Genomic DNA, 71926 nt, shown 5'->3' on the forward strand with positions numbered 1-71926 from the left:
TTAGACTGTAGTAAGATGAAAAAACAGTGACAAAAGCACAATATTTCATAGTGTGATATATGGCTGTTACAGGGATAGCACAATTAATGCTGCACTATTTCATGATAAAGCAAAGCAGAGCAGACTGTGATTTTTCACATTTCTTTGAAAGGGTAAACAGCAAGAGCTTTGACGCTTTACCAATGGCTGGCCCATTAGTAGAGATGTAATCTTATTACAAAGGGAGCATAGTGTGTTTGGAAAATATGAAATCATAATAAAATATCTAATATCAATATCAAATAATATCACATATCCATTCATTCATCTTCCGTACCGCTTATCCTCACTAGGGTCACGGCCATGCTGGAGCCTATCCCACCTGACTCTGACTCTGGGCTGGAGGCGGGGCACACCCTGAGCTGGTTGCCAGCCAATCGCAGGGCACATATAAACAAACAACCATTTCCACTCACATTCACACCTATGGGCAATTTAGAGTCTTCAATTAACCTACCATGCATGTTTTTGGGATGTGGGAGGAAACCGGAGTACCCGGAGAAAAACCCACGCTTATCAAACCAAAATCATTATATTGTAATAAGAGTGAATATAGAGAAACAGCTAAAAATATCTTTATCAGGTATTTATATTACTTTGATATCGTGACATAAAATATTGCTAACAAAAAGACTTTTTAGTAAAATGGACTAAGGAAGTTGTTTCACAGCCATTTCTGCTCATGAATGACAAATGATGTGTTAAACGGCAGTGTCGTATAAACAGAAAAGAAATGAGTTTTGTGTGCTTTCTCTCCACCCACTTCTTACTTCCTTTCATCCCCTCCTGCGTCCCTATATAATCTCAGACACAGACTGGCCCTGTCCCTGTCCCTACGATAATAACCCTGAAAGTAGGTGTTACATACATAGCTCTAAAAAGCATCTTCACCAACTAACCTGACAGGAGTTTTGCGGTGACCGTGCCAAAAGAGACAATTTTTGACATGAGAATTGCCCTGCTTCTGATTCTTCTGGTTCCGTACAGGACAGGTAAAGTCTGTTATTTATTGTTGTTTGACATAATTTAATGCGAACACAGTAATGTCATCTCAGAAATTTTGGGTTCTCTGAGAGATTAATTTATCATTTTCATCTTTTAGAGATGACTGTCTCTGAACTGATCATTTTAGGGGATAAACATGAAGTGGCTGTGTAATATGCAGTACATAGTAGTATGAAAGAATGTGACAGGTGTGTGATGTATTTGATAGTACAGTGCATCTTTCGTCTCTTCATCAGATGCCAAAATGAACATCATCACCAGCAAACAAGATATTCAAGTTGGAGATGAACTTTTACTGTTGTGTAAAGGTCAGCTTTCCACATCTAATTTAAATATGGCTTTATGTACAATATCTGTTGTGTACACCATCTGGATACATACAGTAGAGATTGTGAACTCCTTTTGATGCATATTTTCATCTCTTAGCTGGGGGAGAAGCAGAGATAACATGGCAAAAGAATAGCGAGGAGATTGATGTAGAGATGATAACAAAGGTGGATGAGTCCTCCTCTAAATTGATCATCAAGAGCACCACAGTGGAGGATGCAGGAAGGTACACCTGCCTGTGTGAATTTGACAGCGGCCACACGGACAATGTTCAGACAGAGATTTATGTTTATGGTATGTAAGCGCATCATACACTTTGGCGGATGTGCAGAAAACATGCCCTCTACACCAACTGGCTACTACACCTGCACAATCTAATGAGCTGTAACAACAATTCTGTTGCATGATACTCAGTTTTAACTTGTACAGTCAGAGAAGTACTCACATGAACAATGTGTTTATAATATTTTATTTTGGTTAGCTGTTTTGTAGAACTGCATTGCATCATACTGAGAGCTCCTCTCATGGGGACAAATAAATTAACTAGCATGCAAGTAATGCACCATGGTTGTATACCGCTGTAAATCAACAATATAGTAAAATTGAGTTCAATTAATTACCAACATTTTAAACTACTTTTGTTTTTTTGCTCAGGGATGGCAGAGGTAATAAATAGCTCTCTGACAGCATCAATCATATGGAGTATTAAAAACTGAGAAACTCATTAAGGTTGTGCAGGTACTGTTGTGGCTGTGTAACGCCAGTGCTAAAATGACACTTGTCTGCGACAAGAAGTTACCACACCCAAAAACCAGCGTTTTGCCTTTGTTGTCAGAGGGTCCATCATTTGAAACCACCCCCACCTACCATGAGTTTTTGGAGGGCACAGATGGGGCAGTGCCTTGCCGCGTGTCTGGCCAGCCGGCAGTTGCGGTCCGCTGGATATACAGCACAGAGGCCATGTCGTCTCACGGTGAGTGTATCATCCAGGAGCGGTACCTTCATATGATAATTTGGCAAAACTTCTTTTGGATTTTCTGATCTTTTTCTCCTTGTCATTATTTAGGAAAGAATGTCCAACTGTTGCCTGATCACACACTTGTGATTGGGAAAGTGAAGCGACAGGATGCTGGGACGTTCATCTGCCAGGCCCAGATCAGTGGAAGGCCCATCTTTAAGCAGCTTTCCATATCTGTTGTTGTCAATGGTGTGTGTCTTCTTTGCATCATCATTAATGAAATCAATCATGATGTTACATTTATGAGTTTCCAAAAACCAGACAGTCTTTTGGAAAGTTATTTATTAAAATTTTCATTCAGTCCAATTATGGATATTCTGAAAGGTACAATAACAAAAGCATTCTAATGCAGCTCCTCCTACTGTGCATCTGAAAGAAGAAGTGAAGAAAGTCATAGCTGGACCAGAAACCAATGTTTCCTTGCTGTGTTTGGTGGACGGCCAACCGAAACCCAATATCACCTGGAATATGTAAGACCTGATTTCACCAATTGGAATGTATCCATTTTATAGTAATACACATGCTTGGTTTAGAGGAAAAAATATACATATTAGTAACTTAATCACATATGCATAATTTGCTCACCTTTGCCTTTATAATTCACTCTCGCTGTTGATTAACACTGTCAGAGAAGTATTAATGTACAATCCCAATTCCAATGAAGTTGGGACGTCGTGTTAAACATAAATCAAAACAGAATACAATGATTTGCAAATCATGTTGAACCTATATTTTATGGAATACACTACAAAGACAAGATATTTAATGTTCAAACTGATAAACGTGATTGTTTTTAGCAAAAGATCATTAACTTAGAAATTTATGGCTGCAACACGTTCCAAAAAAGCTGGGACAGGGTCATGTTTACCACTGTGTTACATCACCTTTTCTTTTAACAACATTCAATAAACGTTTGGGAACTGAGGACACTAATTGTTGAAGCTTTGTAGGTGGAATTTTTTCCCATTCTTGCTTGATGTACAGCTTCAGCTGTTCAACAGTCTGGGGTCTCCGTTGTCGTATTTTACGCTTCATAATGCGCCACACATTTTCAGTGGGAGACAGGTCTGGACTGCAGGCAGGCCAGTCTAGTACCCGCACTCTTTTACTACGAAGCCACACTGTTGTAAAACATGCAGATTGTGGTTTGGCATTGTCTTGCTGAAATAAGCAGGGACGTCCATGAAAAAGATGTTGCTTGGATGGCAGCATATGTTTCTCCAAAACCTGTATGTACCATTCAGCGTTAATGGTGCCTTCACAGATGTGTAAGTTACCCATGCTATTGGCACTAACACAGACCAATACCATCACAGATGCTGGCTTTTTAACATTGCGTCCATAACTGTCCGGATGGTTATTTTCCTCTTTGGCCCAGAGGACACGGCGTCCACAATTTCCAAAAACAATTTGAAATGTGGACTCATCGGACCACAGAACACTTTTCCACTTTGCATCAGTCCATCTTAGATGAGCTTGGGCCCAGAGAAGCCGGTGGCGTTTCTGGGTGTTGTTGATAAATAGCTTTTGCTTTGCATAGTCGAGTTTCAAGTTGCCCTCACGGATGTAGCACCAAACTGTATTTACTGACATTGGTTTTCTGAAGTGTTCCTGAGCCCATGTGTTGATATCCTTTACACATTGATGTCGGTTTTTGATGCAGTGCCGCCTGACGGTTTGAAGGTCACGGCCATTCAATGTTGGTTTTCGGCCTTGCCGCTTACATGCAGTGATTTCTCCAGATTCTCTGAAGCCTTTGATGATATTATGGACCATAGATGATGAAATCCCTAAATTCCTCGCAGTTGTACGTTGAGGAACATTAAATATCTTGTCTTTGTAGTGTATTCAATTAAATATAGGTTGAACATGATTTGCAAATCATTGTATTCTGTTTTTATTTATCTTTAACACAATGTCCCAAATTTCATTGGAATTGGGCTTATATTAAGTATTAATATCAAGAATATGATTATTATTGTTGTTGTTTGCTGTGTTGTCAAACTACTCCTCATCATACATTTGACCCACCTTAATAAGGCAACCAAAAGAACTAAGCCTACTAAATTTTAGTGCAGGACATCTCCAACCTACGGCAAACTACAAGAACAACATAATGTCAAATTGATCCCTCCCTGAAAAACTGAGCATTATTATATTTGTAAAACCATCTGTTCCTAAATATGTTGTTGGTGAGAGTTTAATCCAGTTTAGTTGGTGCCTGATGCTTAGATCTCTTAGCAATTATTGTTTTTCGTGGCTTTATTATTATTGTCCTGATTCAATCAGACATTCATCCTCCCAATAAAACATACAGCATTATGGCTGTTGTTTCTTCTTTACAATCTGTCATGCCTTACAGAGTATAAACTTTATTTAAACCATGAACCGCTTGTAATATGTTGAGTTTTATTTTCAGTACAGAGATCTCCCGTCCATCCCAGGAGTGATGTTGCAAACCCACCCACAATGAAAACCCTGCCATATAAAAAGACCATATAAAACATATTGTATACATATATCAACACCTAAAAAAAAAGAAGCAAATCCGCAAGATAGAGGGACTTCAATAGTTGAAGCGTGATCTCGCGGGGGGTTACTGCAATCACTTCATACTTCTCTGTCACAGGCCAGCATTGCATGACCCCACACATCACAAGTTCAACTCTGACCGCAGCCAGTTGACCCTCAGGTCAGTTGTCAGGGACGACCACGGGGAGTACATCTGCACCGCAACCAACAAGATCGGCGATAGCAGTGCTACCATTTTGCTTCATGTCTTTGGTGGGTTTTATTCTATTCTGACTCCATATAGAATGTAAACCCCCTCTGCAATACAAAAAGAAAATATCACTCACATAAAAAATGTGGCTGCTGTGGTGATGATGGAGTTGTTTTATTCCAGAGGCCCCAGAGGTGTTTTTGTCTGTAGAGCAGCAGAATGTCACCGTGGGCGAGAGCGTGACTCTGGCCTGCAATGTCTCCGGCTTTCCTCAGCCTGACCTGCACTGGATCAACAAGTGCAATGGACGGACACTGGTAGGGGTGATACACACATACACTCACGCATGTACAGACACACCTACTAAACTCATTCTTGTGCCTCGCGACGACGTAAGATTCTGAAGGCCCTTGGCAGATTACATTGACATTGCACTACACAAAGGCTGAAATCCGATTGCACACAACCAATAACACTCCACATACATGTAGTGTACTGGAAGCCATTAATACAATTTTTCAATTGCAAATGTGGGTCAGTGCTTCTGATAGAGTTTAGACCCGCAAAGAGGGCCTGGCTGGCCCTGATGGCTAACCACTGGCAGTAAGTGAGCATGCCATGTTGTGCCACATGAAGATATATTCTTACATTCATAACCTCGAAATTTTGTACAGCAGGACGAAGGACCCCCAGCACATTGCTTTTAATAATCTATGTTTTGGTCCAACTGTGTTTGATCTGTCTTTTGTGTTTGGCCTCATTAGGACTCATCTTCTGGTCGTATTCGTGTTGTGGGCGGCGTTTTAGTGATTGACGAAATAGCACCTTCTGATGGTGGTCTGTATTCCTGCATGGCTGTTGGCATCATTGGCAATGCATCAAGAGACGTTGCAATTCACAGTAAGTTCTGAGCTTATATTTGCACTGTAATTTACACTGACTGGACACTGCATTAGGGTCACCTGATCAATCAAATAAGAACCAACACAAGAGTTGTCCATATATTTGCCTTAAAAAAAGACTAATGCTCAGTTTTGTATTATTGTGCTTGTATTTTGCAGCGGTAAAACTGTAATGCATTATAGTGGCAGATTTAAAAAAAAGTATATTATCCAATCCTTTATTACAATAAGATATTATATATGAATACCTCCATGACAGTGTTAATCAAAACTGGACATTAATGTCTACATTCTGTAGGCCTAGTAGAGAAGGCGTCATTTTTAACACAGCACATCATGTAGGTGTAGAGTCACACGTTATGAATATCATTTTAAACCATTTGCTTTTTTTACTGTGTCCTCTTGACCCACAGCCCAGCCTGGTCCCCCTCCGTACCTGTCAGTCTCATCTGGACCCGCATCAATCCTATTCTCCCTCAAAGCACTACCCATCAGTGGGGGAACACCAATTACGAACTTCGTCCTGCAGTGGAGACAAAATGCAGCCGAGCAATGGCAAGAGGTCACAGTCCCAGCTGCAGGTAATTATAAGGGTTGCATATCAAAGTTAGAATCATCGTTCGTACAACCAGGCATGCCCACAGACATTTCTCGAGGCAGGTGCTCAAGCCAAAAGAAGGGCACCCAGCCCCAAAATTATTCATACTATGAAGCAAAACAATTATTTTTTTTTCTGTTAACACAATGAACACAGTCAATAAATCAGCTATTAACAAAGGAGGTGAAGGGAAGCTATAGTGGATCTAAAAAGTCTACCCACCCCTGTTCGAATGGCAGGTTTTTATGGTATACAGACCAAGATAAATCCTTTGAAATCTTGTTTCCAATATTAGTTAATCTATAACCTGTAAAACTCAAATTAAAAAAAGAGAGGGGAAGTAAAAATAAACAACTGCGATAACATGGCTGCACCCACCCTCTTATAAATGGGGATGTGGCCTTGTTGACAATTAGGCATTCAAACTCATGTTAAAAGGAGGTCAGCACATACATTATATTGTCAAAAGTATTCCCTGACCTGTCTTGACTCACATATGAATTTAAGTGCCATCCCAATCCTAATCCATGACGTCGGTCTACCCTTTGCAGCTATAAAACCCTCAACTCTTCTGAGAAGGTCTGTCCACAAGGTTTAGGAGTGTGTGTTTATGGACATTTTTTTACCATTCTCCCAGAAGCGCATTTGTGAGGTCACACATTGATGTTGGACGAGAAGACCTGGCTCTCTAATTCATCCAAAAGGTGTTATATCGGGTTGAGGTCAGGACTTTGTGACTTCCCCAATGCACTTTTGGAAAACGTTTCAAAAATTCCCATAAACACACTCCTAAACCTTGTGGATAGCCTTCCCAGTAGATTTGAAGCTGTTATAGCTGCAAAGGGTGGACCAACGTCATATTTAACACTATGGATTAGGAATGGAATGTCACTTTAGTTCATATGTTGAGCCAAGGTGCGTGAACGAATTCTTTTGGCAATATAGTGTACCTGCCACTATTTAAAGTGCCTCTGATTGACTCCAAATAAATTAAAGTGGGAGCATATGCACAATTTTCCAAATGAATCAAATAAATGATCTTCAAATTTCAAAACACTTTGGGAGGAATTGATGACAGAGTTTTTTTTTTCCAACTGTATATAATTGAAGAAGAGAAAAATGGGCTGCAGCAAAAGGGGCACTTTTTTTCATCAAGGGCAAAAGGGCAGGTGCTTGAGCACCACTTGGGATCTATGTGTGCATGTGTAGTGTACAAGTGTTATTTTAAAAGTGTGTTCTCATGTTTGTGCTTGTAGATACCCTGGCTGTGACCTCCCTCATGCCCTACACATTATACACTGTTCGTCTGGCTGCCTTGAATGCAGCAGGACGGGGCGAATTCTCAGACGCAAACACCGTCCGAACCCAAGGAATACGTGAGTGTCAAACCACTAAAAATGTGTTGACGTGTCCATGACCATGCATACTATTGTCACTGACCTTGCAGCAATGTTTTTACACAACAGGCCGTTGAACCTCCAATGTCATCTTATAATCTATTTATAAATAGCTATGTTAATGTTACTGAAATGTTTTTTTCTAGTCATGTTTGTTAATAATGTTATGCTACATGCCTTCTTTTTTTTAATCTCATCTGTTGTCACTCATTTTCTGTTTCATCTTTGTCTTTTATAATGTTTCCTTCATCATCATCATGTACTGCTGCCTAATGCTGTCGCTGACACAATCCCATCTCCCATTATCCATCTATAGGAGGTAAGACACACACAATGGTTTACTGAATATGCTTCATGTATTACTAACCACTGATATGTAGTTTGTATTCATTGCTGCTAAATGTAAATGAGTCCCTGCAATATCATGGGGGCGTAATGTTCTGCATTGTCTTTCTAAATTGCCCTCTAGGTGAACCAGACAGCCCTGTTTTGCTGTGTGATGAGATGAAAGTAGGGGGCAACTCCTTCTTTATGCCCCTCAAACACACTGATGATGGCGGGACTCCTCTCCTCCACTACAATCTCCGATATCGCGAGGTCAAGCTCAACATGCATTTGCCAGCTTTTGCATTTTTTTTGTCTGTTAGACTGTGTGATAGTTTCAATGTTTTAGGTGGGGTAGTTGGAAAAGGACTGTTAAATAAAAAAGTACTAGTGAAAAAGTTAATTACAGTGTTTCACATTATCTAAAAGCATGTTATTTAGTTGTATGCAATAGTTGTGTGTGGCGTTTTCCAGTGCACTTCCTTACATTTGCTCTCATCAACCTCTTCTTGTGATTTCCAGTGTTCTTTGACACACACAGTCATTTAAATATTACATAATTTATATTTTACATTTTTGCCATACTAAATGCCTCAAAGCTACAGTATCTCTGTTTTGTCCAGGATAGAGATGGGGCTCTGTGGAAAGAGAAGAAGCTGTCATCCAATACTGACTCTATTACCCTGGTAGACCTGACCTTTAGCTCTGACTATCAACTGGAAGTCATAGCAGTCAATGCGAATGGTTCCTCTCTCCCTGCAACATTCAACTTCACCATTGCAGAGAAACCTGGTAAGAATCACATCATCTCAAATATAGATGACAATGTCTTCATCTCCATTTATAATGAACTTCCTCTTTTTACTTCACTCCATCTCATCTTCCTTGCACTCACAGTGCGTAGCAGCATGACGAAAGGCAGCGTGGTTGGCATCGTCATGGTGATCTTCCTGGTGATTTTCTTTGTGGTGGATGCCACTTGCTGCTACAGAAACCGCTGTGGCCTGCTCATGTCCATCGCTGTGAAACTTTTTGGACAGAAAGTTCCAGGCCTCAAAGAAGGAGAGGAGGGCACTAATGGGTAAGTTTGCGTATAGGTTTGTATCCTGTGTGTTGTTTTTTTTTCCACCGATCTTGAATTGGAATTGGATGCAGGTTAACATGATTCTAACCCTTTTTGTTTTGTGCATGTTGCTCTAGGGAAGTTAAGATGAATGGGATGTCCACTCCAAGAGGCGACAGGCACCATACGGGAGTTCAGACACTTCCCTCAAAGGAAGGCAGCACGCTCAAAGAGGTCACCAGCGACAAAGCATCTCTCACTAAACATGAGTATGTGTGCAGTCACACTCAGGAACAGTAAATTGATTTGTTTTAATATTGGAAAAATAGCACACATGAGTATATAGGAAATAAATAAAATGTAATGGCATTGCTGGTAACGCACAATGTGTGCATTACGTTGATGTCCTTAAGCATTTTATTCAACATTTCATCTCTGATAATATCTCTTAGCTTTCACTTGCTATTTCTGAGGGAACTGTTGCAGTAAAGAAAGAATACTGACTTCTGATAAATCCATTTGATAGATATAGTCATAAATAGAGTAAATTAAATTATGTATATACAAATGAAATGTATATGGTGTAAATGTCTCGCTCAAATCAAACTGTTTTGCATGTGATAATGGAGCAGGGGAAATAGATGACTGAATGGATTCATTTACAATAAAACAAATCAATCAATCATGACATTTAATGTGAGAATGATATATTGGTTATTAATTAGATTTTTTATTTTTTTCCCTGACAGGAAAACTCAATCAGACAGAAATCTACAGATGCATGAGGGCAACATCTAGAAAACAAAACAAACCAAGAGACGAACAAAAATATATACTTTTTGAAGAGAAGATAACAATTCAAGTATAAATTTGAACAGTCAGCAGTACAGTCAAAAGAAATGAAAGATTATTTCTCTCATACCGCTGTGTTGCTGAGGACAGCAAGCAAGTTGAGCATCTCCTGACATCACATCTTCTTCTCATAATTAACCCCCCCCCCCCCCCCTTCCGAGTTGGTGAAAACAGTAGGAGACAACAAGTGATATATTACATCATCATGTCATGTTGGTAGTCTGGTGGGTCAATTGCTTTCATGCTTAGGGTGCTCTTGAGATCGGTCTTTTACAGGGTATTGCTGTTTGTAATTTATTCTTGAAATGTCAGTGTTCTCAAACAGGCATACATACTGCATGTTTTGAATGTTTAAAACGGACAAAGATTTGTTTATTCCAAACAGCATCCAATGCAGCTGTTTAACATTAAAAGTGCCCGTCTGTGGCCAGCACAGTGGGAAGGTTATTAGCAGGGTGCCTCACAGTCAAGGGGTCCCAGGTTCGAATCTCGGCTCAGACCATCCTGTGTTGAGTTTGCATGCAGTCCTCCAATGCTTGCATGGGTCTCTCCAGGCACTCCGGTTTCCTCCCACATTCCCCAAAACATGCATGTGGGTTTCATTGAAGTCTCTAAACTGCCAGACGGTGTGAATGCTTGTATGTGTATAAGTGCCCTGCGATTGGCTAGCAACCAGACCTGGGTGGATCAATCCAGAGTGGGCCACTTGCTCAAAGTCAGCTGGGATAGGCTACGGCTTATAGGACAAGCACTATAGAAAATGGATGGATGCCTGTCTCTGTGAACATTATTTAAATTTTGCTTTGTTATTAACTTTTTATAAACATTGTTATGAGGCTGCTACACTGATTTTAATGTCAACCTATAACATACTAACACAAGCAATACAGGCCATTAAACATGTATCACTGTTATGATAATACAGTACTGTACATACAAGACTTAAGGCAATAAGAGCTAATATTTTAAAGCAGCTCATAGTCTAGTTTGAGTCTGCCTGATGAATAAATTTTGACTTTTACAAAAAGTTATGCTTGCAAATCATATAAGTTTGAGAATGGTTGTAAATATGTATGTTTTTACCTGTGTCTGAATTATATCCAGTAAAAGGATTAAGACCATGTTTTGAAGTCACTCTTTATATTCAATAGAGGCTTATTATTATTGTGCAATCTTCTTATAGCCTACTAAGCCATCTTTATGTAGAGCAACTATAATTTTTTTATCTTGTCGTCAGAGGGTTCTTTGCCATGAGGTGCCATATTGAAATTTGAGAGACCAGTATGAGAGCGCCTGAGAGCGATAACACTACATTTAACACACCTGCTCACCATTCACACCTTAGACCTTTTAAGACTATGATTCACATGATAAAATGGCGTGTTGGGCTCAATTCGGACTGTTTCACTTAAGGGTGTACTCATTTTGTTGCCAGCGGTGTAGACTTTAATGGCGCTGTGTTGAGTTATTTTAAGGGGAAAGTAAATTTACACTGCTGTATGCTGTTTGCTGACAACGTTAGATGGAAGCAAAGTGTAATTTTTGTATTGTAATAATGTATTTTCCTATGAAAAGATAAAATTAAATGTCTACGAAAATGAGTGGTGTTGTGAAATAATATAAATGGCACAGTTGGGTGCTGCTTTTTAAAAAAATAGTTTTGAGGGTTTTCTATAATTGTGTCCTAGTGGAGGTATTAAGAAGTCAGGTAAATTCTTATTGAAGGCCTGAGTAGGAAATGCTACTGACTAATAATAATACAGTAATAAAGCCTAAAAATAATAATGATTCATGCTGTTGCATGTTAGCCTGTAGCCTTGAAGGCAGTAAGGCACATGTTTAACGCACTCATAGAATTGAGAATTTGAAATGATCCTTTGAATGGGCAAACTCTAGTTTTAAAAACCAGATTGGCGACTCACCCCTTCCTTGAGACGGTTTCTCTGCCTATGCGGTCCTGTACGGTAGGCGGCGGTATGCACGCCTTTGATTTTTTTTTTAGCCATAGATATGAAAACTAGATTCGTCAGTAGCCTGCCTAATAAACGTGTCTCACTGACGGCCATGTTGAAAAGGTCAACTTTTCCTTCAAAGGCAATTCATTAACAGTGAAATTAAATTGTAACTTGCTCATTTCTAAACCGATTTTCACAAAGTTGACTTTTTTTTCCAACGCCAAAGCGTGAATAATCAATAAATATCATTAAACAAAAATACCCTCAATATTTATCTTACATAAGGTTAATCCCAGTTTCCTTGTTCTGATTGTACCGCGTCGTGTGCAACTATATGCAGCACAATGTGCCTTCAAATCATTGTTCTTTTCGTGTATGGAAGCCCATTCCCGCCAGTTAAAAACAAATACAAATAATAAAATCATAATAATAATTCCATTGGAACGGGCTCCGCCTATAGTTTTGTTTTTGTTTTTTTTTAACTGGCGGAAACGGTGTCCTGTTCTGGTGAAAAAAAAAAAAAAAAAAAAAACGAAGACTTTGCCCCTCCTAGCTAAGCGTCACCGTAGGCACATTGCTCATAAGGGGCGTGTGTCAGCTACATTCTCATATCTGTGGTCACAGCCCTAATATCAAAGAAGAAGCGGCACTGGACTGGCGTCAAATCGCTGATTTGTTCCTGCTGACCAGAAACACATGACCACATGACCGACTGTGTTGACATCTGCGACTCAACATACATACAAGTTCGCCATCACGTTTCGAGTACGACGAGCCGAGCCAAACCATAGTGATATTTGTTCAGCGCTAAACTTGGTAAGTAAAGCTTATTCTTGCTTATTCTGTTGTGTTGAGGACGTGTTGGTTCTTCCGTAGCAGCAGCTAAAGCTAATAGTGAATTAGGAGACCTCGTTGGTCAGGTAAATGGGAGATTTCGACATTTCATATGGTTTCGAAATGCTGTTGCGATGTCACTTCATAAGGTGCTACTTTTTAAATATATATTTTAATGTCCATCGTTCGACGTCCTTATTCGTAATACATAATACTGGTAGGGAATTAAAAATGTTTACTTGAAAGAAGTTATTGCTTAATGCTTGCAGGGGTCATTGAGCCCAGGAAACCAGCCCTCTGTCCACCATGGGCGAGACAGATGTGGAACGTGAGTTGTCTCTTAAAGTGTATCTGAATCAGATTTTATTTTATTTTTTTACATTTTTTTGTAGCTGTAGTCATTATACATTTCCAACATCTTATTTTAATTGTTTTACATTTTATTTATTATTAGTTTTTTATTTACAAACTACAGTATCTGCAATTCTGTCTAATGCAACTTCTAACCATTTGTGTTGCATGCCTTGCTCTGCAATAAATATTCTGACAACCTTTTCGATTTGTGACTTTCGTGTTGCCTTTCTACTCCAGAGGTGACCCTGGCTCTGCTTGATGCGGCCAATGATAAAGACTCTGAGGTCCAGGCTCAGGTCAGGAAGTCAATGCTGACTCTGGGAAACGAGCAGCCTGACAGAGTGCTTGCTATGTGTCAGGACTACCTGCTCAAACACCCTAAGGTAACGCCACACTGTACAGCAGAGATGTCAAAAGTATGTGTATTCAGTAGTTTAAGTAAAAGTACTAGTACTTGTGCAAAAAAAAAAAAAAACAGCTGGTAAAAGTACTGAAGACACTCCCTTACTTAAGCAAAAGTACAAAAGTACACACTTAAAAATGTACTTAAGTAAAAAAGTAAATTGACATTTTTCAACCCAATAATAAAACACGTATAGTGAGCATTTTGTACCTCTCTGGATGATTGGCATGCTTTCTCTGACGGCAGGAATGGACTAAACGAACAAAAATCTTTCATTTTCTCTGCTTTGGCATATAAATAACGAACATAACCAACTAAGCGGAGCTTTCAAGCCTGTTGTTTATTTTTAGATCAGAGCATATGCAAAATAAAAAAAAAAATGAACCATCATGTAACAATGTTATGTGGTAATACCTTACACTCTGTCACAGCCACCTGTCCCAGTGGCAATCATTTGATGTTACCATTTACATACTCTGAGCAAATATGGAAATGTTAGGAAATATCAGTAATTGTAATTGTGCATTTTTTTTAAAAACATCTTAATAGTTGTCAATGTCTTCTTTCTCTTGCTCTGCTTCCTGCCTCACCTTCTCCTGCTCCAGTTGGTCGTGAGTCACAGAGTTGTGATTCTTCAAACCATTGAGCTGATTGTTGGCAGCAGGATAGACGCAATCTCTTACCCCAGGTTCAAGAGCATCATCTCCTTGGCCTCAGATGAGATGACACGATCAAAGGTAAACAGTGTTACGTTAGTTTTGGTTTATTTTTGGGGGGCAGCTGTTTAGTCTGTTTCTGTGTTTCTCTTTCACACAGGAAGTTGTTCCTAACTGGCAGCAGGCAGCCAGTAACATTCTGGTAGCTGTGGGCAACAAACACATCAATGACATAATGGAGGAGATACTGAGGAAATTTCAACCTGGAGTTTTGCCTCACTTTTTTGTGGTCCAGACATTAGCCAAGCTCTCTGATTCCAATGGTAGGAAAACTGTTGCACATTAAAGCACAAGTGAACTGCACATTTGGCAGCTTTTTAAAGGGGATATAATCTGCACTAATTATAAATAATTTGTTGACAAAACCTTGGGTTTGGTGGAACAAAATGCATATGTATAGCTGCAATCTGGTGTTAAGATGAGGAAAAACTCATCATGTTTGTCATGTAATGCGGTGTTTTCAAGAAGCCACCATTTTTATTAACACCGTACTCCTTCCTTTTCTTTAGTTTATGGCATGGTGCCGTTCCTAAACGCTATTCTTGGTACCATGTTGCCGATGCTGAGCCTGACCAAACAAGACAACATGAAGTGGGTCTTCTCCTACGGTACAAAACTGACTTCCAAGTTTTTGGTAGTATTTGACTCTCTTCTAAGGTGCATTGACGTGCTCCAGTAAAATTTTTATCTCTGTCAGATGAGAGGAGCAATTCAAGAACTTCAGTGTTATTTTCAACAAGAAAAGTTTCATCTTTAAAAATAATGATCTTCTAATTCTGTTTCTTTTTGTTTGTGTTTGTGTTTCTTCAGCTCTGTGCCATTTCAGTGACAGTATCTTGGAGTACCTTGCCAATCTCGACAAGGCTCCAGATCCAACAGTCAGACAGGACACATTCTCAAGTGAAATCAATGCTGCGTTCGACATCCTTTTCAATAACTGGTTACAAAGCAGAGAATCGAAGGTAATATACGCTCACAAGTTTGCCACTGGTGGTCGGTGCAGCTGATCAGCCTAAAGTCCATGTGCTCTCAGGTGTTAATTTAGGGAAGTTATGAGAAAGTGTGTGATGGGAAGCTGAGACAAGTCTGTTGAACCTTAACATTAGGGTTTCAAAAGTTTTTCTGGCTCTCAAAAATACTTGAAGCATTTAATGTCGTACTAGAAAAGTGCATAAACGTTTGATTGTGTTACCATGCTGTAAAAAAGATTAAAGTGGCTTTAAAGGGCAGCTCGTCGGACTAGTGGTTAGCAAGTCCGCTTAACAATTCTGAGGTTCGGATCTCAGCACCAGCTTTTTTTTGTGGAGTTTGCATTTCCCACCATGCTTGCAAGGGTTTTTACCCACTCTGCCTTTTAGCCACCGTCCAAAAACCTCCATGAACACTCTAAAATGCCCATATGTGTGAAATATTTTTTTCTATATGTACCTTGCATTTGACAGATGGCCAATCCAGAGTGTACCCCACCTCTTGACCAAAGTCAGCTGGGATAAGCGCCAGCAATCCTAATTAGGACAAGGGCTATAGAAAAAGAATGGATGGGGGAGTTTGAAGTTCAGATTGTTGAGATAAAACATGTGGGGGCTTCCAACAACACCATGTTGTGAATAAACATTAATTCTGAATCAGTCTTAAAAAATAAATGAATAAATAATAGATGGGCAAAAAAGGTTGTGGCGCTAAATGAGTAAAGCATTCATAGTTTACTGAGCTCCTACATAGGAACTGTACAAAAATATTTGCCCTTCTCCTCAGTGGTGATTGACACCATCAGGGAGGCTTTTAACACTCCACTGCTTGTAATTTGCAGTGGTGTGCTGTTCTACATCATAGAGCAGATTGTTTTTAATACCTCAGTTACCTTATTTAGCTAAATGAAAGGTTCATTTGGTTCAGTTCTTGGATTGGATCTCTAATTTGATCTAAGTATATCATCATTAGCACTTTTATTTGTCTTCTGTCTGAAGACAAATTCATCTATTTAGTGATGTCCTGTCCTTCTTTTTTTCCTTTCTTTTTCTTTCTCTGTCCTTCAGTTGAGGCTAACAGTAGCTGAGGCAGTGGGCTCGATGTGCCATCTTATGGCCAGCGATAAACTGGAGGAACAGATTCCCAAGCTCATCCCCGCCATTCTGTCTTTGTTTAAGAAAAACAACGAGCACTACATCATTAGCAAGGTACCCCAGAGTTGCAGCACCTGTATAGTTGGTTCTTTGGATTTTATGCATATTAAGAAACAATACACCACATTTTTTCTTTTAATTAAAATTGTCCATCCAGCCATTTTCCGCAGCTTATCCGAGGTCGGGTTGCAGGGGCAGTAGCTTTAGCAGGGAAGCCCAGACTTCCCTCTCCACAGCCACTTTCTCCAGCTCTTCCACGGGGATCCCGAGGCATTCCCAGGCAAGCCGAGAGACATAGTCTCTCCAGCGTATCCTGGGTTGTCCCCGGTGTCTCCTCCCGGTAGTACGTTCCCGGAACACCTCACGAGGGAGGCGTCCTGGAGGCATCTTAAACAGATGCCCGAGCCACCTCAGCTGGCTCCTCTCAATGTGGAGGAGCAGCGGCTCTACTCTGAGCCTCTCCCGGATGCCCGAGCTTCTCACCTTATCTCTAAGGGAGAGCCCGGACACCCTGCGGAGGAAACTCATTTCGGCCGCTTGGATCCGGGATCTTGTTCTTTCGGTCACGACCCACAGCTCATGACCATAGTTGAGGGTAAGAACGTAGATCGACTGTTAAATAAAGCGCTTCGCCTTTCGGCTGAGCTCCTTGTTCACCACAACGGACCGATACAAAGTCCGCATCACTGCAGACACTGCACCGATCCGCCTGTCGATCTCCCGTTCCATTGTTGCCTCACTTGTGAACAAGACTCCAAGATATTTGAACTCCTCCACTTGGTGAAGGATCTCATCCCCGACCTGGAGAGGCCACGCCACCCTTTTCCGACTGAGGACCATGGTCTCAGATTTAGAGGTGCTGATTCTCATCCCAGTCGCTTCACACTCCGCTGCAAAACGCTCCAGTGCCAGTTGGAGATCACGGCCTAATGAAGCCAACAGAACCACATCATCTGCAAAAAGCAAAGATGATTTTGATTTATTATTCTTAGGGGTTTTTGGAGCCGTGCTTTGTCTGGTCCCTCACCTAGGACCTGTTTGCCATGAGTGACCCTACTAGGGGCGAGAAGCCCCAGACAACTTAGCTCCTAGGATCATTGGGACACACAAATCCCTCCACCACGATAAGGTGACGGCTCAAGGAGAGGATTTAACCAAATACAATTTTAAAATTGTACTTGGTTAAATCTTTCGCATTGCCATCCATCCATGCATGCATCCATTAATTTTCTTTAAACTGTGATAGTATCATTGCATGGATATTTGAGATAATCCAGAAAACTACATGTTTTTTTCTTTAATCTCCCTCTGTATAGAGCCTTTGCCATATTCTTGATGCTTCTGTTAACATGGGAAGCAGGCTGCTAGAGACCCAACTGGACAGCCTGCTCTTTGCACTGCATCAACAGGTACATGGTTCAGAATAGCCTTTTATTTGGGAATTATATTTGTATTGTTTGTCTTTCAGATGTGAAAAAAAGAATGCTTGATTCCTCTGTTGTTGCAACAGTTCACGTCACTGACTTTGCCAATTAAACTTTTATGTGACCAATTCTTGAAATACACTTATATGGGCAGAAACAACAACACTTCGTTTGGTGCTATTTCATTGCACTGTACTGCAGCTCAGCTGTTGCTGTTAACATTTAACAATGCTCTTCTTTGACCCTTCACTGTGACTTGTCACTTTCAGCAGCAATAAAAGAAAAGCAACACATAAAGTTGCTATTTTCAAAGTCTCTTAACTTTGGGGAGTTAAAACTAGCTCCACACTATTATTTGCTAGTGCATTCTTTTACCATGATATGATTAGGAAGCTAAGCTAACGTTAGCCCTCGATGACAAACAAAAATCATTCTGCAAATCTACTATTTTTTTATTTTTTATTTTTTTTTTTTACTAATACTGCTACTACTACTATTTGGGTTCCCTTGCACAATTGGGAGTGTAGTTCACTACTGCAACCTACACCTCCAATTATACAGTCCCCTCCAAAGGTATTGGAACGGAAAGGTCCATTCCTTTGCCTGCGACCCATTGACTTTACCAGACTTGCATTCCATCCATCCATCCATTTTCTGCGCCGCTTATCCTCACAAGGGTCGCGGGACAGACTTGCATTCTTCATTTGAAATGCTTTTCCAGGCCTTTGCTGCAGCCTCTTTTAGTTATTGTTTGTTTCTGGAGATTTGTACTGTCAATCTGTGCTTCAGGAGGTAAAATGCATTCTTTATTGGATTAAGGTCTGGTGACTGACCTTGCCAGTCTAAGACTTTCCACTTTTTCCTCCTGATGAAGTCCTTTGTCGTGTTGTCAATATGTTTTGGGGTCCTTGCCTAGTTGCGTGATGAAACGGCTCATGATTAGTCTCCAAAAGTTTTATTTACACGCGCGCGCACACACACACACTCACACACACACACACATTTGGATATAGATAGAGGCCTGATTGGATTTTACAAAGAAGTACAGAGATGAGCCACAAAAGATTTGGAACAAAGTTTTCTGGACTGATGGGGCCAAGATTAACCTCTACCAAAGTGATGGAAAGGCTGAAATATGGAGAAAGAAAGGATCTGCTTATGATCCAAAACCACCAACTCATCTATGAAGCATAGTGGAGGTAATATCAGGGCTTGGTCTTGCATGGCGGCTTCTGGAATGGGATCACTGGTCTTTATTGATGATGGCAGTAGCAGAATGAATTCTGTAGTCTACAAAACCATTTTGTCTGTCAGTTTACCGAAAAATGCATCCAAACTAATCGGGAGAATCTTCATCATGCAAGTGAAAAAGTGGAAGCTCTTAGACTGGCCAAGTCAATAACTTGACCTTAACCCAATAGAGCATGGATTTTACCTCCTGAAGAGGAGATTGAAGGGAGAAACCCCCAGAAACAAACAAGAACTGAAAGAGGCTGTAGTAAAGGCCTGGAAAAGCATTTCAAATGACGAATGGAACAGTTGGGTAAAGTCAATGGGTTGCAGGCTTGATGCAGTTATTAAAAGTAAGGTTATGCCACCAAATAGTAAATGTTATTCACTTTAAGTTAATTTTATCATGTCTATTCCAGTACTTTTGCTCACTTCAAAAGTGGTTGGCTTCAAACAAAAGGTGCTCTTTCCTGAGTTGTTTAACATATCTAGATATAAATACCATGAAATAAAAGCTGTAATTCTGAACTTCTGTCCCATATTCATCTTTTGATCGGAAACCGAAATGTCTTCAGTATACAACAAAAAAAAAAGGAATTGACCTAGGTGTTCCAATACTTTCGTAGTATTGTACATTTATTGTTTAATGAATTCATTTGTGGCAGTGCTTCTTGTAATGGAGCTCAGATTGTGCAAGTGTATCTTGCTGAGCCAAATTATTGCCTATTTAACTATAATGCAACGACTCCAACGTTGCATCAGTACAATTTTGGAAGGTGTGTGCTAGTGTGAAAGACAACTGTTTTTCTCCCGTCAGGTGTCCACCTCTGTTGATTACAGTAACCCTCCTACAGTCAAGAACCACAATGAGGTTCTTCGTTGCTTCAGTCTGTTAGGTAGCAGAACTCTTCCTTATCAATAATTATGTGCATGATTATGTACATATCAGCTCTAACAGTTGCATTTCTATGGAGTCACAAAAACCGTAACATCCATTATTTGTGTCAGACATGATGTCCCTCTGAGGATAATCATATTAACTGTGAGGCTCAGTGTAACAACATGTTTCTCTCTTGACCAATTTGTCCACACTTTTTCAAATGTTGTTATGTATGCTATTTTGGTCACAAATTTCTACTTACTACATTTTGACACTTGAAAATCTTTCCACCTACCTCTAATTCTAGCAAACGCCTTCCCAGACCGACTGGTAATGTTTGTTCTTCAGAGGCTAGAGAACAGCAATGAGCGGAGTAGGTTTGGCTCCCTGGCTGTCCTGCGTCACTTCATCAACTCCAGCAGTGAGCAAATGCACTCTAACATATTCATCTCTAACTCATCCCATTCACATCTTTACTTGGCAGGAGCATTCTGGAACATGTATTTTTTAGGTTTTACACGATCAGGATTTTTGGGACCGATCAACGAGTTTAAAAAAACAATAACCGATCAACGATCCGATCACAAGATAGAGCAATGTGTCTATTTAAATGACTTGTTAATTTACTGCATATACTTGTGTACTGTATACTGAGTATCTTCAAAAGTATTCTCTAGTCAGGTCATGTATTCTAATCAGCCAGGTCAAACCAACATTACAACATGACAGAAATAATGGGTGATAACTTACTGTAATTCAATTACTTTATTGTAATTCAATTACTTCACACACGCCGAAACTTTAGAGCATGATTCAAAATAACGCCTGCATGTTTCCGTACAACCGTTAGTGCTAGCACTAGCTTGCTAGGCTACATAGTGTTTTTTGCCTGCTTGCGAGCGGTTTCGTATTAAAAGTACGTGAACATACCTCAAGCGAGCCTTAAATGAAAGTCCTCTCCCGAGCACCGGTGATCACCAGCACAGGTTTTTCCCCATTTTGTTCTTATGAACACATGCGTCGCGATGTTGTCACCATGGTAACAAGTGTATCCGGTCGCGTTTGAGTTGACAGGATAAAGCCCCGTGATCGTAAAAACAGGATGCAAACAGTTTATTGCAGTGGTCTGACATAGTGCAATTGTGAAAGTCCAAATTTGTCTTGGTCTGATTCAGGCGTAACGTGTTGCTTGTCCCACACCGCCGATGTTTTTTTTAATTTTTTTTTTATAAACCTTAGTGGCAGTCAGATATTTACAGTAGTACAACACACATTAGTACAAACAGGCGACAAAGGCTAAAAATAAACTAGATTTTGGAATCAAATACAGACCCTTTCCAAAAAAATTTAACATCATGGAAAAGTTCATTTATTTCCATACCTCCATTCAAAAAGTTAAACTTTCATAGATTATACATTCAGGGCCTTATTTGTTTATTTTTACATAATTTGGGCTTCCAGCTCATAAAACCCACAAAATCAGGAATTCAAAAAATTAGAACACTGTGAAGAAACCAGCCCAAATTTTGCAGGCCATAAATGTTTTAAACTCACCCACTACTAAACTCAAAGCACCCACACAAGTTTCCCCAGGTGTCATTAAATTGCTTCAGTTTGGTTCAGTTATCTCAGTTGGGTTCAATGTGGGCAAGACTGCAGACTTGACAACTGGCCAGAAGACCATCATCGATACGCTCCATAGGATGGGTAAGCCACAAAAGTTCATAGCTGAGGAGGCTGGCTCTTCACAGACTGCTGTGTCCAAGCATACCAATGGAAGGACAAAATGTGGCAGGAGAAGATGCACCAGCAAAAGAGATGACCGTGGGCTTCAGCGGCTTATCAAACGGGGAACATTTACGAAACTAGCAGAGATCTGAGTTTTGGATTTTCTCCCCGTGCTTGTGGGTTTTCTCGGGGTACTCCTGATTCTTTTCACATTCCCAAAACCCAAATGTGAATGAAAGCTACTTAACTTGTCCATAGGTGTGGATGTTAGCAGGAATGGGTGTTTGTTTAATGTGCCCTGTGATTGGCTGCCTCTAGCCCAAAGTCAGCTGGGATAGGCTCCAGCTCACATGACCCTGATGAGGAAAAACAGTATAGAAAACAGATGGATGGATGAATGGAAGTTTTCTGCACTCTCAGTCCTTGTTTGTTTTATTACAGTATGTGATGATGTAATACTAGTGCATGTGTGTTGCAGCTTCCATGATGGAGAGTAAGAAGCTTCTGATTCTAGCCAGCATTAGGCAGCCAATGGGTGACCACAGTAACAAGGTAACACACATGCATTTATAGAACTTGAGGATTGCCATCCAGAAGACCATAAAGTTTGCCTCTTGACTTAGGTGAAGAAGCGTGTGGTGCAGGTGATCAGCGCCATGGCACATCACGGTTACCTGGAGTTGGATGGAGGAGAGTTACTGGTGCGATTCCTAGTTCAACACTGTGCATTACCGGACACTTCTCAGGTATTTTTTATACGAAACTAGGAAACGTTGCAGTATTTCCTCTCTGTATATTCAGGCCATTTTCTGTTAATCTGTAATAATTTCCACAAAGATGGTTAATGTGCAGGTAACTTTGAGAATTCATTCACCACACCACTTCACCAAAATTCATGCTGTGAATCGAACTATTTTACCAGTGGTGGTAGACATATCTTGGCTGTACAGTGTCTCGTTTTGTTTGGTTTGCAACTGAAATTGCAATGAAAATGAAATATACTGTTTTTCCTTATCTGCGTGTGCTTTTCTTCCTACAGCGTGGACAGAAACCGGCAGACCCGGAAGAGGTGACAAACGAGGCACTGAGGACGATGTGTGATAACACGTTTCATCTACTGACAACAACTGTTGGACGTCTGGCCGATGTATGTAAAGTACCAGTCACACAGTTTTACCTGTGGGTAACTACTGATGTTATGAACCTGGAGCGCATATATTCATATAGTTAGGGTTTCATTTAATTGACTTTGTTGTTTTTAGGTGCTTTGGCCAAAGCTGCTCGACTACCTGATCCCTCCTCAGTACAGCAATGCCACCACTCCACTGTGTAAGAGTCTGATTGTACTTGGCAATAAAAAGAAAGACAACAAGGAACCTACCTTCATTATAGACTTTTCAGAGGAAGGTAGGTGCAACATTCATTAACATTCTGTCTTAATGTGTACAGTATGTCAAATGGGGGATGTGATATTAAAATGGAAGAATGCTCTCAGCAATTCTAACACACTTTTTGGCATACTAAAAAATGTCTGCGTATATGAACAGCCTTTGCTAACTTTACCCTTCCTTCCACATATCTGGAATTGGTCATTTTCTGTACATAATTGCAGATTAAATGTATTTTTCCTCTCCTGTAGTCAATCTGCCCTCTCCTCAAATACTGATGATCAAACTGCTTGTAAGTACAGGCCACACGTGAACACACATATGGAACATTAAACACATACATACATTAAAAACACAAAGTAATTGCCTTGAATTATTTTATGTTAAACCCCTAAATATCCAATTGACACATGAGTAATGTTTAACAGGGTAACACATAGTCCTGATTGTGAAAATAATTTAAAAGCAACAAAATTCATTGGATGTATGGAGGTTCTATTCACCAAACCTATGCCTGATGTTGTTTTGTTCATTCCAGGTCAATGCAGCCTTTCCATTCAATAGCAGAGGTCATGGAGCGCCATCACTCTCCCTCCTACAGCTACTCTCTGTCAACATTCACCACAACACAGAGGCTGTCTGGGACAAAGAGATCCCTCCTCTCTTGACAGTGTTGGAAGGTAAGCAGGTGTTTGCTAAGAGCAGAAATGGATTCCACTGCTGTCACTGAATGAAAATAATATTTAAACAAAGTAGGTTCAAAGAAGAACAATTTCCATCAAAAGCAAATATCTGTTCATCTGTCTGTCTTGTCGGTTGTTTTGCTTCCAGAGTCAACAGCAGAAAACCTTGATAAGAAAAGTTGGGATGAAAATCTGCTGAAGGTGGGCTTTTTTTAAATACAAGACTATGTATAGTAAGTTGACGACGGAAAGACAACAACATTTAGTGTTAACTAATATTGTGGAATCAGGTGTAACCATTGTTTCCATTTGGACTAGGTAACCGCAATAAATGTGTATTCTAGACTTCCAGAAAAATATTCTCATGTTCGGGCAGAAACCTCCTATGTCCAGATTTGGTCAATTTCAAAATCTTTTCACAAACCTATGTAATATGAATCAGTCCACACTTATTCGTCAATCTAAAGTGTTAAAAATGGCTAGCTGTCTTTGATGATGGAATGTTAATGGCTCAATAAAGTTTTTTTTTTTCCGAGTTTCCTGAAAAGTGATGGGTTTGGAGATGAGAGGATTCCACATGATGCCAGCGATATTGTTTCCCCGCTCAGGATCATGATGATGCTTTATAAATGTTTATTAACAAACTCAGTTTGACTGAAATGCCATTATAACATAATGAAATTGTCTCCAGCTCCTGTCTAAAACGTTGGTGGCTGTTGACGATGACAAGTGGGTGTGCCAGTTTGCAGCAGAAGCAACAAGTTATCTGTCCATGTATAATAATGCTTTGGAGGAGAAGGTACACGCTTACGAACTACTTTAAAGGCCCAAAACACTGCAACATGAAGTCATATTTTAAAATATAACTGTTCTTTCCCTGACAGAGTTTCCTGTATCAGTGTATTGGAGTGACCCTCCAGCAATCTTTCAATAAGGAGTTTGTTAAAAAACAGTTGCAGGAAATCCTCCTGACAGCAAGACACAGTGATGCTGTTGAAAGAGAGGTACCGTCAACCAAATTATTCCATTCGCATTTGCTGTTTTTGCCTTCAGTAATTGACTAGAATTAAACTTGAAGTACATTTTTCAAATTTATCACAGGATTACCTGTACCAAAATTGCAACTCAATGGGCACTTGATAATACTCAATATTAATAAACATTTTATTAACAATTAATAATGATCTTTATCTAATGTAAAATTCCATGTTCTATAAATATACTTATTGTATGATATCGAAAACAATATATTGTTTTATTTTGAAAAACCACCAAAAAGAGAAATAAAATACTCTGTGAATGAGTAGAGTTGGATAAATATATTTTGTAGTTTATGAGCAGGAATAAAAACGTTTTGAAGTAATCTTTCCCATAAGTTTGATAAAATAAACTGGACTTCACTTTAAGCTGGCTATGTGGACGCTAACTTTTGTATTCCTTGATTGGTCAGGGTGTGGCTCTGGGCATTGGATTGTGTGCCAACAGCCATCTAGAAGGCACTCTTGCCAAGCTTGATGAGTTTGGAAAGTCGGATGTGTTCAAAAAATCCCCAAGCATCTTCAACCTGCTCAAAGTAAAAGGAACATTTCTGATCACTTCAATTAAAAACATGAATGAATCAGTTGATCATCAGTTTATGTCTGTGCCTCCTGTTCTCAGGATCGTAATGATGTTGAGGTGGAGAAGGTAAAAAGCACATTAATCTTGTGTTATGGTCAAGTGGCTGTGAACGCTCCTCCAGAAAAGATCCTGAATTGCATTGATCAAGACATTCTGCGCTGCATCAGTAAACACTTCAAAACTAAGGTAATGCAAACACAGGAAGTAAGGATGTTTGTTTGCGGTCATGGTCGCAAAAAGTGTATTGACTGTGTGTTTTAAGTGTATTGAATCACATAGTATATCCACACAGGGCATTATGCAATTTAATAATGCAGAGTTTAAAATGAACATATCACTGTGAAAGTTATGATTCATCCTTCATCATCAATCTCCTAACATTATTTAATTATTATTATTTTTTTGTCTAACATAGTCGCAAAATCTTTATAGGTTGTAACAGTTTGTTGTGTTTAATTTTGTGTTTCAACAGCAATATTTATATTTAGGCTTGTGACTCTATCACCTCTATTTTATACAGGTTCTGGGGATTAAAGTAGAGACAAAGGTATCGTCACAGGGATAGAGGAGTTATTTCAATGTAACTTTCATAAACTTCCCCTTCAACTTTTTCTTACTCTTCTGGTCTTTTTTTTCCTTTTCTGGTCCACATGTTTGCAGTAATGCTGCCTTTCACCTCTTAAAGCCTACCAGTCAGAAATATCTTTGTTGCATAAAGAATTTGCAATCACCAACTTTTTAACTACTTTGTATTTTCAACTTTTATCATTTTGTCAGTGTGATGGGCACTATGATGGGAGCATTTCTTTGTTGCTAAAATGTTTTAAGGTTTGCTTTGAAGTCTTTCTCAGTTGCTCACAAATGGTAAACCGAACTATAAATGAAGAACGCATTTTACACATCTGGCATCATTCATGATCACGATTAATGAACAAGAACAGTATTGCTATATTGTTTTTCATCATTCATGTGATCTGTTTCAAATTCAAATAAAATTGTTTCAAATTCAAATTAAATTGCTTTTCCCACATCTAAAATTTTGATTTGATTTTGCTGACTGCTCCATGAATGCCGAGCAGACTACTTTTCATTCTCATTTTTATTCCTAACAGTTTATTTATGCGTCTCAGCTTCCAACGGGTCTGTCACCTTCTAGACAATAGCCTGTGGGTGGCTGTTGAACTGACCGACTCTAATTAACAGTGATTTCATCTCTTAATCAACGACAGTGGTGGATCAATCTTAATTTCTAAATTGATTAACATATTGCTTTTGATTCTAGTGTTTGCTTATGCTTTGCTGTTTGTAAAATGTGCTAATGGTGGTGGCATACCCATTTCAGTCTTCAGAATTTTGACATTTAAGTCTGTAAACAAAATCTTGTGATGTTTTTGTCCTCTCACTGTCCTCTCTTTTGTGTCCCTACATTCGGTGTGCCTGCAATCGTGTGTCTGTGGCCAAATGTTAGGATTTGACAATGAAATTGAGTTTGATCCAGAGTGTCGGCCTTGTTGCCAAAGCCATCAGTGAGTGTGTAAAGAAACAAAGCTACGTCTTCTCTCGCAAACAAGAGCTCATTGCCGTTATCCAGGTGAGTGATCAGCACTTTTAATTTGCTTCATAAAACAAATGGTAGAGCAAACAAATGCGGTTAGTGCAACAAGTACCTGACAGCCAAGTCCGTTCAGCCCTCCCTCTGTGGCGGTTGCATGCTCTCCCCTCGCTTTTTTTTTTTTTTTTTTTTTTTTCTTTTTTTCTCTCCCCAGGTACTCTGGATTCCTCCCACATTCCAAAAACATGCATTTTCAGTTAAAGATTTAATTGATTGGTGATTATTGTTATCATAATTGTTTGCCTGATTGTGAAGTAACAGCAGGGCCAAAATCTGAATGGCTTAATAACAGACATGCAGCACACATACTGTAAAATTAAATTGGTTGTTTAATTTCACACGTGAAACAATATATTTATGCAAACAATTAAAAAGTCAGTTTTTAGTGCTTTCACAAATGATTGGCAATACTTTTTTACGGCAATCTTGCTAACCAATTAGAACAATACCTTGACACTTTTGTTGTTTAATCAGTATTAATGACTGATTTGTTTTCTTGGACAGGATTTTATAAAGGGAGAACCTGCTGATGCGCTTCGGACTCCAGTGCGCCACCTGGTCATGAGCACTTGTGCCAACCTAATGTATCCTCCTATGTTCCTCAAAGGTTTCACAGTTGAAGTAAACTAGTTTTTAGTTGACATTTATTCTCTGCAACAAACATTTAAAAAAAAAGAAAAAACATTTTGAGGTTGATTTTGTAAAGCTTATTGCAAACAGAGATAGTTAGCATTTTCATTTCCCAAGCCCTCTTCGGATTCTTGTTTTTAAGTTTCCTATCCTGCCCGATCGAGATGAACCAGAAGTACTTGGACAAATTTTACAAAATGCTGAGGAAAGGTGCCTTGATGCAACCTTTAAGCCACCTTTAGCATAGGTTACTCCTGAGCAACCTTTACAAAAGGAAAGGAGATACTTTATATTACCCACAATCTTTTATGGCAGAAAACATTTAAAGCAACAGATCACTGACGATTACAGACTATATGAAGATGCTTGAGTTTCGCGCAGAAGCCTTACAAAATAATAAAATAAAATTGTACAGAATGGTGTATATATATATATATATATATATAAACAAACAGGCATCAAGAATACGGTCTTTGTGAACAATGACAATGTAAACAAACAAATTTGAGATGTACAGGTATGTATGAAATATACGACTAACATTACTATCCATACAGAAAAAAACTAATGTAAACAAAAATACAGAAACGTGCGAGGGATTAAATAAACTTCGAGTGAGATAGAAGGACAGAAAAATAAAAGGAAGCAAGGTAAAAACTGTTTTCATTATTATTTATTGATACAACACAGAAAATACAAAGACAATCACCAGGGTGACATACAATCGTTAGCAAAAAGGCAGATTATTGTATTACAAAAATGTTGTTCTTTAAAGTTTATAGATCCAAGGTTTTAATGACTTACGCAGTGTCTAATGATCCTAATATATTGTTTGACTTCATTTTAGTATCTATACTTCCTTTTAAATGTTGTAGAAACACTTAACATGGGTAGAATCTGTGAATTATTGAAAAAAAAATATTTTGAATCAGCAAAACGTTAAATGCATATCATGTATTTATACACATGATATGATATGATATGATATGATATAATTATGTAAACTTGAATGAAGCCTAAATAGCAACCATTGTAATCTTTGGTTGCTCTGTGCTGACATCTTGTGGTCAAAGACATTGTAGACGTTTTATTATTGATCAAATATTTTGCAGGTAGTCTGGAAGCTTAAGAGTTTATTGGTTTGAAAAAGTGCGGTCCTTTCCTATGTTCGAAAAGAGGCACCTTTTTGTGTCTCCTTTCCCCACAAAGGTTCAAGAAAGGTGGCATGAAGGTTTGGAGATTGAAGAATTCAAAGAGGGCCCCAGTGTTTTTTCCCTTTGACCTTTTAGTGCTTCAGGCCTCTTGACCCAGCACTGAGTGAGAATGAGAGTTTTGACTTGCTGAAGGTGTGTGTCAACGGTGTGCTCTCTCTGCCACCTGAGACTCACACTCCAGAGAAAACGACAAAAGAAGAAGAAATACTAGACCCTAAAAAAAGAAAGGTGACCTGAGCACATTTTCACCTCATTACTCGTATTAAGATACAAACAACCTTGTACTACATTTGTATTAAACCATATTGTTAATCAAACAAACACATCATGTGTGCAGGCTTTATACAAAGACACATTTTCTTCACTGCATGAGTTACTGAGCAGTGCGCTCGCCAAGGATCCCACGCCTGATAGTTTACAGAGTGTATTCAAGGTAGGACTCTTATTTTTCTTTCCCATCTTGCTCTCGTAGTTCACTTTGTAACATCGGCAATATTCATAATCATGAATTATTGATTTACGGTCCTCGGAATAAATTATGTATATCCAGTTCTCTGTGAACATCATATTTAGCATATTATAACAGAACTTTTGTTACTAATTAAATGATCAACATAACAGATATTTATCATTCTTTACAAACTAAAAATAATTCAGTCCATTTTACGCGGTGACGTTCACGTTACCCTCTGTGGTCTCTTGTGGTTCTGTCCTACGCAGCACCTTGAATGCTGGCTGACCTCGCCACAAGACCACGAGAGAGTGAGAGCTATCTCAGCCACTGCTCACATGCTTACTCACTACCTGGACAGCATGACAGTAAAGGTGAACACCCTTAATATAGACTCTGGCATTTCTTTACTCGATTTGAGAGGAAGTCTTCATGACACGTAATTGAGACATTTCTCACGTGCACCCTTTTGTAGAACATGGTGTCCTTCCACAACCTCGGAGCTCTGCTGGGTCGACTGTCTCCACGTTGCTCCGACCTCCACCTCGCCGTCCGCACCACCGCTATCGACTGCATTTACATATTGCTTTCTATCCAACTACGCTATGAAGGTGAAAACACTGAAATTTATTTATTTATTTGAAATATATTGATGAGCTTGTACTTTATTTTGTAATATAATGCGTGGGGCTGCCTTTTATTATTATTATTATTATTATTATTATTTAACTTTGGTTAGTTTGAGTTTGTCATACACCGACAACTTGACTGGGTCACCTGCTATTACATCTTAAAGGTGTTGATGTTGTTCCACACCCAACTGAGCTGCTTTTTTGCACTGGGGCATTTTGGAACAGAAAATTGCCTTTTTCAAGCTGTTCTCATGAAAACATACATTTTCCGGACTGACTTTGTAAAATAAAGATTTTAAGATTCAGGTTCGAGCTAAGGTGTTCAGTATAGTTTTAGATTCACTGAAATGCATGCATGCCTTTTTTTTTTCTTGTACAATTTTGTTGATGTACATTATGAGGTATTATGAATCTGAATTTATTAAATTTAATTTGTCCTTCTGAATGTGAAATGCAGGTTTTGCTCTTGACTATAAAGACGAAGCTGTGGAGGGTCTATTGCCCCTTAAAACACAACTCAAAAACCCTGACCATTCAGTTCTCTACAAGACCTGCTCTGAGCTCACCAAGGTGCAACATTTTAGCTCATATCCAATCAATAACAGGCTAAACTCTTTTGTATTGAAAATGTCCTTAATCTGTCACGCATCAGCTATGGTCACATGCTTGGTGTTGCTTAACAGAGTATGTAACGTCATTAAAATGCAAGTGAATGTAACAAATGTGCTATCACTGTATATTTTCTCATGCACTTCAGGTGATGAGTAAGCGTCTGCCTCAGCAGCAGATGAGCACATTGGTGTTCATGTTGTTTGAGGGGCTGGTGGACAGTCAGACAAACTGTTGCAGAGCTTCATCTGTCATCCTGAACACGTTGCTGAAGAACAGAGGAGGCGGACTACAAGAGATGGTAGCGCTAATGCTTACAGGCGGCTTTCCCTTGATAAACCATGTGCTTGTTGCTTCATTTGAAATGTTTTTTGTCTCATATAGTCTTAATTTATGTATGCAAGGTACCAGAGATGCTGGAGGTGCTTCATGTGCAACTGCAGAGCATCACTGAGGAACAGGTAGGGCAAGACGGTACCACAAAATAATATTTATTTGCTTTTATTGAACAGTTTTTTTTCTCATGTTTTGGCAACAAAGTTATACACAATTGTCTCATGCCTGATGGTCATGTAATATCTTTTTCAAATGTATTTAGGTGAGAGTGGCACTTGGGCAAACAGTACTCATCATGGCCTCACAGCATCTCCAGACTGTTGTTAATGCACTGGTTAACCAACCACTACCTTATGACAGGTAGTTTATACAACAACTACACAAAACATTTAGTCGCTACACACTCACTTTAATGCCACGAAAGAGTTCCCACAAATACTTGACAATCTTTTGCCCCTCAGATTGTCTGTTCCAATGCAATTCGTTCTTTTCAGCTGGACAAGTGAGATGTGGATGGCCTTGGGAGCAGACCCCATAGTGGCCAATCAAATCATAGAGATGGTGATGGAGAAACTTGCTGTCATGGCACCCTATCTGGACAAAAAAGAGTCAATGATCAGAGGAGGAACAACCAAGGTGGCTACTAATAAGCCACTTGCTGTAAGTGACAAACACACTGCCTGCTGCTGTGCTATTGCAGGACGTAACGCTCACAGATGTGTGTTTGTTCCTTATTTTCAGATGACATGTGGTCTCAAGGAATTGTTATTGAACGGGCAGAGCCAGGAGCCGGCGCTCAGCAAGTTTCCTCAGCTCTTCTCCTGTCTCATTGTCAGACTGGCAGTGAGTGTTGGCGTGTCGGCACCGAGGGATAACACCACCAAACGCACTGCCACCGTCCACGTTGCAGGGTTGGCATGTTTGTCATTGTGAGTGTCGCCTATGTGAAGCATATTCTAGTGACTAATTATTTAGTCTTCTGTGTGTGTCCAGAGTTGCAGCTGATGCACTGAGCATCTTGCTAGCGAGAGCTCAGTTAGATGAGGTGTTGAAAAGATTAGATGAGGATAAAGCCTGGGACGCAATAAAGGAACAGAATACACACATCACTGGAGTAACCCTACTAGCAAGGTAAATGAATTACACATTATACAATATCTCTATTCTCTACCAGGTAAATGTAATTAGTTGAATTACATGTACATTTTGACAGCAGTTAATTCAGAACAAATTATTATTTATCATAGGCAGGTTTGGGACCACCCGTTAGAATCCCACATGAGCAAAATCCTTGAACATAACCAAGATGCATTGTGGGGCGCCTATCTGCCGCCAATTGTTGGCATGAGTAGAGGAGAAGCTGATGGATATCATGATAATAAAATTTGTATAGAGCTTTTTAAAATTCTGACTAGAGATTAACTCATAATTTATAACAATAGTCGAAAACACAGTGGAGTGATTGGAACCTCAAAATTTGGTCGATCCACTCCCGAGTTTGTAAACAGTGTCCCCTCGCTGTATCGTGGTTCACCTCTTGCGGATTCAGTGAATTGCGGATTTTTTTTTCATATTCATATTGTGCATAATTCTCCATATCGCTGGATTTTGAGTGTATGCTGTAATTTTTTTGTGGTTCAATAAATGCTTTGTAGCCTAAAACAAAAGAAATTCATTTAAACGCATTCGGTAATTTCTTGTGCATGCGCTTCCCCCCCCCCCCCCCCCCCCCCCTTTTTTTTTTTTTTTTTTTTTAATCAAAAGTCGTTAGAGCACATTTTACATAGGTATAAGGAAAATGGAAAAAAAAAAAATATTTCACGTTGTATAAAAGTATACCGGTAGTTTGAGGCTGTGAAAAAGGTGTGAAAAACTTTCATTTTCCTATGATACGGTAGTTTCCAATATTTCAACCTTATATAACTGTAGATTTCCACCGCTCACCCGTGAGAATCATGACATCCTTGCGCCATATTGATATAAAATCCAAAATATTGGGAATATTGTGGATATTTTCAGAGTTGTGGCCATAGGTAGAGATGTCCACAAATTTTGGCGACGACTGGTTTTAATTTTTGTGACATTAAGCAATATAGGCTTTTTCTGTACAGTGAGCGGCTTATGGGGAGGAAAATGCTAACCGCCATAAAATAACAAATATTAGGAATTTCGTTCTGATATTTTCAGATGGGGATGGGGGCGCAGTTCGAGATGTCCACATAAATTTAGGTGATGATTGGTCACAGGTTTGTGACATTAAGCAACATTAAGATTTTTTTACATTAAGCTTGGACTGTCCCAACACGGGGATATAAAGAAAAACAAAACAGAATTACGTCAGCGCATGTTCGCCACTTAGGGGTTTTCACCTATTGCGGGGGTGGTCTGGAACCTATCCCCCGCAATAAACGAGGCATTACTGTACCCTGAACATGATTAAACTGTATAGAAAATGGATGGATGGATGGATGGCTCTGTGTAAAACTAATGAAATTTGTTGTTATGAAACTGGTCTTACCTATTTAGGTTAAAAAAGTTGACAACCAGGCATCACATATGCTCCAGTTCACCTGTGCAACTAATGAGGACAAATGGGGACAGATAAGTTGATGACCAATCAAATCATATGGCATTTAACTGTAGCTGTATAAATGGTGGTAAAGTTTAGTTGTTGTTGTTTTCTTTGTTTTTTTTTCTTTTTTTAACCGATGCAAGGATACTCCCTTAGAAATATTAGTTCAATTAGTTGTGATGTAGCAGTTTCTCCAACTATGTATAATATATAATTGCTTAATGGTTTTGTTTTACCGTGTTTAATAAAGTCGAACAATGTAAAAGTGGCCCTTGCATCATTTGCTTTTTCTTTATGCAGCCTTTGGAAGAAAGGCTATCCGTGGCCTTATCAGCTATAAATAACGGCGAGACAAATTTATTATTATTATTTTTTTTTAAACCATTTTTTGGGTGCACATATTTACAACTACATTTGGGAAAATATTCACTTTTTTATTGTCTTATTGCAAATCTTGTTTCAAATCATATGAGCATTCACAAATGTGAGTGAAATTTCAAAAATATGAATCAGTTTTCAGTTACAGTTGCCACTTACAGATCACAGATATATAAACTGTTTGTACCTTGTTTAAAACAACTTATTTAGAAATCATATCAATTTGCATTCATTTTCGCATCCATCTGGAAATCTTGAAAGGCTCAACTGACTCATCACACCTTACAAAGTAAAGTTTGTACTTCCAGAATGTAAGCGCAGTTATCCTCTGCCTCGTAAATAAACACAGGCAGACTGACAGAGTGAAACTAAAAAATGAAGACAAAATAAATGTATTAGCTATGTCTGTTTAGGACATACATATCCAAAGTAAGTGCAAAATACAAACTAGCAGATTAGCTGCTTATTTAATAGTCACCCAGTAGCTTGCCATAAAAAGCTGAGAACAAACAATGAGTCTCTATGAGGTTAGCATTAGTCTGCTATTACTATTGGCATGCATCAAATTAGCCTGTGGCCTGCATCTAACAAAAGAAGTGACTTTCAGCTTTTCCTGTCAGGGGTCTCCGCCACAGCGAGTCACTCGCATGATTTGTTTGTAGACGTAACCCAACCATTTTTATCCGGGTTTAAACCCATGTCCCAATTAACTTCAGAAACTTGTTCTCAACTGCACATTTGCACATGAAATGACTTAACAATACATGATATGATACATATATAGGCATTCCTTCACACAAAGTCTCACTCTGTTACTGCAATGGCTTGGCACATTGCACAGCACTTCTGGTTCTACGGTGCTTGTGTCAAAATAAAAGCAAGCAAGCAAAACAAATTAAGAGTCTATATGTATGAAAGAACTAAAACTTGCCTGACAGGCAGAACAATGCCCGCTGGCCGGATTGGACCTCCGACAGGCCGGTTCTGGCCCGCAGGCCATACATTTGATATCACTACTCTGAAGGAATTCTAAATTTGGTGAATTTGTAAGTTTTGATTTGGAACAGAATGTTCAGTCTTCCCATTGCATTTATATGTATGGATATGAAAGCTATTATAAGGATTTTCAGCTTTTATTCACCTTTTTTTTTTTTTAAAAACACTGCTATTATTCTGAGCAGAACTGGAATTTCGAGGCTGTATCGCCTTACTACTAATTGTACTACTATTGCTACTTCTTCCACATTTATTACTATGACTTCTGTTATAGTTATAATGATGTAAGTTCTATCTTGTTACCAAGACTATCCAAATATTGTACTCAAGTGAGAGTAAGAATAATATGACTCGAGTAAAAGTAAAAAGTAGTCCTTTAAATATTTACTTGGTTAAGAGTAAGAAAGTATTGAGTGAAAAAACAGCTTGAGTAACTCGTGAGTAACTTCTAATTTATTTAAAAAAAAAAAAAAAAAAAAAACATCAGCGCATGAACATCAAATAAAAAAATTACAAATAAATAATGAGAGTCCACGCACACACCTGCCACCATTTCAAATTTTAACAGCCCAAAAACCAACAACACATGCATTGGGCCCGACAGAAACGTAATTTGCTTAAATGATAAATGAAGAAGCTGTTTGCTGACCAGACGTATTGATTGTTTGTGTGTGTTTGTGTTTGAGCGTGCCCGAGAGAGAAACATCTGCAACTAACCACAAGGTGTTTTTTCAAGTTAAAAGTGGGCTATCCACGTTTGGGCAGTCATAATTTAAGACTACGCTGCATGACAAAACTGTTGTTTTTCAGAGTTTCTAAAGTAAACATTCGCGCGCTGTCCTCCCCCCCTCCCCGAAATGAGTCACTTTAATTGGCCCACGAAGGGTTTGTGTGCGGTCATGTGATTGCTTTGTGCCGTCTGATTGGTGAATTGGAGTCAAATGACACTAGTGATCACATTGGATTGGCGCAATGGCGGCCTGTGCGGAAGTCGATGATCCATTTCATTTTCTGTACCCCTTATCCTCACTAGTGTCACGGGCGTGCTGGAGCCTATCCCAGCTGACTTTGGGCGAGAGTCGGGGTACATCATGAACTGGTCGTCAGCCAATTGCAAGGCACATATAAATAAACAACAATTCACACTCACAATCACACCTAGGGGCAATTTAGAGTCTTCAATTAACCGACCATCGATTTTTATTGGGATGTGGGAGAAAGCGGAGTACCCGGAGAAAACCCACGCAAGCATGGGGAGAACATGTAAACTCCACATAGGTGAGGCCGGATTTGGACCCAGGTCCTCAGAACTGTGAGGCAGATGTGATAACCAGTTGGCCACCATGCCACAAAGTCGATGAAGTTTAAAAATAGACGCGCACGAGCATGAATGGATAAATAAAAGTATCGATTCTTCTTCACATAAATACTCGAGTAAAAGCAAAAAGTATTTTGCATTCAAACTACTCTGACGAGTACAATTTATCCAAAATGTTACTTGAGTAAATTTAACGGAGTAAATGTAGTGCATTACTACCCACCTGTTACTTACAGATCAATAATGGAATAGAAATTATAGACTCTTCCAGTTATCAAGTACAAATGACGAGTGGCAGTGACTCAAAAAATGAGGTTGTTTTCTCCCTTCCCCCTGCCCAAGAGGTCTCAGTAATGCTATATTTATCTTGTCAACAGGGCGATGGCGAAACACGCCGGTCCCAGGTTGCCCACCATTGTTGAGTGTTTATGCCCTTCCTTGAACAACATTTATGAGTGTCAGCGCATCACCGTCACATCTTTCTTCTCTGAGGTGACAGCTAACGAATGCTACCACATATTTATGTGAAATCTTTTATTATTCACAAAGGTGGCCTCTTGTTTTTTGTTTTCTTTACAATATTTAGAAGCAAATGACTATCTCTTTCTTTCTAGCTCTTGAACCATCACGTGGCTACGGAGTTGATGTTTATTGACGTATTAATGAACAACATGATGGAAAGGATATCAGATCCTTGCTGTACTGTCCGCATGTTGGCCGTGCGGGGCCTCGGCAACATAGCTGTCGGATCACCCGAAAAGGTCCACACACATGCAGGCACAGGTGCCAACGCCGGCATGACTAGAGCAAGCTGACTATTCATCTCTCCTTCTTCTCTACAGGTGAACAAATATGCCAAAGAACTGCTGGCGGCCATGAGTTCAGGGATGGAGGAGAAGGACGACCCTGGTAATTGTCTTGTCGGGCAACAACACAGTATGGGTGCATTACGGGTATTTCATGTTCTCTGGTCTGATATAGTTAACAGCTCTCTAAACGTAGTCTCCATTGTTCAAAACATAAAAAAATCCATCCATCCACAATGTTATCTCACCTGCTAATACTTGCGCAATAGATGATCTGGAACTCCAAATGTATGCAGATGACACAGTTATCCACACACAGGAGTGATGCAGATCAAGCTCATAGCAAGCTATCTGCTTCCATGGAGAAAGTATCAAAAATGGCTCAATGATGCTTACCTTAATGTAGGAAAAATGGCTATGTACTTTACTCATAAACAAAAACACAGAGACTATATAAGTGTCAGTGGAGAACAAATAAAAAAAAAAAAAAGATTTAAAATACCTGGGTATTTTATTTCTAGTTTCTAGTATTAGTTTCAGAAAGCATGTAAAACAAATGAGTCACAGGCTAATTTTCAGAAGTAAAAGAAACTTGCTCACATCAGAGGCATCAAAAACGTTTTTAATGCAATGACCCCAGACTGTTGAACAGCTGAAGCTGTACATCAAGCAAGAATGGAAAAGAATTCCACCTAAAACGCTTCAACAATTAGTGTCCTCAGTTCCCAAACGTTTATTGAATGTTGTTAAAAGAAAAGGTGATGTAACACAGTGGTAAACATGACCCTGTCCCAGCTTTTTTTGACACAACATCCCAACTTCATTGGAATTGGGGTTGTAAATGCAAAACGGCCTTTGCAAATAAATGGCCTCGTACAAGGCCGTAAAAGAATGGAACAAGCTCAGCACAAAATCTACCAACCTGCACGAATTATGCAGCCTTCTCGAGAGAAGCAAAAAATATGTATTTTTAACAATCAAACCTGTCATCATTGAGTGAGTACACTGCTGTCTTGTTTTCTCCCTGCATAAATGGCCGACACAGTGACCCTAACTAAATTAAAAAACAAGCTAGAGTTTGATGAAAGCAACAGCTCGCCAACTGTACCTGAACTAGATGTCACGGTTTGATTTGTTTGCAGGCAAGCTGATTACTCTTGAGGCTATGTCAGGTCTTTCTAAAGTTCTCCTCTACTTGGACAAGAAGAATGTCCAACTCCTAGTGGTTTATATCTTCATGAAGATCAAGCCATTTTTAGAGAGTGTAAGTTGAAAAACAAAGTCTTATTTGCACATGAAAATGGTATTCTTCTGCGGAAGAGACCTGCTAACATTAGAGCCTGTATCTGTTCCCATTTAGGAGAATGATGAGATTCGCTGTGCTTCTATTCACCTTATGGGGAAACTCTCTAAGTTTGGCTCTGGAGAGCCAGTGTTCAAGGACCAGATACACAATGTTCTGGTGAGCCTGCTTTTACACCTGGTCGATCCAAACCCACATGTGGTCAAGGTAGGAACCGTGTTCTCACATATGCAGAAAACTGCCCCTTTTGGCACAGTTGAAACAGTTGTTTCGCCTACAAATTTGTGTTTTTATTTGTTTTCAGGCATGTAAGTATGCGATGCGTGTGTGCGCTCCAATGGTGGGCTCGGAGCAGATCACAGCCATGTTTCAGAACCACCTCTACGAGGACAAGAGTTTGCACTACGGGGAGTTCATCAATGATCTCACAAAGTATCTGGTGAGACAGACAGACAAGACTTTACTTGAAATAAAGATTAGCCAGAAAAGGGCAACGGTGAACTAGTGGTTAGCACTTCTGTCTCACCGTCTGAGTTTCAGGGTTCGAATTCTTACTCCAGCCATCATGCGTGGAATTTGCATGTTCTCCGCTGTAATTGTGTGTATTTTTTTTGGGGGGGTGGGCGGCGGCTTTTTTTTGCCTTTTACTATATGTTGCTGGCATAGATAGATGAAGAAAGATATAATTATTTGTAGTAAAAAAAATAATTTTCCACAACACACCTGATGATCTCTAACGATGTACAATGTGCAGCACAGCGGTTGGGAATCAGTGCTCCAAAGTGTGCATAGCTGTGAATTTTAGTGTGCATGGTTGATTGTCTATATGTGCCCTTTGATTGGCAACCAGTCCAGGGTGTACAACTCCTTTCGTCCAAAGTCAGCTGGGATAGGCTCCAGCTCACCCGGGACCCGAATTTGGATAATCGTAATAGAAAATGGATGGATGCATGATTCAGAATAGTTGTCCCCATTTTGTTTGGGAGCATTGTTTACAATCAAATTAGAAATCTATCCTATCATGAGACTATGCTTGGTATTTTTGTAGATCCAGGACTTTCCAGGCATGCTGAACTTCTACCACATCTCCGTTCTCCAGTTCTTTAAGAGCAACTGGTCTGAAGTCCGAGCAGGAGCTGCGATGTTCATAGGTAGGATTCAACAGTCACTGATTGCTCATCGACAGTCTCTAAGTGAAGCTGCACCCCTGTGATGTTTTTAAGCAAATGAGTTCGGTAACTGCTAATGATGTGTGTTTTTGTGTGTGTGTGTGCATGTGTTTATCAGGGTTTCTGCTGGGGAACCTTTCAGAGGAGCATTACTCTCATCTCAACATGGGCGCCATCACCAAAGGTGATGCAGCTTTCATGTAATTTAAATAGAATACAATGAACCCCTGCCTACAAAAGGGGAGACGGTCCAGATCCACCAGTGATGGGAGAAAATCCACCATATAGAGATTATTATTATTTTCTAGTAGTATAGCCCTGCCACTAGCTCATAACATATTTAAACTTATCAAAACACAAAGTATTCCTTAGCACCTGTTCTAGCTGTCACAAAATTAAAGGTTATTGTGGAGCAATACTTTGAGAAAATGAAACAAAGACATTGTATTTAAACACAAAAATGTTCAATCACCCCCTGACCCCCATAGTGGTGTGCTGGCCAGTAAGTGGTTTAAAAAAGAAAGTAATAATGCTGATAATAGTAATAATGCTTTCAATGAAATGACAATGATCAAGAGGTTTAAATAAATCTGCCTGCATTCTCATCGATCAAATTCACCAATATTGCCTTTGATCTCTGTGCCACAACTTAGACCGTGGTATTAGCTGGTCTAAATTCAGACAGACTTTTTGACACCATTATGTCACTCCGCCGCAGCGGGTCTTGCGCTTGCATGATAATGAAGATGCATCACTGGACATAGACCGCTCAGTCACCAAAACGGGTGGAAGCCAAAGGACACACCCTCGCTGTGCTGCCCACCTTGGCGCAGACTGTTCTTCTAAATAGGGAAATGCGCTGGCGCGAATATCAAGATGTGCACCGTTTGCGCTCCGACGCACGTTGTGCAGTCTACGCGCAAAATGTGAAAACACCATAGACGAGGTAACGGAAATTAGCATAGATGGTTATGGTAATTATAAACCTTCAGTACATTCAAAGCATACATTACTCACAGGCATACATTTTCTGCTCTGTGGAAACTATCAGTTAATGGGTGCGCTTTTCTGCCTCTTTTTCTTGCTCTTAATTACACTGCATCTACAGCTAGTAGAGATCAGTGCTGCCCGGCAACTCTAAATTCAGACTCCCCTTTATACTGTAACAACCCATAAAAACGACTGCTTAAAAATCCACGATATAGTGAGGGCACAAAAGATGACCCCGTGATATAGTGTGGGTTCACTGTACTGTACATAAGTATTTATCTTTAATATGCGTGTATATATGTATATTCATCCTCAGGCCTTGTGATGTTGCTCCAAGATCCTGACCCTGTAGTACGAGTGAAGGCTGCAGAGGCCATGGGACATTTCCACTGACACAAACATCCGCATGTCATTCAGTTACTGGCAAGTAAGTGTTTGGTCTTCATCGCGTACACGGCAACATGAACAAGTCCAATGTGTTTTGAATCAGTCGTGCTAGTAGTCATGGCTGAACGTATGTACTGTATGTACTGTATACTGTATATGTTGCAAAACCGCAGTCAGTCATGCAATTAAAGAAGACTCACTATTTGAATGACCTCATACAGGTGACTCCACGTTCACATTGACACACACTTATGCACGTGTAGCTTTATTGACTTGTCTTTTGACAGTTCACTTATTGTACATACAAAGTGTTAATTTCTTGTTATATTTTAGCAACCAAAGATTGTAGTTTATAGCAGAGGCATGTCAGTGAGGTATTGTATCCTGTCTCACACATGCATTTTTTTTATTACACATGTAGAGAATTATATATATATATAAGAATGAAAAAGGGTCTAAACGACTCATATTTCCAAATAGAAAAGTAGACTTTTACTTGAGTCTGGGTGTTGGTAAAGTGTGTGTGGGTGTTTATTTTTAAACAATGCATAAGCATATTTTGTTAATACAAATCTAAAATTCACTTCACTTTTATTTTTATTTGTGGGTTTGGTTTATTGTTCTTTTGTAGTAACATCAGCCAGCCAATCACATGGTAACAGCTACTTGACTGTAATATGTAAATGTAAATATATCAACTCATGTTTGAGCTGTGTTTTTCCACTAGTAGGACCAAACAATATCCCAAAAAGTCTAAATTATCATATCACATCATGCCATCATGTCACGAATGCGCCTCACTGAGCTTTTTTTTTTTTTTTTTTCATTTCATTTCATTCATTGCATAGTTATTACTCTGCTACATGCCATCACTAACTTTAACGTAGCAGCCTATAGACATCTCAGAATTGGTCCCGCATTGCAATAAGATGTCACAATTCATAGTACATAAACTAACGACCCTTTAATAAGGATTCTGATGTTGCGTATGTTAGAACCGGCCTGATTCTATAAGTGCCAACGTGTCATTTAGAGAACATTTCTATTTGGGTTGCTATGTCACGATGAATGTGTGTTTTGTTTTTTTACCCCGTGTCACTGTGTTTACGTGTGGCCGGTTGTATGTCAGCCTTGTGATTGTTTGATGAATTGACAGCTGGGAAAGGTAGCGAATTAGATTAGAGCAGTTCAGTGATTTTCTCCTCTTTCATATTTGTGCAGCACTTTAAGATCTGCATTTTTACCTTTCATTGAAAAAAACAGAATAACAGGTTAACAATAAAGGAGCTGCATTTTTACATTCCGATCCTAAAACCATGGGCAGGCACCAAGTCAACTGAGGTTAGCCCACCACAATGTAGCATAACAACCAGTAAGACTGTTCTAGATATTAAGAAAATGCAAACATCTTTTCCTGGATCTATATTTGTTGTATTGATGTGAAATAAAGATATGAAAGCTCCAGGCACTTTCTGTGTAAATGTAATTAGAATTACTCTTTATTGTTTTTGAAACTGTTATAAATGTAGTTCTGCTGATCTCGTGTTTCAATTTTACAGTGTGCGTTATATGCGTTTAGTACATTCAACATTGTATTGGGCAACTTTCCCTCTGTGTGTATCACATGATATCTTAATGTGGAAAAAAGAAAGTTTTCTTGTCACTTATCCTGTCTCAACAACTGAAAGTTTGAAGACACTATAAATAAAGAGACTCACAAAAAAATTTTTGATTCTTTTTTTTTTTTTTTATATTTCAAAAACATTATTATATGCAGGAAAATAAGTTGCATACATGTACTCTTTGATAGTATGCTAAAGCAAACCAACAACTCCAAAAGCCTTAATATATTATACTCAGTCAGTCACAGCAGCCTCAAGATTTCAGAATCAGAATCATCTTTATTTGCAAAGTATGTCCAAAAACACACAAGGAATTTGTATCCGGTCGTTGGAGCCGGTCTAGTGTTGCCTTATCCATTTAATATAAATGCACTTCTAACGATATCCACATGGGTGTGCCAAATAGATGTTTTGCACTTCACACTTTACGGAAAACCAGGTTAAACACATGTAAGAAGAGCTAGTGAAAGAGGTGAGCAAACAGTGCTGCACCACTTAAGCTGTGGACAGCGTCTTGCTCAAGGTTACCTCGACAGGAGCCAGCAAGCAGACTCTAGCCAACAACCAGTTGTCATTTTTTTTGTTCAAATCGACACTCCGGCTCCAAAGCCCAAGTCCTTTTCAAATGAGCTACTGCCGCCCCAATTCAAAAACAATGAAAGCAATACGCTGTCTGCGTTTACAACCCCAATTCCAATGAAGTTGGGACCTTGTGTTAAATAAAAACAATACAATGATTTGTAAATCATGTACGATCTATATTTTATTGAATACACTACAAAGATATTTAATGTTCAAACTGATAAACTTTGTTTTTAGCAAATCATATTTAACTGAGAATTCTATGGCTGCAACGCGTTCCAAAAAAGCTGGGACAGGGTCATGTTTACCACTGTGTTACATCACCTTTTCTTTTAACATTCAATAAACCTTTGGGAACTGAGGACACTAATTGTTGAAGCTTTGTAGGTGGAATTCTTTCCCATCCTTGCTTGCTTTACAGCTTCAGCTGGTCAACAGTCCGGGGTCTCCGTTGTCGTATTTTACGCTTCATAATGCGCCACATATTTTCAATGGGAGACAGGTCTGGACTGCAGGCAGGCCAGTCTAGTACCCGCACTATTTTACTACGAAGCCACGCTGTTGTAACACGTGCAGAATGTGGTTTGGCATTGTCTTGCTCAAATAAGCAGGGGCGTCAATGAAAAAGACGTTGCTTGGATGGCAGCATATATTTATCCAAAACCTGTATGTACCTTTCAGCATTAATGGTGCCTTCACAGATGTGTAAGTTACCCATGCCATTGGCACTAACACAGCCCCATACCATCACAGATGCTGGCTTTTGAACTTTGCGTCCATAACAGTCCGGATGGTTCTTTTCCTCTTTGGCCCGGAGGACACGACGTCCACAACTTCCAAAAACAATTTGAAATGTGGACTCGTCGGACCACAGAACACTTTTCCACTTTGTATCAGTCCATCTTAGATGAGCTCGGGCCCAGAGAAGCCGGCGTCGTTTCTGGGTGTTGTTGATAAATGGCTTTTGCTTTGCATAGTAGAGTTTCAAGTTGCACTTACGGATGTAGCGCCGAACTGTATTTACTGACATTGGTTTTCTGAAGTGTTCCTGAGCCCATGTGGTGATATCCTTTACACATTGATGTTGGTTTTTGATGCAGTGCCGCCTGAGGGATCAAAGGTCACGGGTATTCAATGTTGGTTTTCGGCCTTGCTGCTTACATGCAGTGATTTCTCCAGATTCTCTGAAGCTTTTGATGATATTATATATATATTATTATTATTATAATTTGACACACCACCGAGAAGAGTGTTTTTAAAAAGCCTGCTAAATTAGAATGAATGCAAAATTCACCATTTATGTAAAATAAGGTTCTGAAATCATGAAAACTAAGGTTCGCCCTTGTGCTGCAGGACTGTATGGGCGTGTCCCCTGAAGGGGCACCACTGGTTTTAAGCTATATATATATATATTTTAATTCAGTACTAAATTGTACTCAGTATTTGCATGTTTTCATTTTCATTTCATTTATTTAGAAACAAAACACGAAAATGACTTTGGTTCAACTTTAAGAGTTCCGAACTAAATTGTAATCATTGAAAATGGGGATATGCACTTTATGTACAGTATGTAACGTTTTTTCTAGCGTTGCTAAGTATTTATAAAAACAAAAACAAAAAAAAACACAAATGCATGGACCTGGTATCTGGTCAGAGTGAGATCACCTCACCTGTTACCAAAGCTTCCAGTAGACTATCCTTTTTTAAAGATGAGAAAAAACTAAAGTATTATGAGGATTCACCTCAGTTTAAAGTTAACAGAAATTGAGAATGCAAAAAAAAAAAAAAAATCTTATAGCTGATTTGCTGCACATTGCTAAATGTTGCTTAAAAATAATAATAAAAAACATTATTATTATGCTGCAGCTTCAGCTTGAGGTCACAAACTGATGGCTGAACATTCTTCCTCAGGGTTTTCTGTTAAAGAGCAGAATTTATGGTTCCATCAATCACAGCAAGTTGTCCAGGTCCTGAAGGAGCCCAAGACCATCACACTACCACCACCATGTTTGACTGTTGGCATGATGTTCGTTTTCTGAAATGCTGTGCTACATTTACGCCAGATATAACGAGACACACACCTTCTAAAAAGCTCAACTTTCATCTCGTCCGGCCATATAATATTCTCCCAAAGGTCTTGGGAATTATTCAGATATTTCTTTGCGAAAGTAAGACAAGCCTTTGTTCTTTTTGGTCAGCAATGGTTTTGGCCTTGGAACTCTGCCATGGATGCCATTTTTGCCCAGTCTCTTCCTTATTGTTGTGTCATAAACACTGACCTTATCTGAGGCAAGGGAGGCCTGGAGTTCTTTAGAGTTCCTTTGTGGCCTCCTGGATGAGTCATTGCTGTTCTCTTGGGGTAATCTATGTAGGCCGGGCATTCCTGGGAAGCTTCACCACTGTTCCATGTTTTCTCCATGTGAGGATAATGGCTCTCCCTATGGTTCGCTGGAATCCTAGAGCTTTAGAAATGGCTTTTGAAACCCTCTTTTGCAGCCATTTGCAAAAAACATTTTTCATTTTTTTCTCATTAATGTACACACAGCACTCCATATTGACAGAAAAAAAACATAATTGTTGAAATTTTTGCAGATTTATTAAAAAAGAAAAAGTGAAATATCACATAGCCATAAGTATTCAGACCCTTTACTCAGTATTTAGTAGAAGCACCCTTTTGAGCTAATACAGCCATGTGTCTTTTGGGGAATGCCATTACTCCTTGCAGATCCTCTCCAGTTCTGTCAGTTTGGATGGTGAATGTTGGTGGACAGCCGTTTTCAGGTCTCTCCAGAGATGCTCAATTGGGTTTAAGTCAGGGCTCTGGCTGGGCCATTCAAGAACAGTCACAGAGTTGTTCTGAAGCCACTCCTTCGCTATTTTAGCTGTGTCCTTAGGGTCATTGTCTTGTTGGAAGTTGACCCTTCGGCCCAGTCTGAGGTCCTGAGCACTATGGAGAAGGTTTTCGTCCAGGATATCCCTGTACTTGGCCGCATTCATCTTTCCTTCGATTGCAACCAGTCGTCCTGTCCCTGTAGCTGAAAAACACACCCACAGCATGATGCTGCCACCAGCATGCTTCACTGTTGGGACTGTATTGGATGGGTGATGAACAGTGCCTGGTTTTCTCCACACATACCACTTAGAATTAAGGCCCAAAAGTTCTATCTTGGTCTCATCAGACCAGAGAATCTTATTTCTCACCATCTAGGTGTCCTTTAGGTGTGTGTGTGTGTGTGTGTGTGTGTGTGTATGTGTGTGTGTGTGTGTTTTTTTTTTTTTTTTTTTTTTAATATAAAGCAAACTCCATGCGGGCTTTCATGTGTCTTGTACTGAGGAGAGGCTTCCGTCGGGCCACTCTGCCATAAAGCCCCGACTGGTGGAGGGCTGCAGTGATGGTTGACTTTCTAGAACTTTCTCCCATCTTCCGTCTGCATCTCTGGAGCTCAGCCACAGTGATCTTTGAGTTCTTCCTGACCTCTCTCACCAAGGCTCTTCTCTTTTTTTTGTAACCTTGGCCAGATCTGTGCCTTGCCCCAATTCTGTTTCTTGAGGTCTTCAGGCAGTTCCTTTGACCTCATGATTCTCATTTGCTCTGACATGCACTGTGAGCTGTAAGGTCTTATATAGACAGGTGTGTGGCTTTCCTAATCAAGCCCAATCAGTATAATCAAACACAGCTGGACTCCAATGAAGGTATAGAACCATCTCAAGGATGATCAGAAGAAATGGACCGCACCCGTTTCACAGCAAAGGGTCTGAATACTTATGGCTGTGTGATATTTCATTTTTTCTTTTTTAATAAATCTGCAAAAAATTCAACAATTCAATTTTTTCTGTCAGTATGGGGATCTGTGTGTACATTAATGAGGAAAAAATGAACTTAAATGTTTTTAGCAAATGGCTGCAATATAACAAAGGATGAAAAATTAAGGGTATTAACTGTATGTACAGTTGTGTTACATACCCAGGCTGAAGTTTTTTTTTTAAATACGACTGATGACTGAACAACAACAATCATTAATTTGTTTATGGTTATGTTTTGTTTAATGATAATGCTTTTCTGAAATGCTTGACAGTGTAATTTGAATCCCATTAAAATAAAATTAAATGTGTTTTGCCTGGTCCTTCATGTTTTCTTAAGTATTGTACACATCTTTCAAATTCTGCCTGGGTAATCAAACATATGAGCACAACTGTGCTCACAATTTCAATATAAGAGCAAGTAAATAAAAAGTATTATGAGTTCAAATAAAGTGCTTAACTTCAGAATAATTATTTTTAAAAAACTAACAAAATACAGATAATACTTAATGTTTTGATCACATGGGTAGAAGCAAAATCATGCATTGTAAAAATACATTATACATAGGTTGAAGCGTTTTCCAGAATTTTGAGGTCAACTTTGGAGGTACGCATTATACACGAGAAATTACTGTACTTTTTCACACAGGGCCAGGTAACTGAATAGTTTTTTCCCTTAATAAATGAAATCACCATTTAAAAACAGCATTTTAACTTCACTTGGGTTATATTTGTCTGGTATTTGCATTTGTTTGATTATCTTAAAGTGGGAAAATGCAAAAATATAAGAATTTGAGAAGGGGGCCAATACTTTTTCACGGCAAAGTATATAAATTGTAAGCTTTGTGGAAACATTGTGTTACCAACCTTCTTCAAACCTTTATGTTCAACATTTGTCACTTGTGCTATGCTATCATAGAAGAGTATTCGGAAGATACTGCTATAGAACACTTGGCACTTAGAAACAATTTTTATTCTTGCTTAAAATAATTGGAAATATTTGATACAATACATAGCCCATTGTGACAAGATGTGAAAAAGACAAGTGAAGTTATAATATTCCACTGCTGGAAAAAAATCATATATGAGACAGGAAGCAGGAAGAAGCAACTTGGGATGAAAAGACAATGATGTCTACAATGACACAAATTGTTCTAATGGGATTATTATATTAATATACATCATATCTCCATAATGAAAAAAAATTGTCGGGTGTTTTTTTTTTATAATCAAGTGGTATTCATCCATTATATGGGATTTCCACGGATAAATATAGAGTATACATACAGTTAAATCAAAATTAGTCATACAGTGGAAACCTTTGTAATGACTTTTTATTTAGGAAATTGGCTTATAGCTGCAAACTACACATACAGTGGCAAATGATTGTTTATATATAAATTATAATCTTTATTGTCTTTGCACGACTGTGCCTTAACAAGCTGTTTTCTTTTATTTAAATTATTTTTTTTTTTTTGTACATTTTGCCGAAATGATTCATTCAAATTTCCAGATGGATGCAGAAATTTATGGAAATTTAAAAAAGATTTCTAGATCTTAAGTTAGTATAAATGGTAGAATATATAGATGCACTTTTATCTGATCTGCAAGTTGCACAAGTGTAAAAGAAAAAACGGATTCATAATAATGTACTGTTGAAATTTTTGTTGAGAAATTGCTCATATGATTTGCAACAAGATAACCAATAAATGTGAATATTTTCCAAATGTACTTGTAATTATTTGTACCAATACAATACAAAAATCAGGAAAACTTTTAATTTTTTTTTTGTAGCTTATTAAGCCCACATATATACTGGGGAACCCGTGAACTCAAATGTGTTTGACACCCCTGCTCTTGATTATGCTAAAATGATCAGGAGCCTTTAGAATGGTGCAAAAGATTATGAGCCCTCAAAATTGTCCAATAAAATGAGGGAAATTAAGACTTTTCAAAAAGTGAAACATAAAAATGAAACACTGAAAACGGCAAACATTCCGCATTCGTAATGCTAACCCAACTTCTTAAAGTCTTCCACTATCTTGTGTCATTTACAGCCAATCTCCAAATAAAAGCACACATATCGCTGGCATCAGGTGGAAACCTCCCATCCATCCATCCATCTCTTTTCCGTACCGCTTACCTCACTATAATCATGGTCGTGCTGGCGCCTATCTCAGCTGACTCTGGGCCAGAGGCGGGGTGCACCTTGAACCGGTCGCCAGCCAATCGCAAGGCACACAGACAACCATTCACACTCATATTCACACCGACAGACAATTGTAGCGTCTTCAATTAACCTAGCATGCATGTTTTTGGGATGTGGGAGGAAACCGGCGTACCCGGAGAAAACCCAGGCACGGGGAGAACTGCCAACTCCACACAGGTTAGGCCGGATTTGAACCCGGGTCCTCAGAACTGTGAGGCAGATGTGCTAACCAGTTGTTCACCGTGCCACCTGGAAATCTATCTCCCGTGTCCAAATTTGGTACATTTTTTATTTTTTCACAAATGTATACTATTGGTTATTACCCGTGTGTGTGTGTGTTACTTTTACAAATTATTGACCTTTCTAGAGTGTTGAAAATGCGTTGCGTTTCCTGAAAAGTTATGGTTTTGGAGATATGAGGATCTTGCCCGATGCCAGCAATATGGAAGAGTGTGAATCATTTTGGGCTTAACTGTACGCTGTGAGTAGGACATATATTGAGGGGATGCTTTTTGGCAATGTTGAGGACTGTAGCTCTGCATTGAAAGAAAGAAAGCAGTGCCTTTAGGAGTATTCAAATGCCTCTGCGCTGCGCCTTCCGAAGTCCATCCAGCCCTCATAATCTCGGTCCTTTATCCTGTGCTCAGGCGCCAGACCGCTGGCTCTGCTCGCGATGGGGGATCTGCTTTGGTAGGGCATGCCTAGAAGAAACCAAGACAAGCATGTGTAAACATTACGTGTTTAATGAAGTAACTTGTGTCTATACTTCTGATGGTGTCAAGAGCAGTTTTTCCCCAACCTTTATTGGGCCAAGGCACATATTTTACATTAGAAAAAGCTCATGGCACACATCAAACAAACATGTCAAAAAGGTATGTACTGTATGCTAAAACGATAATCTTGTCTCAATTTACTCACAATTTACTTAAGTGTGAAGACTGGGCCTGTTTAGTTGAACACAAAGCAAAAAAATTCCGTTTTATGGATGGCAACCAGTGGTTACACAGGTTAATTGTGCCTTCTGCCAACTATTGAAAGCGCATTTAATTATTCTGTCTGTCAACATACATCACCAGCATAGATAGATGAAGAGAAATTGTGCCATAGTACAGCGGTTGGGAATCACCGCACCAAAGAGTCCACAGATGTAAATGTGAGTGTGATTAGTTGATTGTGTATCAAAACATCCCTTTGGGCACCATCACTTCTATACAAATTGAAAATACAGTCATGTTCATATTCTCAATTTGCTACTTGCAAATTCTAAAACTATTAACATATCCTCTGTTATTTGCTGGATAAAGAGAAATCACCTATTTGCTGTTTTTGTGCTGAGGCAGGCTATAGCCCTGTCTAATGTAAAGGTAGTGCTATGGCACCATCTTGTGGCATCTTGTCGCAAAGGAGCTACACTATATTGCCAAAATATTTGCTGACCTGCCTTGACTCACATGCGTTTAAGTGATATCCCAGTCTAAATCCATATGGTATAATCCGACGTTGGTCTACCCTTTGCAGCTTCAACTCTTGTGGGAAGGCTTTCAACAAGGTTTAGGTTTGAGCTTATGGGAATTTTTACGCATTCTTCCAGGAGCATATTTGTGAGGACACATATTGGATGAGAAGGCATGGCTCACTTTCCACTAAAAATCAACCCAAAGATGTTCTGTCAGATTGAGGTGCAGGCCAGTCAATTTCATCCATACCAAATTCTCTCATCCATGTCTTTATGGACCTTGCTTTGTGCACTGGTGCACAGATATGTCGGAACAGGAAGGGGTAATCACCAAACTGTTTGACTGTCCAAAATCTCTTGATATGCTGAAGCATTCAAAGTTCCTTTCATTCAAGCTCAGGGGCTAATATTTTGAACATTTCCAACTTTGTGGGAACAGTTTGGAGATGTTCTCTTCCTGTTCCAACATGACATAAGTGCATCGGTGCACAAATCAACGTTCATAAAGACACGGATGTGAGAGTTTGACGTGGATGAACTTAACTGGGCTGCACAATCCTGACCTCAACCCTATAGAAGACGTTTGGATGAATTAGAGCGGAGACTGAGAGCCAGGCTTCTTCTCGTCCACCATCAGTGTGCAACCTCACAAATGTGCTTCTGGAAAAAATGGTCATAAATACCCATAAACACATTCCTAAATCTTGTGGACAGCCTTCCCAGAAGAGTTGAAGCTGTTATAGCGGCAAAGGGTGGACTGATGTCATATTAAAGCCTATGGATTAAGAATGGGATGTCACTTAAATGCATTTCTGAGTCAAGGCAGGTGAGCGCATACTTTTGGCAATATAGTGTATGTTGAATTGAGGGAAGGAGCTTCATTTAGTCAGGCCAAAGCCCTGTCTAATAGAAAAGCAGCGCTTTTTAGGGGGGTGTCAATTACTTAACGGTAGGACTATGCCCATAACACTGTATTATTATTTTTAGGGACTATGTGAGTCCACGTTCGCAATTCAAGCACCACTGTACCACAGTGATAACTTCCCTAAGATGCATACATAATGACTTGAAAACCAAGAGAAATGTCAAGGGATGAAGGGAAGAAAACAAGAAAGGAATGAAAAGAAAGCTATAGACGAAAGGATAGAAAACAGGAAAACAAGGAGAATAATGGATTGAAAGCTTAGGAAGCAAGAGGGAGGCGGCAAATGCCAGATGGTGGCACTGCAGCACAGCATGATTGGATGAAGAGAAAGCTTGTAGGAGTAAGTACTGTAGATCCTCTCCGTTCCTCGTCATGCTCATCAAGCGCATTGTCACACACCTTTCCTGGAGATGAGTCTGACCAGTAGCTGACGCAAGGTGTTGAAAACCTCTGCGTCTTTCCGGGGCTGGTTGGCCTGCTGTTCTGAGGGGAGCGCTGCGGCAGAGCGGGCCTGGCGCATGTGGTTGTATGTCGGGCCATCCAACACGACTGGATTGCTGTCGGATCTGTCGTGTATCATCTGGAGATGATAAGAGAGGCGTGTTTCAAAAGTCTTCTTAGGACCATGTGGTTTGTGTGTGTGCAAACCATAGTGCTTGAGTTGCCACTTTTTTGTGGACCAGCTTTCTCATGCTATATAATATGTGTAACTTAATAATAAATACCCCAAACATTTAAAGATCACTTATGGGATTCCCCAAGGAACTGTGTTGGGCCCCAAAGTATTCATACTATATATTAATGATATCTGCAATGTCACCAAAGTCTCCAAATGTGTCTTATTTGCTGATGACAAAGCTATCTACAGCTCAGGGGAAAAACCGAGAACAGCTTCCGACTACTGTGGAAAATAAATCAAATACATTGGACAAACTGGTTCGATTGTTATAAACTATCACTTAATTTAAACAAAACGAATCTTAGCATTGATGTGCTGGTCTGTGTAAGGTCCACACAACTTACAATGACATGGTGCAAAAGGCAGACGAAGACATCTGCAGTCATAATACTGTATGTGTATTTATTGTACGTAACTAACTTTTGACATACGACCTTTTTGGTGGAGATACATGTCCCTTGTAGACATAATGTGACAGCTGCACAAAGGAAAGCAAGACACCTGAAGTCATAATACTGCTTCTTGTGTGTGCGTGCGTCCGCTCGTGTTCATCCTTGTTACTCTAGTCATTGGAGGGCCAACTCTTGACATGACACATTTTTGGTGGGAACATTTTTCTCTTGTAGACATAATGTGAGGGCCACATAAAGCAAAGCAAGATGCATGCAGTCATAATAATGCTGCTGCTCTTCTGTGTGTGCGTGCGTGTGTCACTTACAAAGGACTGTGAGGGCAGACTCAGGGAGACCTTAGACACAGCAGCCAGGAAGACGACCACATAGATAAATACATTCATGCCTGTAGGCATGAAATGGCGGGTAAAAAGAAATATCAAAGTTCAAAATACAGAAATATAAAACCAAATGAGGTATGATATATAATAATAATATATACTGTATGGATAACCACTGCGCTGTGTGTTCCCTATACAAACTTTGAATAACTCTCTCTTTTCTAATAGGACCAAAGCTTTTAAACAAATTACCCATAAACGGATATCTCATCTTGTGTACTACACACACATAGAAATTGAATATAACATAAAGCTTTCCCGAAGGCATCAATTGTGAGCCATGTGTTGTCCTTCTCACACTTCTGGGCGTTTACAGTGGTGGTGATGTAAATAGTCATTCTTTCAAAGCTAATATAATTCCTGGTTGCAGCCAGTCTTTGTCACATATACATTATTCAAATGGTTGTGAAGTATGAGCTGCTATGTGTAGAAAGTCCACCAATCGCCACTTCACTTTTCTCCTCTTCTCTCCTTTCCTGCCTTTTTACAACTATTATGCATTTGTAAACAATAATGCCAGGAAAGTTAAGGTAGGATGTAAACATCTAATGCCATGATCTACAACGTTGGACAGTAATTATATATTCACTACTTGGATGGAATAGCACCAATCATAAATTGGATTATTTTAAATGATAGTATTCCATATTTGTTTTAGTTTTAACGGTTCACAGAATGCAGCTTATTGAATCTCATTTTTAACTTGAGTGAATTTAAATTCATCAATCATCATTCATAAATCAGATTAAAGAATCCAGTGTACCTGCTTATAAATACTGTAAAAAAAAATAATTGGACTTAAGATAAAAGGACCATTGCATGATAACTCATGAACAGATAGCTGAGCCAGTGAAAGCCTGAAACTAATCCAAAATAATATTTTTTCTGATACTTACCTACAGCCGTGTGCGTGGACGAGGACGTCAAGAGGTTTGCTTCAGCGGTCAGGTTGTGAATGCGTGAGACAGACGACACAATGTTCTATATACACACACACACGCACAAGAAGGGGTGGGCCCTCGGCAAGTAGGATGGGCTTCTTCTGGTACAGAAACCGAAGCGGGTGACGCATGTGAACACGTCAAATCACTTTGTCGTGCACAACTGCGCATAGAGATGTACTCAGAGAGCATGAGTGTGACAACACAAACTACCAACAGCACATATCATATCTTTGCTTGAAGCTTCAACTTGTTCCTCTCCAAATCTTTGTAACAACAAAACAGCATTGTGCACTTTGGTGCCCTTTCAATTTCAGTGATGGCAAAGTGGGTATGGGCAATGAAACCCACAGGATTTGTTGACATATGTCAGGTCACCTCTGTGTCATAAACCTAACACATACAGTATATTTCTCGCTCTTCTACCAGATTAAAGTTTAGACCTAATGAGCCACAAGAGAATTGTAATGTAATTCCCACTTTTTCCTGTCGGATGCTCAGAGATTGTCTCAAATGAACTGTGCATGCGTGCGTGTATTGTTTGCGAACAATACAAAAAAGTTGTTCCGTCAGAAAAATGTTTGGCAGAGTGCTGCTGATTTAACCTTTAAAATGAGCTAACTCCGCCAATACTTTTATCAAAATGCTTATACCTGCGGCAAAACACTTGAATGTACCGCAGCCTTCAATACTAAAGGTTGCTTGACAAGTTGTTCTTGTCCACAGAGAATCTGCACAAGGTACAGTACATGTGGTGGCAGAAAGCAAACAACAGCATAAGTGTGTTTACTGGAAAAAATGCTGGCTGTCCTTCATACTTAAGTGGTGAAAGCCACACAATGTAGGTTACCGTGGTGTCTTAGTAATAATGCGATGTGTGGTTTTTAAAAGCTTTCAACTGACTGTTCCATCTGAAGTATCAATCACCGCCTGACATCTTTATTCACAGCATTCAAGGTCGCCTTATACTATCTTTATTACGATATAAACAATGCACTTCTTTTTGCCGATATGATGTATATACTGGTACAAGTTCCGGTTGACCACATTTATAGCACGTGCAACAAAACAAAAACTTAACCAGTGAAATATAATTGCTTACAGTTTGCAACAAGTCACGTGTGTTGCTTTCATTTCAGTGCAGAACACAACTCACTGACCTCATGTAGACTTGAGAACAGCATGTCGGTCCTTAGCTTTGTATTCCTCCCTTGTTAGTTCATGGTGAAGTTGGAGGAAAGATAAAACAATCTGTGCACATCTTTTCTCTCCTGCATTGTTGTGCTGGCTTTTTAGTTTATAAACGGTCACATTTGAAGCTCACTGGGGGATCTTCTCTGGCCCTGCAGCAAACCGGTGCTTCGTGCCTTTATTGTTGCCGCCACCCGGCTCAGCTGTGCAACGAGAGAAGGGAGTTAACCCCGAGGAGGACAATCTCGGCCCTGGAGAAGGCGTCTCCCGACCACGGTCAGGTGACCGTAGCAGGAAAGGTTAACACTTCGTATAAAGAAACTAAAATACAAAAATAAGATGCTGTACTTACCATTACTGCTGAGAGTGTGAAAAAAGGAGGGCGAAAAAGGCAAAGATACTCCAGCCGCATAAACACAGACAAGCACTATGCACTAGCTAAGCAGAAACACTATGGTGCTGGGACAAAATGGCGGACGAGGCACGGGCGTCGTAATGTCGAAACGTCGTAGGGCGAGTGCGTCGTAACTCGAGGACTTCCTGTAGTTCTTTCTCCAGAACAGACAAATGCTCTTTTTTTTCTATGAATATCACAGCTGTTTTTCCCTGTTATTGTCATAAAATTGACTTGTTTCTTTCTAGTAAACCTTTTCATTAAAAAATTACGACTTTATTTTCATATATTTTGCCTGCAATCTCGTAGAGAGAGAGAGAGAGAGAGCGTGTGTATGTGAGTGTGTGCGTGCATGCATGCGTGCGCACACGTGTGTGTGTGTATGTATAATAATAATAAGGAGGAGATACTTTTCTAGTTGTGTACACGTGATCGACATCCAATTCAAACATGTACAGTAAATCTGACTGTGTACACACAACTCGGGTATGGTCGTAAGGGTAACATGAACTGAATCTTCCTGTCATGTGCAACTGTTCTCATTCAACTATGCTGTCAATGGCACCTGTGTTATTGGCCTCAACTTCATTCTACCACTATTTTCACACCATCTGGTTATCCATTCTAGGCTTCTATGTGCAAGACTCATGAACATTTTCTCAGTCATCCGCAAACAAGAGGACATTCATCATCATCATCTTTTTTTTAATTTTTTATATGTCCTCATTAGGGTCACGGGTGAGCTGGACTCTTATCTCAGCTGACTTTGGGCGAGAGGCGGTTACATCCTGGACTGGTCGCCAGTTAGTCACAGTCACATACAGAGATGGGTAGGGTAGCGAAATATTAAAAAAAATATTAAAATCAGTAAGCAAAACCTTACATGCATGTTTTTGGAATGTGGGAGTAAGCTGGAGTATCTGGAGAAACTTCAAGTAATCACAGGGAAAATGTGCAAATTTCACACACAAAGGCCAGAGACACGTTTCAAAACCTGAACCTCAGAGGCAGATGCGCTCACCAAAATGAAGAAAATTCACCTCACAGAGTTTCATTAGGCAAGTGCCAAATGACAAAAAAAAAAAGAACAAAAAAAAAGTATATTTTCAGACTTGATCCGCCCTTCCAAATGAATTCCATGAATGCAACTCTGGATGGAAATGTCATATCATCGCACAAGCCTACTGATGCCGAAAGGAGACAGACTTTTATAGCTGTCTCTCGGCAAAACGGACAAGTGAGATGTTTTCAGACAGATGCTTCATTTTGTTCTCATCACGGTACCATCATACACTGTTTGCAGTCATCAAACACTGTGGCAAAACATACAAATAAACACTATCTTTGTAACACTTTAAACGATATACTTGCTACTCTTTGGATTCAAGTGTTTGAGTTTCATCTGTCAGTAACTTTCATTCAAAGATGGGAACATGCACAACAGGCCAATGCACAGTACATACTAGTGGTATGAACGAATAGTTAGTAAGTCGAGTCAATTTGCGAGTAAAAAAGAAAAAGCGAAAGCCAAATCAGAATTTTCACATTTGAATGAAAACGAGCCAATGTACTTTTTTTAAAATGTTTTATTATTCTGACAAGTGCTGCAATGCTTTTGTTAACTTCTGCCGCCATTTTGACTTACATTTTAAACTAAAAAGAACAACTTTTCTGTACCAAGATGCGGCAGCTAAAAGGGTGTAAGTCATAAGTCAAAACGTGCCAGCGTACTCTCTTACCGGTTCAAAAGATAGTTTTCAAATCAATTTGGACTTTTCATTTGTTGGACTATTATTTTGGAAAAGCACAAAGAGTAACCATTCGAATCGGATTCATTATCCGCTCGTTTACGTCCTCACAAATAGTGAGTGGAGAGATCGACCCCGAGTCCGAGCATTAGTACATACAGTTAAAATACAATACAATACAATACAAAATTAAATGAATATTAAAAGGAGAATCAGCCTTTTTCAATTTGTCAAGACACCAAGACTTTGCTGTTTGGTTTGGTTGGTTTCTTTACTTCTTGACCTGAATCTCCATCCATCCATCCCTTTGCTATACAAAGTTCTTTATTAAAAACGTGACAAAAAATGTGATGGTTTTGGGGGGCTGAAACGGATTGATGTCATTTCAATTAATTTAAATCCGGAACATTGATTTGATATTTGAGTGTATTAAGTGACGAGCTTGGTTACAGAATGAATTAAACATCTAAGTCAAGGTACCACCGTACTGTAACTACTGTACATTATCCTTAGCAGATAATGAACCTAATGATGATAATACATTCTCGTGTTGGTCCATGGTGCTTGACTTTAGAATCTTTTTTCAGGCTACCTTTGCTGCAGTTTACTGATAATGAGTCTCAACAGGAGTGGAGTAAATGTCCACTGGATTGAGCCCTTGGTCCACTTAATAGGACCAAAGAATGTCTATGGCTCACGATGATATCTGTGCAAATAAAACACGCGTCATTCAATTTTTCAAGGATTGTGTGTTTGTTTCCACTCTGAAGCGTTCCCTTCCCACTAATGACTCATCCTACTTCAATTAATTACCGCGTTTTATTCTGCCGGTCAGGAACCTCTTCAGTTGACTGACCTGTTGCGATTCTGATCACCTAGCTCCGACTGAACAAAAAAATGTAGAATTTAAAGAAGGCTCTTGTTATCAAAAAGTATGGCTTCACAGGCAGTAATGGATTAGTTTCTCTTGGAAAAGCTCATAAGGGATGACAAATAAAACTCTATATTTATTTATTTCACCTTTATGGCAACATTTCGACATATGATGCCCATCCATGTTTGATCACCCACCGGAAGTGACGTAAACTGTCGGTACTGCTGCCAAATAATAGTTCATTCAGCATCAATGAGGTCAGAGAGAATAATAATGACGTACTGCATAGCGAAATATTGCAAGGTTTTGACCAAAAACAACCCACATTGGGTACACACTGGTATATTGTTTACACCCGAGGACTATGACAGCATTCTCCAATTCAAGATGGGGCACTTGAGAGACACGATATTAAAACCCGTCACCGTGCCAAGTGATTTCAACGAGCCAGAGGTGGGAGCTGATCGAGACGAGGGTGAATCCATGCCGGCTACTTCTGCTGGCAACATGGAGGAGCCTTCTTCATCGACCATGTCAACAGCATGCGTGAATCAACAACCGCCGCGCTCTACAGCAAAATCGAGGAGAAGAGAGGCCAATCTAAAGAAAAAGGTACGAATTTTTCAGGAAAACACATTTGCAAATGCACGGCACAAAACCTGTTCATGTGTTGTCTTGTCTGAAGCTAACTGCTAGGAGAGGATGGGGGGGGGGGAACAATGTATGTTTGGTGTTCTAATCGTTGAGCTTCTCATACTCCACATCCCAAAAACATGCATGGTAGGTTAATTGAAAACTTGACATTGCCCGTAGGTGTGAATGTAAAGTGAATGCAAATGGTTGTTTGTTTATAATGCATGTGGCCTGCGATTGGCTGCCGACCAGCTCAGAGTGTACCCCGCCTCTCGCCCAGAGTCAGATGGGATAGGCTCCAGCTCACCCACGACCCTAGTATAAGGGCTAAGGAAAGTGGATAGAATGGATATGTTGTCTGAGGCTAAACAGCATGAGGAAGGGAAGAGGGGAGCTTTTGGTGAACATATCTTTTGCGTAGTAAATTGTAGCCTATTTAGATTTATACTTCACTACCTGACCTTGGTCATGATCTTAGATTAACATAAAACGTATATATTGTGCAATAAATAAGTACATATCCTCTATTCCTTTCGGCTTGTCCTGTTAGGGGTCGTCACAGCATGACATCCTTTTCCATGTAAGCCTATCTCCTGCGTCCTCCTCTCTAACACCAACTGCCCTCATGTCTTCTGATTTGGAAAATTTATGTTTCATACATACCACATATTAGATCTATTAGTTTGATACAACCTTCACGTTTTATTGTTCCACAGCTCTTAGTCAGCACAGTACTATGTGTGACAGTGTGTCCCGGCCATATTTTGACTACTCCCTGTTTTCCACCTCCTTACTCATCCTCTGCATGTACCCATTCCCATAAAATATAAATTTTCCTCTCTTTGCAAAGATTTCTTTTTTTTCTTTCTTTCTTGTAATAACAACCCACAAAGACAAGTTTGCTTCCTTACTTATTCTGTCAGAATAAGATTTGCCAAAACACTTCCCTCACTACATCCATCAACCTTCTCCTTGGTCTTCCTCGAGCTCTCTTGCCGGGCAGCTCCCCCCCTCATCATCTTTTTACCAATATACTTACTCTCTTCTCTGGATGTGTACAAAGCATCGAAGTCAGCTCTCTTTTACTTTGTCTCCCAAACATCTAACCTTGACTGTCCCTCTGATCAGCTCATTTATAATCCTATCCAACCTAGTCACTCCTCGAGAGAACCTTAACATCTTAATTTCTGACAGCTCTGTTTCCTTCTCTAATCCGTACATCATGGCTGGCCCCACCACTGTTTTATAAACTTTGCCCTTCATCCTACCGTTACTCTTCTGTCACACAACACACCTGACACCTTCCTCCACCCGTTCCAACCTGCTTGGACCCGTTTCTTCACTTCCTTACCACAGTCACCATTGCTCTGGACGGTTGACCCCAAGTATTTAAAGTCCTCCACCCTTGCTATCTCTTCTCCCTGTAGCCTCACTCTTCCCCCACCACCCCTCTCATTTATGCACATATAGTCTGTCTTACTTCGGCTAATCTTCATTCCTCTTCTTTCCAGTGCATACCTCCATCTTTCTAACTGTTCCTCCACCTGCTCCCTGCTTTCACTGCAGATCACAAAGTCATCTGCAAACATCATGGTCAATGGGAATTCCAGTTTAACCTTATCTCTCAGCCTACCTATCACCATTGCAAACAGGAAGGGACTCAGAGCTGATCCCTGATGCAGTCCCACCTCCACCTTAAACTCCCCTGTCACACCTACAGCACGCTCCTGTCCCCTGTTGTGCTGCCCTCATACATGTCCTGTATTATTCTAACATACTTCTCTGCCACTGCACACTTCCGCATGCACTACCAAAGTTCCTCTCTAGGTACCCTGTCATAGGCTTTCTCTAGTTCTACAAAGACACAATGTAGCTCTTTCTGACCTTCTGCGTACTTCTCCATCAACACCCTCGAGGCAAACAATGCATCTGTGGTACTCTTTCTAAGGCATGAAACCATACTGTTGCTCGCAAATACTCACTTCTGTCCTGAGTCTAGCCTCTACTACTCTTTCGCATAACCTTATTATGTGGCTCATCAACTTTATTCCTCTATAGTTCCCACAGCTCTGCACATCACCCTTGTTCTTAAAAATGGGCACCAGCACACTTTTCCTCCATTCCTCAGGCATCTTCTCACCTGCTAAATTTCTTTTGAACAAGCTGGTCAAAAACTCCACAGGCACCTCTCCTAGATGCTTCTATACCTCCTCTTTAGTGCCTTTGTAACTTCCCCCTTACTAATCACTACTTCCTGGTCCACCACATTTGCCTCTTCTACTCTTCCTTCTCCTCATTCATCAACTCCTCAAAGTATTCTTTCCATCTGTCAGTCAATACATTTCCATTTCTATCCTTAATCACCCTAACCTGCTGCACATCTCTATCCCTCTCTCTGGCCAACCTGTATAGATCTTTCTCCCCTTCATTAATGTCCAACCTGGCACACATGTCATCATATGCCACTTGTTTGGCCTTTACCACCTCTACTTTCGCCCTACATCACATTCCTTTATCCTCTCCTCAGTCTTTTCAGTGTCCCACTCCTTCTGAGCTAACCCCTTGTATGATTCCCTGTACTTTAAGGTTCCACCACCAAGTCTCCTTCTCCCCTTTTCAATGCCCATCTCTCTGATCATCTTGGTTGTAGTGGTCCAGTCTTCTAGAAGCCTGTCTCACCTCTTCTTGAAAAGCCGCACAACACTCTTCCTTTCTCAGCTTCCACCACATGGTTCTCTGCTCTGCCTTTGTCCTCCTCCCCACCACCATAGTCATTTTACACACCACCATCCTATGGTGTCTAGCCACACTCTCCCCTACCACTACTTTACAATCAGTAATCTCCTTCAGATTACATCGTCTGCACAAAATGTAATCCAGCCGTGTGCTTCTACCTCTGCTCTTGTATGTCAGCCTATGGTCCTGCCTCTTCTGGAAAAATGTGTTCACTACAGCCAAGTTTGTTTCCTGGATGCCAAACTTACCCATCACTTCTTCATCACTCCTGTTTCCTTCACCAACATGTCCATTACAATCTGCACCAATCATGACTCTCTCTCTCTGTCTATGATGTTCAGAACTGCTTCGTCTAGCTCCTTCCAGAATTTCTCTTTCACCTCTAGGTCACATCCTACCTGTGGGGCATATCCACTAATACATAACACCTTCTACTTCAAGTCTCAGCCTCATCAATTGATCTGACACTGTTTTCACCTCCAAGACATTCTTAACCAACTCTTCTTTTAAAATAACCCCGACTTCATTTCTCTTCCCATCTACACCATTGTAAAATAATTTGTCCCTGTCCCTAAGCTTCTAATCTAACTGCCTCTTGGACACACAATACTTACATTTCTCCTAATTATCATGTCAACCAACGCTCCCTAGCTTTTCCTGTCATAGTCCCAACATTCAAAATCCACACATTCAGTTCTAGGCTATGTGCTTTCCTCTTCTCTTTCTGCCCAAGGATCCGCTTTCCATCTCTCCTTTGTCTTCATTGCATTGCATATTGTCATTATGACAAGCTGGGTTACAATACGGTGCATGCACATGACCTTGTCCAGACTTTGTTTTATATAACTGCACAAATGTTTGGCACATCACATAATATGGTTTGTTGTATGTTTTTTTCCCCCCGTCCTTTTATTTTGCCTTGTTTTGCCCAGCTGTTTGCTGTCAGATCAGCATTATAAAAGAGAAACTGTTCTTATTTGCCTTACCTAAATAGGCCTAGATGACAATAATACCGCCCAAGTACAAACACATCCTGTACATCACACAAGTACAAACAATGTAAAAATATTTATATTATATTATTATATTTTGGTGCGGGCAGCGTGTGTTCAGTTCCCACTCCCTGACAGTGTGAATGTGAGTGTGAATGGTTGTCAGTGTCTGTATGTGCCCTGCGACTGACTGGCGACCAGTTCAGGGTGTAGTCCGCATTTCACCCTAAATTAGCTGGGATAGTCTCCAGCACCCCGTGACCCTACCCAGGATAAGCAGTGTTGACAATGGATGGATGGATGGATTTTCATTATTCTTTCTTTCCAGGTATTGGAGGAGTTGTTGTCACCAAGCATGCCAGGAGCAAGAAGTCCCACGATGTGTCTGTCAGTTGATGATAGTCATGCGTCACTGCCACCTTTGCAAGATGATGATGGCAACTGCGCCAACATCATCTGATATACAGCAGTTATGAAATGTACATATATGTAAAAAGTCAATTGACCACCACATAGTCTGTTAGGTGCACATTTGCGCCAACACAGCTAAAGATTTTCCTAAGTGGTGGTCCACTGATTTTATTTAAAAGGGCTAATAATTACTCAGTGTCTGTCCATCACATCTAAGCATTAGTGACAGAATACCCAGATTCCTTCAAATTCCGTGAAATACTAGTTGATTTTAATTCAACAGAATACGTCTGTTTGTTTGTCATATGCTCAGTAAAAACAAAATATTAGCATTTAGAGAAGAAATTCTGACTTTAATAGACTCCCTTCACTTCCACAAAATATATAAAAGGTAAAGAAAAATTTTAAATGATAAATACTGCAAGTAAGAGTGGCAATATACATAATTTTAAAAAACATGAGAATATTCAAGTTCAGCAGTAGTGAGTCTGTTTAATGTCAAAATAAAAGTATGTAATGTGCAAAGTTGTAGCCATTTGACTGTTTCAAGTATTACAGGGATTGCACAGTGCACACATTCAAGTGAGCAGGATAATAGAAAAAATATTGCACATTGTTCAAAGATTGTGATGTGATTATGTTTAGTCCGGGAAAGCAGCATCATCTTCATCCACAGCCTCTCTGAATCCAACATACTGGTTGTCATCGCTGGGTTAGGTCCTCCCAATATTGGCCATCACGCAACTTCCGCACTTGATAAGTAAGCTTCAGCTGGTGGGCATTCTTGGACGTGTCCCCCCCGTTCCGAATACCATCTGCGTCTATGTGTAGTCTATGTGTAGTCTATTGCATGGTGGCCAGAGCCTGCACAAGTCACAGTAAAAAAAATGGAAAACAAAACCTGTTGACCGTTTTAAAATCCAGGAAACTGAAAGCTTTTTTAGATCCATGACAGACAGTGTTTGGTCAGTCAAAATGAATATCGTAGTAATGTGAGACATCTTGTTATAACCTCTTTAAAAATAAAAAAAAATCAACCGATCAAAATAAGGGACAAACTTGACAATAACCAAAGAAGTCAACATGTCAACAAGTCAACAAAGAATCAGCCATGTCCCTGCAGGATTTGTGGTGATAATAAGTGTTGCAATCAGCCAAAGATGGGAACAGAGGTGGAACTGGTATTTCATTGCAGGGTGACAGGAGAAAAATATTAAACTTATATTACAGTCACTGAATTGGCACAGTATATATTTAATTATCTTTAGTCTGCCCAAAATTCATTTAAATAAGACAACACAATGATTCGTTTTTTTAAGCAAGTAGGGAGATGTGAGGTATGACCTCACTTAATTGCATCTTAGCAACATTAAAAAGAGAAGAGACCAGTGATTACGTTTAATAATTTTTGCTCTTGCGCTCCCTCTGTAGTTTTTATGTGTAATTTATTTATAAACCATTGTTGCGCTAACCACTGTTCCGCTGTGCTGTCCTTGCAAAATCAAATGTTTAATAAATAATGATTAGACTAATATGTTTATATAAAGGCATATTGTTTAGATGTTTATTTCATTCTGTAGACACATTCTGCTCATTATCAGGAATTAACCAAAATAGTGGTTTCCGTGATACAGAGCACAAGGTGACCATCAATAACTGTTGTTTTAACTGCAATTTGTCTTAAAAATGAATTAATAACGTGTAAACATTGGACGGAATGTGCAAATAGAACCTTACCACTGCTCTTCGGGCCATCGTAACATTAGTTTCCGGGTGGTTTTCCCTCCCCCCATATGGGCAACGATTCTCTGACCTCTTCTAATTCTGTCGGGGTTGCTTATTTTTCAATCAGTCGTAATATAGTCCATCAAACGTTCCTCTACCCAGATGAGGCAGTCGTGATGTAGAGACCAATATTTGTAGATAACCGAACCAGTTTTCCCAAAATGAATTCTGAAGTATTTTCAACGAGTATTTAAAAGCGAGACCATGTCATTCACTTCTACTTTGGCAACCTGGACGATGAAACTCTGGAATGGCTTGCTACAACTGAGCTGAAGTTCTAAAAAAAGACATACAAGAAGAAGAAGACTTGAATGATGAGGAATGATGAATAATAATTATTAATAATAATAAAAACATTTCAGCAGTACCATGATGTATGGGGTTGGCACGTTTTCACGTTAGCTGTGTTTGTATGTGTTTTCTCCAGGTAGGTACAGTTCTCTCTTCACCCCACATTGCCAAATTTGGTATTTCCATTAGACACACAAACACTTGATAGTTAAAAAGAAAAAGGGTGGGTGGGAGTTATAGCATTGAAGTGACCAGATGTTTTAGAACATCGCTGGTATGTATCAAAGTCTAGCACACATACAGTAGCACAGTCTCTGAAGTGGATGAATTGGGATTAAGCCTAATCATGGTGTAATGATACTGTAGAGATCAATTTCAATCTACAATGTGAGTTGTTTTAATGGAATTTCATTTACTTTACACTTTCGGAAAGAACACATTGTCAGTGACAGAAGTTTCATTTTCTGCTCTCCTTCTCTCCCACCATCCTTCCCTTTCCACCAACCCTAGTTTTGACAGTTAGTTTTGGCAGTCTTATTGCCAGCCCGAGGCAGTCTGTCAATATCTGGAAATAGAGATTTACTGGCTGAATGAAGAAAAGTGCAGCACAGTGACACACACACACACACACACACACACACACACACACACACAATGGATGCAAAGTCAACGCAAACCTTGTCAAATGCCAGGTTTTTGTGATATAAAAACAAAACCAGGATAAATCATTTCAAAATCTGTAAAACTCAGTTAATTCTTTTTTTTTTTTTTTTTTTTTAGAGGAAAATTAAAAATAAACTGAAATAATGTGGTTGCACAAGTGTGCACACCCTTTTATAAAATGGAAAATAAGTTGGTTAATGGTTAAATAAGAGTCAGCACATGCCTGTCACCATTTAAAGTTCTATTGATTAACCCCAAATCAGTTTTAGATGTTCTCGTAGGGTTTCCTGAAAATGCAACCTTGGTTTCATCTGATCATAGCACACACACGCCACGTGTTTGGGAGATTTGGTTATGTTCCCTCTCCGGGACACGTAGGTGTCATGTAGTTCCGTGATGAAATCTGTGCTTTCGTTACACTCACTGTATCGGATTTGACAGAGACTTGTGAAAGCCACATCTAGTAGCTGACAGGAGGGAAACAATGTGAGATACAACAGTAAAAGTAGTAAACCCATCATCTGTGCATTTCAGAGGGTCTTTATCCACCTGTAAATCATCATGTCATCTACTCTGACTGTAAAACTGATTGCCATGATGGAAATATCACCTTGTATGTAACACTAGTGTTGACTAGAGTGGCGTGAAAAACAGTCTCATCTTATAGTTTCCTCCACGTGTTAAATCAATAGGTGTGTGAGTGGTAACACTTAGGGCGTCAGAGAATAGGAACGGGGGGCATTGTTCACCTCCTCCGGGATGTGAGTGGGTGCTGCTGCAACTCTACTAACATCTGTGTGTGTTGCTCTCGGCAGCATGGCACCAATACAAAGGTGGCAAACAGATATCGTTCCAAAAATGGACTGGAGGAAGGGGAACTGAGGCACGTTAGAAACTAGCTGGAACGAGAAGTTGGGGAGAAGTCAGTGTAATAATGTTCTTGTTCTTTGTTACATTCATAAGGTTGACTGACTCCACTAAATGACTTTGCTCTTGTCATTCAAAAGGAAAATATACTTGTATAAGCTAAGAGGCTGTGTGCAGAGAGCGGTTCTTTTTCTGGAAACCTTTCCTGCCAGCCAACCACAAGCCCAGTGCCAGAAAAAGGCAAGCGTTTCACGTGATGATCTGTTGATCAAACCTCTGCAATGCACAGTTTTCCAAAAACAACCTGTGCAAAAGGAAACAACAACAACAAATGCAGGCGTTTGGCAACAAATCTCTCTCTACTTCCATGAACGGCACTTCAGACTGAGCCAATGATTTGTTTTTGTTGTGACTTTCAACATGTCACAGCAAGGGTCACCACAGCGAGTCACTCACATGATTTGTTTGAAGCAGTTTTTTCGCCAGACGCCCTTCCTGACGGTACTCACCCATTTTTTAATCCATGCTTGGGGCCAGCAGTGTCGAGGTATTGGGGAACAAGGCCGGGAATTGAACTGCACCAAAGGCAGCAGCATATACCACTACACAGAGCCAATGAATTGTTTTAACAGGAATAAATAAATCAAATAAATAATAATAAAAAAAATACTAGTTTTAAATTTGCGGGTCTGGCTAAATAAATGTATTTTTTTTCCTAGAACCAACAAAGTTGATTTATAGAGTTTTGGATTTATAACAGCATTAGCAACGGACAACAACAGCAAAAACAATTGCAAATATTTGGTTTGGGGAGAAACAGACAGGAAAAGAGAACAAGAACTACAAAGAAATGAAAGAATGAGAACAAAAGGAGAAGAAATGAGAACAAAGAGACAACAATAGCAACCATGATAGCTCCTGGGTTGAGAGGGGAAAGACAGAGAGACACTCGAGAACAAAAAGCAATCACAGAAGACAGGAACGTTTATACAGTATTAAACAGTAATTCATGCAGTTTGGGCGTTCCAGTGCTATGCACAAGGAAAAGAACTTGCGTGGCCTAATGCCACGAATCAGCTCAGACAGCATCGTGTACAAAAGAGCAGGCAAGCAAAAGGTCAAAAGGTTGCACAAACATTTTGTTTTGGGTTTGTCTTTCTAATCCATTAAGGGACAGTCAAACCAAGTAACTGTTTTTTTGCTGTAATATCTTGCGTTAGGCATTTTTTATTTTTATTTTTTGCTCTTGGTGATCTTAGTTCACAAGAAACGAATACAATGATTATTTGCTAAAAACAATAAAGTTCATCAGTTTGAACATTAAATATCTCGTCTTTGTAGTGTATTCAATTAAATATAGGTCGATCATGATCATTGTATTCTTTTTTTTTTTAAATTTATGTTTAACACAACGTCCCAACTTCATTGGAATTGGGATTGTATGTCCAACTTGAATCTTGTTAGTTTGGTTTTATGATATCCAGAGGGAAAACAGATTTTACTATTCATATCAGGCATTTTTTTTGTATTTACAGGAGGTGAAACAAGAACCAGTGTTACCTTTACTGGTGTACAGTTCATTAAGTCGCTGCTATTCCTTTTTGAGGAGTAGCAACTGATTTATTTCTCATGGTTGTTTTAAAAACCTCACTATAGCATGCCTGTTTGCTAACCTGGTTAATAAGCTATATTTCTAACCAGATTCATATAGTACATTACATGTCACACTTTAGACCACTTTTCATCCTAAAGAATGGTTTCCGAGCTGCAACCTTGCACAGCTGCAATACACAAACGCTGAATCTCTCTTCAGATGGGAAATCCACAAGTTGTTCCACGAGATTGTTTCACTCCCATTTGTCTTTTACCACCTGACAGCTTCCATGATGTATTATGATTCGCCATTAGCAGCTGACTATGTAATCTCCTCAGAGAACTCGTTACGCGCGCTGCCAACCAAGCAGCGATTTGTCACAATACCATTGTGGCCCGACAGGAAGACATTCCAAGTGTGATTTGCAACTTTTTCATATCAACAAAGGACTGATGTGAAATATAGTCCAGACCCGGTAAAGAAATGAAGGCTGTCCTTTGGGATTAAACAATTATTTGATGTCACGTGTGTAGGAATATTCAATACCAAATGGAATTCTGTGTTCTAATTTAAATGTTGGATCATTTTTTGGTAACATTAAAAACATAACTTGATTGCTTTGAAGTTCGCGGAGTGAAACCAATCGGTAGGTTTGTCACGTTTGTGACTCAGTACAATGCAAGTGAGCAAACTGGGTCATCCATCATTTTTGCTATAGTCCAAGTAAAAACTGGTCTGATTCTTTTGAAATGACAACTTTCGGTTTTCTCCAATGAGGACATGAGGAGGAAGTTCTCAGATGCAATACCAAGTACGAGCTTAACTCATCAGTGATGCTTGGCAAGTTCAAACATGCAAGTCATCATCACTGTGACCCTATAGTTGACAGCACTTTATATATATTGTATACGGAGCCTCACTTTCACGTGAGTTACTGCCTTTGAAAGGAAATGCAAGCACACACACAACACGTGCTTACAGTAGGATTTACCTGGACGTACATTACGGTACCGGTATATGTTTACCTTCTGGGAATTAAATGGAGATTAGACCACTAGATATAAATATCAAATGTAAATGCTGACTGTAACAAGTAAATAGTAACTAAAACATGGTGTCTTCAGGAAGACACACACTTGTACGCACAGACGCGTTTTCCCTCACGTTGAACATACGGTATCATTAATGAGCCTCATCTAGCCCCACACAAAAAGTTACCTGCAATTTCCAGTGATTATTATCATAATGGTTTCCTACGAGGATGGTAAAGCTCATTAGTAACCATAAATCACATTTAATACTATTGAACTTCTCATTTACGATAGCCATACACCAAATAGTCTATGATACAGAACATGCGGTTCTGTTTGTCCAACAGAGAAGATATCATCTGAAAATAAATGGAGCAGAGGAAACATTGCATTATTTTGTGTTGACTCGACGTCTTTCGTTGTTGACTGATGCTTTCAAACGAGAACAAACACACGTATTCGACTACAAATGGACTGTAAATGATTTGTTGAGTGCTGCTCTGAATATGTCGCACTCATATGTACTCTCTTATATACGGTCAGGTATACTGGATTTTATGTTCAAATCCACACAGCGGACATCTGAAATCTGTCCAAATATTTATTGACAAGTGAAAATATGCATTAATAATGTCCCTATTTTATGAGCCAGCCTGGGCACCTCTCATTTTGTGTTAGCACTGTTTGAAGTCGCATTTTGCGCTCATACTGAAAATACTGCTACTTTTTTAAAATACTGTAACAGCTGTAACAACTTTATTGTGACCCATTCCACTTATTTAGAACAGGAGTATGAAGGCAAAAATGTGGGGTTGTAGCAGGTATAGATGCAAAAGGCCAAAAAGTTTTTTTATTTTAAAAATAACATTTCTCTAAGACCAGCAAATAGTCCTGGGTGTACCCTGCCTAGTAACAGCTGGAATGGGCTCCAGTTCACTCGTGACCCTAATGGGGACAAGTGGAAAATAACATAGATAAATGGATAGCTGGATGGATGCTTCATTCATTCTAAGTTTAGAATTTACTTCATCTTTTGAAGCACGTTTTGACTTATCGTCTTGAGCGAAAAGCATTGCGCTTCATCCCATCTACATAAGGTTATGTGTGTGGCAAATAAAGCAGCAGATGTGTGAAGAGTGGGATTATGAAGGACCCAACAGCTGCCCAACAACAGCAAAGTGCCAAAGGCTTATTCAAAGAGAGCGTGTGACATGGACTGCTCTTGATGTGCAGCGTGCCTGTGCATAGTAACAACTGTCAGGAAGTCAAGTGGCTGCACAGAACAATGCAACGAGCAGCAGTGTGTGTGTGTGTGTCACGCATGTGTGTGCTGTGTGCACTTTTGGGCCATGGGGCGAGTGCGTTGGCGTCAGCATGATGCACATAAACGTACGTAACAGATGATGTCAATATTGTACACACACGCACACACAGGCAGACACACACACACACACACAGATTTGTGTTGGTAGCTAAGGACAACTGCTAAAAATTCCATTCCATTACTTCTGTTGTTTTTTTTTGTTTTGTTTTCTATCTTTTCCTATGGAAAACTAAATTGATGGTTGGGTATTGACTTGTTCAGTAGTGGATTATTAGATTAGATGTGATTTGAGGTCAGAAGAAAATGTCCCGACATGAAAAGGAGAGGAAAAGGCAATAAAGTTGCTCTGCCAATAAGACTTAACTCCGTGCACCCGTGAGTTATTGTTAGAGTGTGTCAACATGTTAGATTTTATAATTCTCAGGACCCTCCATGATATAATGTGTTATAATCTCCCAAAAAAATGAACGTTTGTAAGTGTGTTTTTGCAACATGGGATTATGGATTATCATGCTGCAAAATAAACATGTAATAATCAGGATAAGCGGTACGGAAAATGAATGAATGAATGAATAACATGCATAACCCATACTTGGGAGTTCATTACAATATCTCCATTTAATTTCTATACTGCTCCTTCTGTTACCGGTCACTTGGAAGCTGGAGACTAGCCGAGCTAAAATGAGAGTCGGGCTACGCCGTGCACCAATCACTTGTCAATCACACACAACCGTCCGCTCTCCCATTCATTCGCACAGAACATGAAGAACATGCAAACTTCATACAGAGGATTAAATATCTATGAGTGGATTGATATCTGTATGTATTAAATTGGGTTTTTTAACTCAAACGTTGTAGTTGTCTGGGACATTCTGCACGGCCTGATTTTGGTTATAGTACACACAATTGCCAAGATGTTTGCTGGCGCAATGTTATTTACAAAGCTTGAGCAAATGCGGACAGACGACTAGAAATTTTATAACGTTATTGCAGAGCACTCCATTTATGTTGCATCATCAGGGCACAACCACAGGAGATGGAACCATAAAACACATACACACACGCTCACTTTACAACACGATGTTGACATCCAAATGGTCAAAGACGAGGGTAGATAAGAAAACCGATGTAGTGTGTTCGATACCACAAATATATCAACATATTGTTAAATTAATACCTCGATGACGTTGTAAAGGCAGCATTTGTGGGCGATCACTTGCATTTGATGTCATTACATTGTGCAAGTGTACCTAACGTTATGTGTATTTGTCTCCATCAGGATGATGAGTGTGCGACCTGGCTGCCTCCGCCATGACGCCGGCATCATGACATGTGAGGTTGTTGGACAACTCTATCAACTTGATGTAGTTACACCTGCAGTGCATGTGAAAAACAA

General features: G+C 39.6%; 3 protein-coding genes across 7 annotated transcripts; 2 read left to right on the forward strand and 1 right to left on the reverse strand.

The window, feature by feature from the left end:
- Positions 1-870: 870 nt before the first annotated feature.
- On the forward strand, positions 871-11848 carry ncam3 (neural cell adhesion molecule 3). Its single transcript, XM_061777738.1, has 16 exons — positions 871-1031; positions 1281-1352; positions 1471-1665; positions 2207-2344; positions 2438-2578; positions 2742-2859; positions 5019-5173; positions 5295-5428; positions 5876-6011; positions 6427-6594; positions 7868-7988; positions 8476-8605; positions 8956-9124; positions 9230-9413; positions 9533-9664; positions 10145-11848. Exons 1-16 carry the CDS (start codon positions 986-988, stop codon positions 10191-10193), a joined length of 2088 nt encoding a protein of 695 aa, XP_061633722.1. The 5' UTR covers positions 871-985; the 3' UTR covers positions 10194-11848.
- A 970-nt stretch (positions 11849-12818) lies between these two features.
- On the forward strand, positions 12819-41858 carry mroh1 (maestro heat-like repeat family member 1). 5 transcript variants are annotated; one of them, XM_061776267.1, is made up of 45 exons: positions 12821-13018; positions 13306-13364; positions 13628-13773; positions 14399-14530; positions 14610-14772; positions 15019-15117; positions 15320-15471; positions 16546-16686; positions 17949-18041; positions 20104-20182; positions 20474-20587; positions 22373-22446; positions 22518-22640; positions 22934-23041; positions 23157-23301; positions 23534-23574; positions 23821-23962; positions 24114-24166; positions 24657-24764; positions 24850-24969; positions 25416-25538; positions 25625-25771; positions 26106-26132; positions 27054-27176; positions 27702-27781; positions 29125-29269; positions 29379-29474; positions 29762-29866; positions 29968-30103; positions 30582-30694; positions 30882-31034; positions 31138-31194; positions 31332-31429; positions 31564-31729; positions 31811-31980; positions 32063-32200; positions 36711-36825; positions 36948-37094; positions 37176-37242; positions 38282-38403; positions 38500-38649; positions 38747-38881; positions 39491-39593; positions 39730-39795; positions 40918-41858. In XM_061776267.1, exons 2-45 carry the CDS (start codon positions 13343-13345, stop codon positions 40992-40994), a joined length of 4914 nt encoding a protein of 1637 aa, XP_061632251.1. In that variant the 5' UTR covers positions 12821-13018; positions 13306-13342; the 3' UTR covers positions 40995-41858. The 5 variants fall into 5 exon arrangements, 4 of the variants coding, with proteins under 4 accessions (XP_061632253.1, XP_061632254.1, XP_061632251.1 ...); XM_061776268.1 differs by lacking the exon at positions 26106-26132; XR_009788934.1 differs by lacking the exons at positions 38747-38881; positions 39491-39593; positions 39730-39795; positions 40918-41858 and having other exon boundaries at positions 12820-13018; positions 37176-37286; positions 38500-38526.
- Positions 41859-47948: 6090 nt separating this feature from the next.
- On the reverse strand, positions 47949-55698 carry LOC133479864 (cholecystokinin-like). Its single transcript, XM_061777363.1, has 6 exons — positions 55540-55698; positions 55157-55390; positions 53952-54036; positions 52981-53060; positions 51983-52163; positions 47949-49903 (listed from the first exon to the last, which is right to left on the reverse strand). The coding sequence occupies exons 2-6, from the start codon at positions 55178-55180 to the stop codon at positions 49767-49769; spliced, it is 507 nt and encodes a 168-aa protein (XP_061633347.1). The 5' UTR covers positions 55181-55390; positions 55540-55698; the 3' UTR covers positions 47949-49766.
- Positions 55699-71926: the final 16228 nt, after the last annotated feature.

This window comes from Phyllopteryx taeniolatus, chromosome 6 (assembly GCF_024500385.1).
Source record: "Phyllopteryx taeniolatus isolate TA_2022b chromosome 6, UOR_Ptae_1.2, whole genome shotgun sequence".
NCBI classification, from domain to species: Eukaryota; Metazoa; Chordata; class Actinopteri; order Syngnathiformes; family Syngnathidae; genus Phyllopteryx; species Phyllopteryx taeniolatus.

What these genes read in the sequence shown, in the direction of transcription:
- ncam3 (XM_061777738.1), top strand. Translation starts at nt 986, where the DNA reads ATGAGAATTGCCCTGCTTCTGATTCTTCTGGTTCCGTACAGGACAG. An exon ending in GTCCGAACCCAAGGAATACG is followed by an intron (nt 7,989 to 8,475) that starts TGAGTGTCAAAC and finishes AAATTGCCCTCT; the next exon opens with AGGTGAACCAGACAGCCCTG. An exon ending in GCATCTCTCACTAAACATGA is followed by an intron (nt 9,665 to 10,144) that starts GTATGTGTGCAG and finishes TTTCCCTGACAG; the next exon opens with GAAAACTCAATCAGACAGAA.
- mroh1 (XM_061776267.1), top strand. Translation starts at nt 13,343, where the DNA reads ATGGGCGAGACAGATGTGGAAC. An exon ending in CTACTAATAAGCCACTTGCT is followed by an intron (nt 31,730 to 31,810) that starts GTAAGTGACAAA and finishes CCTTATTTTCAG; the next exon opens with ATGACATGTGGTCTCAAGGA. An exon ending in TCAAGCCATTTTTAGAGAGT is followed by an intron (nt 38,404 to 38,499) that starts GTAAGTTGAAAA and finishes GTTCCCATTTAG; the next exon opens with GAGAATGATGAGATTCGCTG.
- LOC133479864 (XM_061777363.1), bottom strand. Translation starts at nt 55,180, where the DNA reads ATGCTGTTCTCAAGTCTACATGAG. An exon ending in GTCCACGCACACGGCTGTAG is followed by an intron (nt 53,061 to 53,951) that starts GTAAGTATCAGA and finishes TCATGCCTACAG; the next exon opens with GCATGAATGTATTTATCTAT. An exon ending in GTCTGCCCTCACAGTCCTTT is followed by an intron (nt 52,164 to 52,980) that starts GTAAGTGACACA and finishes TATCATCTCCAG; the next exon opens with ATGATACACGACAGATCCGA.